Genomic DNA, 72,089 nt, shown 5'->3' on the forward strand with positions numbered 1-72,089 from the left:
CTGGAAGCCTAGAACTCCTGCTGCCAAAAAGTTGCTTCCGAGCGCTTCCTTGGCTTGCACCTATGGACATACGGGGACTCCTGTATGACTGGCTGAAAAAGGAAGAAAAAGCCTGAACTTGATTTATACATGGATCAGCACGCCGTGGGAATGCAAAGGAAAAGGGGACAGTGGCTGCATTATAGTCACATGCAGGACTAACCTTCTAAGGTGGTGGAGAGCAAAGTCTTCCCGATGGTAAGAGCGGCAAGCAGTGCACCTGGTTATCTACTTTGTATAGAGGGAGACGAGGCCTGAGGTGAGAACAGATAGATTCCTGGGCAGTGGTCAATGGCCTGGCCTTCTAATCTGGGGCCTGGAAAGACAAGGACTAGAAGGCAAAGACAAAGAGGTCTAAGGAAGAGGCCTGCGGATAGACATACGGGTGTGGGCATGAAGTGCGAAAACATTTATATCACATGTCAGTGCTCACCGGACAGCATTCATCACAGAGAGGCACTGAAAACCAAGTTGACAGAATGACTCAGTTCACATTGCCAGCTTTTCTCATCAACCCTCCCAGGAACAGCATAATGAGCAAACGAGTGGACTGGCCATGGTGACAGAGGTGGAGGCTACACGCGGCCCAACAGCATGGACTCCCGTAATCTATCTGTGGCTGTTTCTGAACGTCCAAACCATCAGCAACCTGGACCAACGCCGAGCCCCTGCTCTGACGCCATTCCACAGGGAGATCAATTGGCCGTGTGGTAGTCAGGTGACTACACTGGGCCTTGTCTCTTCTGGAAGGGCCAGCATTTCATTTTCACGGGGATAGATGCTTATCCAGGCATGAGTTTGCTATTCCTGCTGGTAGAACCTGCGCCAGTGACACTGTTTGCGGACTCATAGAATCCCTGGTCTATAAGCCACATGACGTAGCATCTAGCCAGAGTGCCCGCTTCACAGAAAAGCAGGTGCAGGAGTGGGGCTCCTCTAGCCGTATCACATACCATAGTGTGTAGGAACAGCTGGCCTCATAGAACACTGAACTATCTTCTAAAGATGCAACTGAAGTGCCAGAGTGAAAGAAATACTCTGAAAGGATGGGATTTCGTCCTTTGAGGCGCAGTGTCTGAGAGCGTATTTATTAAACCACAGGCCTCTATATGGCACTCTGTCTCCCTTACGAAGGTGCATGTGTCTGGGAACCAAGGACCGGAAGCAGGATTGGGCCCACACTGCCACTCCCAATAACCCACTGGGTAACTTTGTGCTGCCTGTCCTCATAGTTCTGAGCTCTGCAGGGCCAGAAGGTCTAAATTCACAAAGGGGCCTCACTCTTGCCAGGAGATATAAGTAATGGCAAGTTATGGCTGCCACCAGAACCTTTTGTATCCCTCATGTCCAAAGACCAGCAGGTAAAGATAGTCAAACACTGGCATGTATAACTAGTCCTGGTCATCACATAGAGACAGGGCTGCGTTTTTCCACTGGGGCCAGGAGAATAATGTGTGGATCCCAGGTGGTTTCCTGGTATCTCCTGGTACTTGCTGATACTCTCTTGCCCCATTATAATTCTGAATGGACAAGGGCAGCAATCCCGGACTGAAAAGGTCTCCAAGCACTCAAGAATGAAGGTTGGGGGTCACATCACCAGGTAAGCCACCAGGACCTGCTGAAAGATAGCTGAGGGCACCTTACCTCCCTACCCATCACAAACCTGGCCCCGATTACTTCCAGTCCATCAGCAGGCACTGTTGGATTTCCTTCCAAACTGTATCTTAAATCCATCCACTTCTCTCATTGCCACTTCTATACCCTAGTCCAAGCTATGATCATATCACATGTGGGTCACTGCAAGAGCCTCCTAGATGTCTCCTTTCTCTCTTTTGTCCTGCAGCAATTCACCCGGCCTGCAATAGACAAATGACTTAAAAAGAATAGGCTGGTGATGGGTAGTAAGGAGGGCATGTATTGCATGGTGCGCCGGGTGTTATTTGCAAGTAATGAATCATGGAACTTTACATCAAAAACTAGGGATATACTATATGGTGACTAACATAATAAAAAATATTATTTAAAAAAAAGAATAAATTGAATTTTCTGTACATGTTTAAAAATTTCCAGTGCTTTCCTACCAATTTTAACATAAAACTCCAATTCCTAACAGGTACACCACCAGGTCCTCCATGATCTGACCCTTACCTCTCTTTTCCAACCACATCAGTACCCTCTTCGCCATAGCTCATCACGCACTCCAGCACTGACTTCCTTAATAGTGTTAGAATATGCAATCATTTTCTTATCTCAGGGTCTCTGCGTAAGCAGTTCTTTTTCCTGCAACTGTCTCTTTTTGGATCTTTGCATGGTAGACTTCCATTTGTCATTCAGTTCTCAGTACAAATGCCACTCATTCACTTATGCCTTTCCTGGCCACCAATGTAAAGAAAGTACTAAACTAGGTTTCCCCTCCCTCCACGACTCACGGTTATTCTCTCTAAACACCCTGTTTTCCATGATTCGTTTATTCTTGTGTTTTTCTCTTATCTATCTCCTCAAATAGACTTTACAATTTGATTATTTTAAGAATTAAGTGTGCCTTGTGCACCATTAAATGCCCATTGCCAAACATAGTACAAGGCACATGACAGATGCTCAAAAAATACTTATTATTGAATAAATTTTGTCACTGTCTAACAAAAGAAACTTTTGCCTGAACAAAACCATTTTACCTAAAAAAAATAGCAGTATTATGTCATGTGGATGTAATTTTGAAAAAGGATATTGAAGAATAGCATAGATAGTAGTTTAACTATGGCTTTATATTTTATCTTTCATAGAGGCAGTAAATCAGAAAACCTTCTCATAGGTAAAGTAGCAGTCGGGTGTATGGAGAAAACAAAGACAGAGGTTTAATAATACAGGAATCCATTCCTTTATGAGGATCCAATGAAATTATATATTAGTTACATGTTTGATTATAAAAATTATGTAAGCTCATTGTTGATACTTCGGAATATATCTTTGTACTACCAGAGATAACTCGTTTACCTTGGATCACTATTTTCCAGTCTTTCTTTTTTTGCTTAGAGATTTTATTTTTAAGTAATCTCTACACCCAATGTGGGGCTCAAACTCACAACCCCAAGAACAAGAGCCACACACCTCTCTGACTGAGCCAGCCACGTGCCCCTCCAGTCTTTCTTTTAAAGTAAATTGGATATACAACTCTGTATTCCGCTTTATTCCCATTTACGTTATATAATCAACTTTTCCCCCTATATTTCTAAATAAAATGAAAGGGCCTACATTTTACGTGATCACATGAATGTGCTATAATTTATTTTATCCCATTCCCCTAAAGGTAAATCTTTCCATTCCATTTTTTTCTGTTTCTTCTTATTATACAATAATTCTGGGAGAATCATCTTCATTCATTGATGTATATCCCTATTTCTGATTATTTCTTTATGATGTAGTCCCCAAAGTGTAATTTCTACATCATAATGCTTGAGGATTTTTGGAGGTTGCTAGAGATTGCTGTTTCTTTCCATAAATTCATAAAACTTGTGCTAATATATAGTTCCACCAGCGATACTTGATGCATCACTGTGGTTTATTATTTTTTTTTATAATGGGTGACAAACAGCATATTACCACTGTTTAATTTTACTTTTTTACAATTTTCCATTTTATCATTTTAATTTCTAGGTGTTGATGTATAGGGCCATGACTTTTTAGTTTCTACTTTTTAAATCAGCATCTTCGTTTTTTTATTAATATCTAGATTTAATTATAAAATAATGGATGCTTTTAAAACTTCCAACCATGTAGTACATAAAGCAAAAATTCCCTTCCCCCATATTTATCTACTGTTAACATTTTTTTGGTAGTACGATATTATTTCATATAACGTTTTTTAAGCAGTAATCAACAGTAAATTGACAGGCCGGGGTTCTTATTGCAGACTCCACCATATCTTTTTGCTTGACCTTGAAAATGGAGAGAACAGATTTTATTCTAATGCAGAGACAGCAGGTGCCCACCCATTCATCCATTCACTCATTTGTTCACTCTTAAGTCTATTATTTTAATGAGTACCCCACAGGGAGAAGTTGGAAATTTTCCATTTCTACCTCGCTCCTAAATGTGCTGGATGCATGAAATTTAACCGTTAGAGGATCATTTTAGGAATGATCGATCTGGGGACAGAGCTGTCAAGAGTTTCAACTGTAAAGAGGCAACAGTCCAATAGCTGCCTCCTTCCATGCATTTCACCCCAATCTTCCACTCCTGGGGTGACTCATCCTTTCTTCTCATTTATAGCTTTTTTATTTATATTGGTGAAACTTCATGAGATTTATTTTGGGGTAGAGGAGGGCTGCTTTCTAGACCAACTATAGGGAAGAAGCTGAGGGTACAGTTAATTTCATGCCTAGTCATCTCACACAAAAATGGGGTAGAAGTCCCATCACCTTTCTCCTGAATAGAAGTATCTTCCTCTTCTGGGTTGTGGGTGGGCCTGGGGCCTGGATGGAATTTATCCCAGAGCCAGGACCAGGGTGACAGGATCTGACAGGGCCTGGGTTAGGATGAGGGAAATGAATGAGTTATCCAAGTGCAGAATCGGGTCCTGTATTGATTTAAAATTATGTTCGTCATGAATTTTTTCACTGATTTAGAATTTTTAAAATAGCTTATCAAAACAATGTGCGTCTTGATTTACTGAGTTTTTTGATGGCCCCTAAAATTTTTTGCCTGGGTTGAGGGCCTCAGTTGCCTCATCTTAATCCGGGCCCTGGCTCTGATTCCCTAGAGATGGAGAGGGCTTACCATCATCTGTGAGCTCCTCTAGTTATTGTTATTGTCCGAAGCTGGATGATTCTCAAATCTGCCCCAGCTGTCACTTTTGGAGAAAGTTTTGGCTTCCTTCCATATCCACCTGCCCCAGCACTGGGTGTGCTCCACCTGTTTGAGTCTATGTCCTTCTCTATGTCCTGTGACCACTCAGCTGTTATTACTCATTTGGCACTAATGGTGGCAGAACAATAAAACACTAGGGAAAGGTAACTTGTACTTTGGAGACCTCCACAGACTTCTTTGATTGGAGGAGTTGGGGTGGGTGGGGTTGGGGATGGTGGAAAGCAAGACCTATTCCTCTAATGCTCCGAACAAAGCCACAGGGGCCTGCAGGGAAGTCAACTATTACAGAGATGCTCAACTCTGGCTACATATTACAATCGCCTGAAGAACTTTCAAAACTACTTGTGCCTGATAAACCCTCAGCTTTTCATTTGGTTGGTCTGGGGTAGAGCTGAGTCACTGTGGGTTTTTTTAAGCTCCTCAGATATCAAATGTGTCACCAAACTTGAAACCCGCTGTGTCTTTCATTACCCAGGGGCCAGCTGCGGCTCCCCCTGGAGGGTGCAGGAAGATTATCATGGATCTGTATAATGAGCTAGAATCAAGTGATCTTTTCCAAGGGTTTCCATTAAGAAACGTCTTTTATAGCCAAAATTGGTAGCAGTGGGAAGGAGGGTGGGGAGCAGGGCTCAGTATTTTCACAAGATTTGGGTAGGACTCTGGCCCAATTATATTCATTATTGATACTGAGAGATGATTGCTCTTTTCTCCACTTAGTGCCCAAATTTTTGTTGGTTTGTTTGTGAGGTGTAAGTCTGGTCCATGCTTGTCATCAGATTTGAATGTGAAGAATCTCATCAGTTGAGTTTCTAAAAGCATTCTGAACATTTACCAAGGAGTTTCTTCCAAAATACGGGTTCTCTTTGGCGCATACCTGTGAGGCATTTTGGTGTGTGTGTTGAATATGTTGAGAGACCTGTTTCTGCTGCAAGTTTAGACTGGAGTGTCAAATCTCTGGTTAACATCAGTCTCAATTTCAAGGCCATCACCCCCTGGCTTCGGAAAATCCCTGCCATTTTTAGGGTTGGAAATAAACACTGATGTGGAGAGGGGCTCATATCGATTCTCAGGTCGTCAATGACCATAATAATGTGAAGAATCTGGAATAGTTTCTATCTTCATTACCCTAATAGGACTTTGAGGAGTATTAGGGTAATGAAGATTAATAGTTCCATTAGCCTTTCACTTTCATGCTAATCCAAAGCCACAGATCATTGAGGAGACAAAGGTATTCTACATATTATGGAATTGTCATTGACTGAGAACAATGAGGCACTGCCTTTGGTTCCTTGCAATAAGTTTTGTTTTGGTCTTTGCTAGATAACCAGAACTTTCTTTGGTCCAGATTATACTGCTGAAAATTATCACCGTATTGTCCTCTATTTTGAGGGTTATTAAAAGCAGCTCTTGTCGTGTGGTGGTATCTTGAGAGTGGTGAGGGAGATGAGATGTCAGGGCTGTTTCTCTCTCCTACATTTTGGAGTTCTTGATAGAACAATGTTTCTGGAACACTGCGCTAAGATCAGAGAGCTCCCACTGGGAAAATTTGAGCCATTGTAATTACCTAGAGAAATACTGACGAAGTATATTTTTCGTCTTGTTTCATTAGGACATAACGGGAGTTTACCTGGCACTTCATTAAACTGCTGCATGAATTTAAGGAGGTCACCTCCCTTATTGGAGCCTCAGGTTTCATGTTAACAGACTAGAGTTGAAGTACATGATCTCAAAGCTCCCCTCCGACTCATTCTGTGATTTGTTGATTTCTGATCAAATTGGGTGAATTAATGCATGCTGTTTTTACTTTGTATCTAGGGGGACAAAGTAATTTTTCTGTAACAAATTCAGCATATCAATGCTGTAATGTTGCTATTCTTACACTTTTTTGTTAAGTATTTTATTTTTCTATTAACAGGTGCTTGCCATTTGTTGACTTTTTTAAAAAAATTAACTTACAAACTTCTCTTACAAAATAAAAATGACATTCCTAAAAATCTCAACTTGACCAGATATGAAACAATTCAAAAACCTTTAAAAGTGTATTGAGAAAAACCAGGCTTTAAAAACACACATACACATTTGCCATTACTGAAAGGAGAGGACTTTAGGTAAAAATAATAAAAACCCCATGTTGCATATATAATGCAGATAGTTCTATTTATCTGGTCAATCGGCAAAAAGAAAGCACTTAAGGTCTTCAGCTCAAATCTTTTGTTCATTTCTGATTGCTGGAATTTTATATTCATGTGTTCTTGTTGGACTAAACTGGATGATGGTAGAGATGGTAAGCGGGCGTTTACTCAGCCTCCCCCCGCCCCCCCCCCCAGCCTAGGGAGTAGACGAATTCTCATGTAGTGGATGGGCTGCTTTTGTCTCTTTGCCATCCTGTGGTTTAGGGTTTTCTGGGCCTCTGCATTGGTAATTGAAATTGAGGCGGTACCAACATTGAGGTGGCTACTGACCTTGTGTCTCATCTTCTTGATTATCCTTATTGGGTTCATTGCAGTCCTCTCTAGGCTCTTTGGCAAGGAACACCCCTGCAGCATCGTGGTCCATAACCCGGAAACATATTCCGTCTCACTGGTCTACCTTGTTCTTCAGTATCTGGTTGTCAGCTCCTTCCATCACCTCACCGGGCACAGGAGGGTTGGAAGACGGTGGTCCAGGCCCATGGGGTCTCTGCATATAGTAGGATGGGAAGCATCCCCTGCGGTAGGATAGGGCTAGCGCGGTTGAGCCCGGCCTTCAGGAGCACTCTCCTCACCCACCCCCACCCTCCTTCTTTCCCCATTCCCACTATTCTGGTAATTCTGCTGGGAATTGGGTGGAGGACCCCTGCGATGCGGAGAAGGTCGCTAATGGTTATAGGCATATTTACTGCCTTCCACTGGAGCTCCCCCAGGGTTTGTCACATTATCAGCTGCCTCCGCACCTTTTTCTCCTTCAACAACAGCAAACTCCACAGTCTCTCCATCTCCTACACTGTGAAGGGACTTCCTGGGGTTATTCTTTATGACAGTCCGGTGTACAAATACAACTTCCTTGGCGTCATTCCTGGTGATGAAACCATATCCGTTTCTTACATTGAACCATTTCCCCAAAACCTTCGTTGGGCTGACCTTCTTGTCCCTCTGGCAGGCACCTCAGATGTGAGGCCGCTGGGTCTCAGAGTCACTGCTCCTGGTGGCCCGGATAATGGCTGTGGCAGTCTGCGGCAGCGGCGCTCCCTCCCGGGGTGTGATGGTAACTAGGCCGGGGCGGTAGGGCTGCCCAGGGCTCTCTGGGGTCCGCTGTCCACCCCCGCTCCCCATCCAACTCTATTCTTATACTTTGCAAACTTTATTTCTTTGAATGAGTTTAATGCACTTTGACATTTCTTTGACTTTATTACCTCTAAGCTTTATTTCATTAATTCTCACCATGTTTGTTTGAGCACAGGTGATAGGAAGGTTACTACCCCTGTTTTACAGATGAAAAAACAAGGCAGGTTAAATTACATTCTTTAAGGCACTGGGGGATAAAAAGGAGCATAAGGGGGCGCCTGGGTGGCTCAGTCGTTAAACGTCTGCCTTGGGCTCAGGGCGTGATCCCAGCTTTCTGGGATCGAGCCCCACATCAGGCTCCTTCCTAGGAGCCTGCTTCTTCCTCTCCCACTCCCCCTGCCTGTGTTTCCTCTCTCGCTGTCTCTCTCTGTCAAATAAATAAATAAAATCTTTTAAAAAAAAAAAAAAGAAGCATAAGGACTAGGACTCGACCAACACAGCAAAGAGGAAGAGGGGAAGAAAAAGACTCCTGGCAGCTGGAGTTGGGTACGGGGTATGGGAACAGACCAGAGCCTAGATGGGGCCTGTTGCCACAAGCTACTTGACGTTAAGAGCTGTTGGCAACAGTGGTCAAATTGATCATGATTCCATTTGCCCAGCCTAGAATTTAAGAACTTTTCCAAGAAGGAGATGCTAAATGAGAAGGTGGACATAGTCAGTTTTCTAACCTAACATTTTACTCAGTACCTAATTTTCGTCTAAAAGCTCGAAAGCAGCAATGACTGCTAAGTCTCACAGTGCTTGGGATTTTATATGCAGTATCTTGGATAAATATGCGCGGACAGATACTATTATTGCGTCCGTTATACAGAAGCTAAGGAAGCTGGAGTTTTGGTCCAGATCACACAGCCTGTAAATGGAGCCAGCACCCGAATCTAAATCTGTCCCAGCTTGAATCTGCACTTTACAAAATTGTGCTCTAGTGTTTCTCCAATATCTAACATCCTAACAGTTCATAGCGCTATCATTTTTGCCTGAAAACTACATTGATTTATAAAAGTACATTTCAATTTCTTTATGAGAATTTCAAAACTTCTGTCACTTGGTTAGAAAAACCTGGTTTGTTTCCTTTCTAAGAGAAAACAAAGAACAGTGATGTTATGAAAAGCATACGAACAAATGTCTCAGAATGCTACTGCAATTCATTTCAACAAGTATATAGGGAGGCCTCATTTGTATCATTTAATATGCAGAGAACTTGAGATATGAAGATAAATAATACGGTTTCTATCTTCAGGGAATTTATAGTAATTGAAATAGGCCCATTTCTTGGGCGGGGCCACGTGGGTGTCTGCACTCTGTTCCACTCATTTGCAGTGACAGCATGGATACTGCACCTTAATGTCTTTTCTGTATATCCCAGGGATCCTATGAAAGATACCTACCTACAGAGGGGCTTCCTTCGACGAATGATTTTCCTGGGCAGCCTTCACTGGTTGCTTCCCCAGGGCCACAACCACTTCTAGTGATGGCCAAGAAGACATGTAATAAATAACCAGTTGGCAAAGCTCGGATTCAGTGCAGAGGAAGGACTATTTGTAACTCTTCCAGAACTGTGAAATAATCATAGAAAAGACTGAGTCTTCAAAGGCACATAGTATTAAAGCTGGCAAGAAGTGGTTATTGTGGGGAGAGAAGTATAGGTGGAAAGACCACAGAGCCATGGTGGGGAAGTATAAGAGGTGTGATGAGAGCAGATTTCTTAAGTTCTGCAATGCCACGAATAGGCACTTAAATTTTGATATGGACAAAATGGAAAGACAGTAATCAATGCACACATTACAGATCTGAAGGCCAGGATCAGTGTATAGGTAATAGTTTTCTAGAATCCGTGCTTTCCAAAATGTGGTTCACAGAGCACTTGAGTTCCAAGGAGGCTTCTCATTAGCCACCCACGTAATGTTAATATTTATGAAGTCAGTCCTATCTAGGGTTAAAATAATGTACACATGGAGCTGACAGTATTTCATAGCAAAATACACACAAGAGCTTGATGAAAAGGGAAGATAAATTATTCAAAAGTTATAGGAATTAAAAGCTTCTTATACAATTTACTTACACTTTAAATAAGTTTTAAAAGCATGAACTGTGGATGTCAAGTAATATTTCCATTGTTGCCTAAAGGTATATTCTTAAGAATTGCAAAATATTCTTTGTTTCAAAAGTCTGTGGCAACAGACAAGATTGATATCAAACTGAATAATTCATCAGCTAAACTTTGCACATAGCCATTAGCAGTAATTCTGATGAGGATGCATACAGAGAACTTGTTCAAACTTTTCTCCTAATTTTAGCATTGAACTTGAACTGTTCCTGATTCAAATTTCATATGTTTGTCAAGAGATTCAAACTCCTTATTAAAAAAAAATCTAAGGGGGATCATACACTTGAGAAGATGTCAGATATTTCCTTTTTGATATGAAATATACATGGATTAAAAATGTTTGTTACTATATATTTAACATAACCGTATCTGGATTCTTCTTATAAGAGTAGACCTTGAATCCCCAAATTTTAATATCTAATTTTTGGCCCATAGAGGAAGCTTAAGAAGTATGTACTGAATATATATAGTTCTACAGCTGTCTGCCTATACACAGTCACAATCATCTCCACACAATATTCCTGAGAAGCACAGAAATAAGAAATATTAATTTCCTCATTTGGGGATGTGGATATTAAGGCCCAAACAGTTTGAATTATTAGCCTAAATTCACATGAATAATTTAGTGTTAGAACCAGCATAGCATGCAGGTTACCAAATCCAAGTCCAATGCTCTTATGTCAAGTCAGAATGTATTATATGATTCATATTATCAGTTCTTCAAAAATACTTTGAGGCATTTTTCAATAGACACTAACATATAAAAATTGTAACAGAAATAAAAAGAATAAGATAATACATATACATGAAGTCACAAGCTAATTCATATCCCGTGGTCAAGAATTTACTGCATCTAAATTCCCTTGCAGCAAAGTAAAAAGTTATGTAATTTGTATCATTTGACAAATAGAAAAATACAGGTAATGTGATATCATGTCACCTCCATGCTAAAAACTCTACCAATGGTTTTTCATTGCACTTACAGATAATTCAAACTTCACATCATAGCCCACAAGGCACAAAATACTCTGGCTCCCATTATTTTTCTATTCTCATCAATTATTACTTTCCCCCATTGTTAACTACATTCTAATCTCTCTGTTCCTTCAACATGCCACATTTATTTCCTACCTCATGTCTTTGGACTCACTATGCAATACAGTGAGGATATTATTCCCCCAGATTTTTACATGACCAACTCCTTCTTATTATCTAGGTCCTAGGTCAAAAGTCTTAGTTTCTCATTATTCAAGACTCATAGAAACTATACCTGACCATCCTATCTAAATTAATAATTTCCCTACCGATTCCCTGATGAATTCTCATGGTCTATTTTCTTTATACTACTTGGCCATCCCTGAAATTTTCATGTTTATCCTGATTTTTGTTGGAAGAACCCTCCAACTAGAATGAAAATTCCACAAGAACAAGAAATTCATGTATTTTTCCCACTGTTGGATTTCCAGCACCAAGGACAGAGCCAATTAGACACTCAATTGAAAATGAATACATTAAAGTCATTGAGAGAGACAAACTTTTCTTAAAACTTAATCCTAAAACCTCATGAATTCTTAAAAAGACTTTGAAAACATTATGCACTATGGCTTTACCATCTACTTTTAGAATATGCAGCAGACACCAGTGAGATGGGGTAGAATAGAGAGTCCATTGCAGAACTTTGAGTAAAACTAATATGTAATAGGAGGCCAACAAAATAAGAGCTTTTGAAGGAGAGTAACATGAAATGTCCAGAGAGAGGAAAAAAACAGCAAGGTTAGTGTTGCAAAATCAAAGTGACAAGAAGATTTTTAAAAGCAGGTCATGAATAGTGTAAATGCCAGAAAAGTGTTCAATGAATTTTTCAACAAAGCTGCTAGTGGTAACCTTGGCAAAAGCAAATTCAGGGGAGTGGCAGTGGTGATGATGCAAGTCAAAGTGCAGTGGATTAATGAGAAAATGTAACAGGGGATTTCAACATAAAAAATAGATGGCATGGTTTTGTGCTAGACGTTTTTATAGTATATTGGTATTTATCTGATTTGACCTCTTAAAGAATCTCAATTTAGCTCTACTCAAGTGTCTTAGAGGAGGGCTGCCTTCTGATGAGATACTGAATTGGATATTTGCAAAAATAAATTGGATTTTTCCCACTAGTCAGGCTTTTAAATATTTGAATACCTACATATTGTACACCTTAAATTTTCTCTTCTGTGGGCTAAATATTTATAGATTCTCCAACCATTCCCACTTATGATCTGGTTTCAGATTCTTCACTTGCATGCTTATTATCCTTTGACCACTCTAGTTTGTCAATGTCATCCCACAATGTGATTTCTGGAAATATTTACAGACATCATTCACCTTTTAAATACCTGTGATAGTTCCTCATTGCCCCATTCCTTCTGACTTCTAAGACCTTCAACATTGACTTTACCAAATATTCTTAGGCATTATCTCACTTTCCCTACATTATTTATAATACACTGTCTAGACCAGGGGTCAGCAAACTTTTTCTGTAAACGGCCAGATAGTAAATATGTTTGGCTTTACAGACCATATGGTCTCTGTTGTAATTCAATATGTTATAAACAATACAATAGACAATAACTGTGCAATAGACGATACGTTAATGAATGTGGCTGTGTTCCAATAACACTTCATTGAAAAAAAAAAGAGTCAGGAGGCTGAATTTGGCCCTTGAGCCATAATTTGCCAACCTATGTTCTAGACAAACAAAATGCCTTGACATTTTCTTGGTACATCCAAGTTACTTATGTGGTTTTGTTCATGCTCTCCAGCAATCCCTCACTGCCCAATTAGTTAAAGTAAAGGCAATGCTGATGTAACCAAAAGACTCAAGTTTAACAGTTTACATGAGAGGAGAAGTTTTTCCTTCTTACATATCAGTCTGGCATGAGTGCACCAGATTGGTTCATAGCTCTGTTCTGCAAGATCATTCATTCAGTACCTGGGCTCTTTCTTGCTAAATGAAGCAGGTAATTGGCAACTCAGAGTAATACGCTGATATCAGCACTCTGTTTCTTGTTCATCACTTCCCGTAGAGCTATAGGCTTATAGATCTTTGTTTTAGTTTAGAAAGTATTCAAAAAGATAGTTTTACCAAATGTTTTGACCCTACATAAAATGGGGTTCACTTTCCAAGCTTGCTACATCTTTACCTATCCGTGAAGCCAAGGACTCATACTTTAGATTTTGTTGTGGTAGTTCCTCTCTTCTGATACCAATTTCTACATTAGGGTAGGGTAGTGTGTCTGTGTGTTAAATTGACCAAAACATGTAAAAAAAAAAACAATTTAGCATATTAAAGGTTAATTTCTCATCTGTTTAACAGTCCAGGGTGGTTCTGGTCTGTTGAAAGAGACTCTGCCCCACAGTCATTAACAGACCCAGGTTGATGGCCACTCTGCCATGTTCAACATGTGACTTCAAAGTGCATCTGGGTGACTGTCATAAGTTTGTTGGAAGAGGAAAAGAACAAGGAAGAACTCCTATAAAAAAATCTTTATGATACAGGACATTATTTTGTCTCATGTTACATTGACTATAATTCTGTCCTATGGCCATACTTAATTACAAGCGAGGCTGAGAAATGTAGTTCAGCTCTGTGCCTAGAAGGAATACAAAAGTGAGTTACGGTAAATAGTCATTAGTTTCTGTCAAGACCCCGCAGTATTGCTTCATTCATGATTTCCTCTTACTCCCATTTCTCTTTCATATGAATCTCCACAGTTTTATTTGTATGCTTTTTATGGCACACAAATTTCTCTACTTGAACTGCAGATACTGGTGGGCCTAGAATTGATAATTATTAAAGACAGGGACACTGGAACTCGGCCTTCTGGCCTGTAGCACAGGAATCTGGAATTGCAGCCAGTGACCTGGTGGCAAAGCACAGCAGAAGGGCAGAATAGGTTTTGTGTGTCTAACTCACCTCTGTATCCCTTACTCCCAGCATATGGCATTGTAATAAATGGAGACTCAAATAGGGTGATTGAAATCACACCTTATCATCTCCTACTTCTCTTGGGCTTTACTTAAATCTTATTATTTTACTTCCAACCCGCCGTATGCTCTTCTTTGGGTAACTATCCAATTCAAAGTAATCCTCCTTTCCCTTGGAAAAACCTCAATACAGAGAGGAAACCAATACCAACGATTAGGTGAATTTTGAATCTGTAACTATAGCTGACTGATCCACAGACCAAATAAAATTACTTCTACGGGACATTTAGAGCTATTGAAATAGAGACTGGGAATGTTCAAAGCCAAATCGTGCTAATGTCAGAATGTTAAGGAGAAGATTCACAATTTTCTGCTATTGAAGTTCCAGATCCACCATGATCCCAGCCCTTTGTGTGTCTTAGCTATTAAAAATATTTCTTCAAAACTGTGAGACACAACAGTACCCTTTCAGTGTACTTAACGTTTTGTTAAAATACTAAAATTAGTTTCCTCTGCTTGCTACTAAAAGAAACGTGTTATTACCATGTCACTGTTAGTGGATTTTTACTTTTCTGGGGTGGAGGGAAGTATAACAGGATTTGAGTCATTATTCTTTCTCTTCTACACACGTTGACATCATACCCATGCCATAAGCTCGTGGCCTAAGTCATTTTATTTTGTTCTTGCAGTTGTAACTTTCTTTGATTCTGATACTTGTGTAGCTGGATTTTAGAAGGCTAATATTTTTGTTAAATTTTTTACTATTATTTATTTTTGGATTTCATTCATCATTCCGGACTATTCAAGTCATTTCTACTTCTGACAGAGATATACAATGTGGCAGAGAACGCTAGGCCTCAGCAATAGCTGTAATCTCCTCTTCTACCTAAAACTGCTTCTATACTACATTTCTTAGGACTTTTGCAGTTAGGTGGTTCCGTTTTGGCCAATGGAACGTGGGTGAACATGAAGTGTGTCACTTGTAGGCCTGACCTGTAAAACCTCTTTTGTAATCCTCCACACTCTCCTTCCCTGTCTCCTGGCCAAATACAAACCATCCACTGAAGGACTCCAAAGCTCTAAAAAAAAAACTATGGAACAACTAGATTGAAAGAACCTAGGTCTTTGAAAGACTGCGTGAAACTGATCATTGGTCTGTAGTGTGAAGAAAAAAGTAAATTTTTCTGTATCAAGCCATTGAAATTTAGGGGTTATTTATAACAGCTGTCAAATTACAGCAAATCTGAACTTACATAAGGAAAGACTATTCAAAAAGATGATTGCAGTAAGTTGAACACACTGACCTCGGGATCTGCAAGTGTTTCAAAATCAAACACTGAAAGGCCTTTTAAACAATAGGAAAGGGTAAGAGGGCTAGTAGGAACTTTATGGGGGGAGGGAGGCAAGCAGTGGGAGTGAGAAGGTGGAAAATTCCAGACACTTCAACAACCAGAATTTTTTCTGCAGTCAGCCAGTTCATGGAATGAGCTATAGGGAGGATGTCTGCATCTTCTTGCTGGCTTCAGCAGGGCCAAAACCAAAGTTCAGGGACCTGTGTGGAGGAGAGAAGCCTGACTAGAATATGGTCAAGTCGGTGATTAGGTAATGGGGAACTGTGAGCACCTGGTCACCGGCTATCTTAACTAATACAGTCTCTCTCCTCAGTTTCATCAATCCTGTTAATTCAGCCAACATTCAATCAGGACACTTACTCAATGCCATTTTGCTCCTACTCGGGGGCAGGCTCAGCCCCCTTTAACAACAGCAAGCGATGAGAGAGAACTACCGTAGCAGCAGGCTTAGAAGCCCACTTTTTGTGCAAGCCTCTCTAGGGAATGAATTCTTCCATCGCTCATTTCAGGGTTGTCTCCTCCATAGGGTGCCAGCAGATAAAAGTAAAAGGGTAACATAGTTCACATTCACAGAAGACAGAGAAGAGACAAACAGAAGGGAGGGCAAAAAGATTCTTCAAGTTCACAACTGAATCCTTTCTCTCCGTATTATTAGTACAAAGTCCTCCCGAATTCTACCATGCTTCTTCCTCTTGGCAAACCAAGCTACAGCACTTGTTCTAACCCTGAGTGCTATTCCCTTTACTAATATGCAGGTTAATCCATTATAATGTCATAAGCACGAGGAAGAATCCCAGGAACCAGAGCAATCAAGAGTAGCACTTGCAGGCTGTTGTTTTTTTAAGATTTTATTTTTATTTATTTATTTATTTGAGAGAAAGAGTGAGCAAGAGAAAGCATGAGCGGGAGAGAGGGAGAAGCAGACTCCCCGCTGAGCAGAGAGCCCGATGTGGGACTGAATCCTGGGACTCCAGGATCATGACCTGAGCCGAAGGCAGATACTTAACCGACTGAGCCACCCAGGCACCCAACTTGCAGTCTGTTTCTAACTAAGATCTTTGCTCCATTTAATTCGTTTCCTACTAATTGTGTTACACGGTGTCTTAGGTCACTTCCGGGGGTCCCCCAAATGCAAAATCTATACAAACTCTTCCTGCTTATATTGCCCGTACCTTCATGAATCTTGCTGACCAATGTTGAGTCTCTAATATCAACTTGCGTTCATCCAACCCCACTAATTCAGTACGTTTTTTCTAGTATGTTAATTCACAAAGGACTTCCAAATATATAAATATATGAGGCTATCTTCCTGTTTATTTTATATAACCTGCAACTGAATATAGTATATAAACTTTTATTAACATAATCAAACTTCCCATTTCAGCACAATGTTTCTCTTCAGGTAAACATGACCCATCATTTTCCTACCAATTATATGTGTCTTTCAAAATGTATTTCCCTATTTTAAAAAAGACCTGTTTATATATTTTCCCATGTCCTTCACTTCTTGGGCAATCTCATGCTTATATTTGAATGATATTATCAGCTAGAATGTTTTAATACCTATGCTTTGTCATGGAGACCACAAAGAAGAGAGTGTAAACAGCTTAGATAATAAAGCCATATATGTTCATGTACTGAGTTCTAAGTTAACTCTACTAAGTTCTTTAATATGAGCACTCCCAGTCAATTTTAAAATCTCTTTTTAAGAGATGCATTTATCTCTTTTTTCAATTTTCAACTTAACTTCTGTAATGTGCCACATTCAAAATTGGCTATTAACAAAAAAAGAAGAAGAAGAAGAAACAGTTCCATTTTATAACTCCAAACTAGAAACCACAAATAAAATTACTTCTATAATCTAGTCATGGCTGCTAAGAACCAATTCATGAAATACACACACTTAGCTTGAATTCAGTGCATTCTACTTAAAGTCTCATATTCACATGATATTTAAAAACAGCTCCCCAAATATCATCATAAATAACTCATAGATATTTTTGGTGCAGCCTGAGATTTTTCAAATAAGACAAAGTATTTCAGAAAGTTGAAGCCACAGGAATATATGGGCATTTCATTTTAGTGCTAATAACCAAAAATTTCACACAGATTAAAATAGGTCATGCATGCATCGTATACTCTGTGGTAACTGTGTAGTCATCACAGTGATAAAACACCATCACCTACAGGGTTTAAAAACATGCAAAAATAAGAGAAAAATTGATGACTTTAAGTTATGAGCATTAGATAGACATATTAAAGATCATGGAATATTAGACTCTCCACTTCTATTTTAAAACATACCACTATGTTTTCCCATCTAGTTTATTCTAAAGCCTTTAATAAACATTTTGAAAGTTACGTCAGAGACTGCCAGTACTATGGCAGAAGGGCTAATATAAAATGTCCCACCCCTACTCCCAAAAATAAACACATAAAAATGGGGGACATTTTTATACTTCAAAGTAAATTACATAAGTAAGCTTATAATAAAAAAAAAATGAGACTTTTGATTCTCATGCTCCAGGAGGCAGAGAGAGAGTTATTCTAACTCATTGTCCTGCTGAAAACTATTAAAAACACCAGTCAAAAAAATCTTCTCATAGGATGGAGGATCTGAAAAGAATTTACAAATTATCAGGATAAAACGTAAACACTAAAATTGCTTTTTTTCCTCGAGGTGTTAAAGAACCTGAATATCAATTTTTACAAAAAGGGATCACAATGGGCAGAAGACACGAAGAGACATCTCTCCAAAGAAGACATCCCAGTGGCCAACAGACTCATGAAACAATGCTCCACATCACTCGGCATCAGGGAAACACACATCAAAACCACACTGAGAGACCACCTCATACCAGTCAGAATGGCTACAATGAACAACAGATGATTGGCAAGGATGCAGAGAAAAGGAAACCCTCTTACACTGTTGGTGGGAATGCAAACTGCACAGCCACTCTGGAAAACAGCATGGCCGTTCGTCAAAACGTTAAAAACATATCTATCTATATAATATATTAATTAATTAATTAATATTAAAATATGTATATAAATATATTTTATATGTATATATTAACTATAGCATAAAGGGAGAAGGTAAGCAGGCCTGAATGTTTATAATCCTTCTACATGTCACTTTGAGTGGTAAAACTGTAACTCTAAGGAAAATGTAAAAGGTTAGATATGTAGACTGCAATAGCCAGTGGAATTACTTAAAAATAATACAAGGACATAGCAAAAAAAAAAAAAAAAAACCACAAAAATTAAAATTATTAAAATGCTAAAAATATTCAAGGATTCCAAATAACATATGTAGATACCGTGTCCTCAAAGATAAGAAGCACATCTCTCCACTTTTTAAGTGTAGGGTGCACATACTGACTTCCTAAAAAGACAGTATGGAAAAGAGAGAAGTTGGGGGCAGGGAGGAGTAACTTTACAAAAGAAAAACTGACAAACACTAACGAGCCAGATTATGAAAGTCAACATTATAAATCCTGTTAAAACATGATGTGATGAATGACACTTTACCTCTATGGCATTCTTCCCAAAAAAACATAACGTCAGTTTAATCACAAGAAAAACATCAGACAAATCACAATAGAGGACCATTCTACAAAATACCTGAGGAGTACTCCTCAAAATTGTCAAAGTCATCAAAAACAGGGCAAGTCTGAGAAACTGTCGCAGCCAAGGGGAGCCTAAGAAGACGTAGCAACTAAAAGTATGTGGTTTCCTAAATGAAATCCTGGAATAGAAAAATGACATTAGACAAAAACTAAGGAAATCTGAATAAAGTGTGAATTCAGTTAATGGCAATGTTTCAATACTGGTTTGTTAATTGTAACAAATGTATCACGTTACTGTAGGATGTTAATAATAGTGGGTGTAGGGTATATGAGAATTCCCTGTACTATCATCTTATTTTTTCTGTAAATCTAAAATTATTCTAAAAAATAAAGTATATTGTTATAAAAAGCACATTAATCAAAACAGAGGATAAGAAAAGAGAAACAAAGGAGCAGAAAACAAAGCAAACAAACAGAAAACAACAAAAGGAAAGATGTAAATCCAACAATATTTATGATGCTATTAAATATAAGTTAATATACACTAAATATAATAGAGATTGCTATTTAAGATTAAAACAGATTCCGTGCTATTTATTAAAAACCCACTTTAAATGTAAATAAATAGGTTAAAAGTAAGAGGAAGAAAAATATATATCATGCACATAATAATAAAAGAGGAAAGGAGTTACTATATTGGTATCAGAAAAATAGACTTAGTGACTCACTTCCTAAAATGAAGTATGCAAAGGGAAACTTTATAGGAACTAACTGTGTGCTGGAGAAATCTGGCAAAAACTACCTTAACCAAATGATGAAAATTAACGTCATCACTTCAACTGTATGAATATCGTGGTGCCCCTTGATGTGATAGACAAGAAGGGCACTTCACCTGTATGAGACACTTTCCACAAACACATAAGTCCAATATAATCATGAGAAAAACATCAGGCATACATAAATAGGGAGACATTTTACTAAATAACTAACCAGTACTCCTCAAGATGGTAAGGTCACAAAACAAAGGAGACAGAAACTGTCACGAACCAGGGGAGACACAACTGCTAAATACAGTGTCATGTTGGATTGGTCCCAAGAACTGAAAGGAAACATAAAAGAGCTGGTGAAATCCAAATAAAGTCTGGAGTTTAGTTAATAGTAACGCGCCAGTGTTAGTTTCTTAGATTTGATAAATGTGCCGTGATAATGTAAGGTGTTAACAAAAGGAAAAAGTGGGTGAGGGGATTACAGGCTCTCTGTGCTATCTAGGTAACATTTCTGTAAATATAAAAGCAGTCTAGGGGCGCCTGGGGGGCGCCTGGGGGGCTCAGTCGTTGAGCCTCTGCCTCTGGCTCAGGGTGTGATCCCAGGGTCCTGTGATCGAGCCCCATGTCGGGCTCCTTCGCTGGGAGCCTGCTTCTTCCTCTCCCACTCCCCCTGCTTGTGTTCCCTCTCTTGCTAGCTGTCTCTCTCTCTGTCAAATAAATAGATAAAATCTTTAAAAAAAACAGTCTAAAGTTTAAACATTTCATGGGAATGCAAAATTGTACAACTTGGCAATTTCCAATAAAATTAAACCTACACTTAGCATACGGAACAGCAGTCCTACTCCTAGATATTACACAAGAAAAAATGATCATTTGTGTTCACTTAAAAATATGTAAGTAAAACTTTTAGGCAGCTTTATACATTATCATCAAAAGCTTGAAATAATTCAAATGTCTCACAAGAAGCGAATGGATAAGTGAACTATGGTATATCCTTACAATGTAATATTACTCAGCAATAAAAGGAAGAAACTATTAATACACACAGCAATATGGATAAATATCAAATGCATTAATATAAGTGAAAGATGGAGAAATTATGTATACTATGTGATTCTATTTATATGACTTTATATTTAGACATTCATAATAGGCTAGTGGTCTCCCTGGACTTGGAGTCTTAGATGGGTTACTACGAAAGAGCAGCACGAGAGGATTTGTTAGGTGATGGAACTGTTCCGTATCATGAGTGTGGTAGTGGTTGCCTAAGTGCATACATTTGTCAAAATTCATTGAACTGTACCTCAAAAGAGTATTTCCCTATGTAATTTTAAGTGTATGGCTAACAAAATAAATGTTGAAAGAAAAAGGGTGGGATATGATATACAATAAATTCTAATCAAAAGAAACTTGAGAATACATAAGATGATTGATATTATGTAAGATGAAGGCCAAAAAAACCCCTATCATATAAATTAAATATATTTTGGCCTTCAAGCAAATCTCAACAAAGGTACAGAGAATAAAAACATACAGGTAATATTCTCTGACCAAAACACAACTAGGCTAGAAAGTAATAACAATGGGGTAACTACAAAACTCCCATATGCTTTAAAATTTAAACAATGTACATCTAAATAACTCATTAACACAAAGAAAATAATTGCATTTAGATATTATTTTACCAAAAATAATATCATACAAATCAGACATCTTAAAACATATAGAGTGCAGCTAAAGCAGTAATCAAAGAAAAAGTTATAGCTTTAAATACCTATATTAGAAATGAAAGGCTGAAAATCAACAATATTATCTATGCATCTTACACATCAGAAAAGAATAGCAAAATAAACCCAATGAGAATAGACGAGAAATAATGAAGGAACCAATATAAATCAATGAAAGAGAGAACAAACTCAAGATAGAGAAGATCAAACCAAAAGATTCTACTTTGAAATTGCTAAAATGACCAACCTCCGGAAAGACCTGTTGAGAAAAAAAGAAAAAATACAACTAAAATGTCAGGAATGACAGGATATCAAGATGTGGAAGACTTAATACTGGAGGGATATTGCTTCTCACCCATTTCATCTATGGATGCAACCCTGTCCCCATTACAACCCCAGAAGGATTTTTGATCAGTTGAGCTGATCATGACAAGTCTCATTTAAAAATTATGATCTCAAAATGTAAGTGTAAGATGCAAGAGGAGTGGTTATCAAAGAAAATGTTAACCACGTGTGCAAACCTAAACAGAAATTGTTAGTATAAAAAAATAGTGTCCTATTTGGGGGATATAAAAATTCTACAGTTAAAATAGTAAACATTTTTTTAGTTGTAGAAAAGGAAATTTTCACTGAATTTTGACCATGTACATACGGACTTGGTATCCCAAAGCCTAGAAAGTGTATGACAGCAAACAATTAAGGCCTCAGAAAAAAGAATCAGAGCAAGGGCTTCTAGGAACAATACATAGCATCAACAGAAAAACAGCCAGTGAACATATAGCTGTACTATGTAGACTCAGAAAAAGATTCAGGAATCATTAATAGCCTTGTGCCCAATCTCCCCGAAATCCAGCAAATCTTCAACTGGCAAATACTCGACGAGTTGGACCTCATAGATATATATAGAACACTACACCCCAGAACCAAAGAATACTCATTCTATTCTAATGCCCATGGAACATTCTCAAGAATAGACCATGTTCTGGGACACAAAACAGGTCTCAACCGATACCAAAAGACTGAAATTATTCCCTGCATATTCTCAGACCACAACGCTCTGAAATTGGAACTCAACCACAAGGAAAAATTTGGAAGAAACTCAAACACTTGGAGACTAAGAACCATCCTGCTCAGGAATGACTCCATAAACCAGGAAATCAAAAATCAATTTAAACAATTTATGGAGACCAACGAGAATGAAAACACAATGGTCCAAAACCTATGGGATACTGCAAAGGCAGTCCTAAGGGGAAAATACACAGCCATCCAAGCCTCACTCAAAAGAATAGAAAAATCTAAAATGCAGTTTTTATATTCTCACCTCAAGAAGGCTGGAACAGCAACAGGGGGACAGGCATAATCCACGCACGAGGAAGCAGTTGACCAAGATTAGAGCAGAAATCAATGAATTAGAAACCAGGAGTACAGTAGAGCAGATCAACAGAACTAGAAGCTCGTTCTTTGAGAGAATCAATAAAATTGACAGACCGCTGGCAAGACTTATCCAAAAGAATAGAGAAAGGACCCAAATTAATAAAATTATGAATGAAAAAGGAGAGGTCATAATCAACACCAATGAAATTGGAAGGATTATTAGAAACTTTTATCAACAGCTATATGCCAATAAATTAAGCAATCTGGAAGAGATGGAGGACTTCCTGGAAACCTATAAACTACCAAGACTGAAACAGGAAGAAATTGATTTTTTAAACAGGCCAATTAATTATGAAGAGATTGAGTCAGTGATAAACAACCCTCCAAATAACAAAACTCAGGCCCAGACGGTTTTCCTGGGGAATTCTACCAAACATTCAAGGAAGAAATAATACCTATTCTCCTAAGGCTATTTCAAAAAATAGAAACAGAAGGAAAGCTACCAAACTCATTCTATGAGGCCAATATTACCTTGATCCCCAAACCAGTCAAAGACCCCATCAAAAAGGAGAATTACAGACCGATTTCCCTAATGAATATGGATGCCAAAATCCTCAACAAGATCCTGGCTAATAGGATCCAACAGTACATTAAAAGGATTATCCATCATGACCAAGTGGGATTCACCCCTGGGATGCAAGGATGGTTCAACATTCGCAAATCGATCAGTGTGATAGATCATATCAACAAGAAAAGACTCAGGAACCATATGATTCTCTCAATTGATGCAGAAAAAGCATTTGACAAAATACAGCATCCTTTCCTGATTAAAACCCTTCAGAGTGTAGGGATAGAGGGTACATTCCTCAATCTCATAAAAACCATCTATGAAAAGCCTACAGCAAATATCATTCTCAATGGGGAAAAGCTGGAAGCCTTTCCCTTAAGATCAGGAACATGACAAGGATGCCACTCTCTCCACTATTATTCAACATAGTACTAGAAGTCCTTGCAACAGCAATCAGACAACAAAAGGGATAAAAGGTATCCAAATCGGCAAAGAAGAAGTCAAACTGTCTCTCTTCGCAGATGACATAATACTCTATATGGAAAACCCAAAAGAATCCACTCCCAAACTATTAGAAGTTATAGAGCAATTCAGTAACGTGGCGGGATACAAAATCAATGCACAGAAATCAGTTGCATTTCTATACACGAATAATGAGACTAAAGAAAGAGAAATTAGGGAATCCATCCCATTTACAATAGCACCAAAAACCATACGTTACCTTGGAATTAACTTAACCAGAGACGTAAAGGAACTATATTCTAGAAACTACAAATCACTCTTGAAAGACATTGAGGAAGACACAAAAAGATGGAAAAATATTCCATGCTTATGGATCAGAAGAATTAACATAGGTAAAATGTCCATGCTACCCAGAGCAATCTACACTTTCAATGCTATCCCGATCAAAATACCAATGACATTTTTCAAAGAACTGGAACAAACAGCCCTTAAATTTGTGTGGAACCAGAAAAGGCCCCGAATCTCCAAGGAACTGTTGAAAAGGAAAAACAAAGCTGGGGGCATCACAATGCCGGATTTCGACCTGTACTACAAAGCTGTGATCACAAAGACAGCATGGTACTGGCACAAAAACAGACACATAGACCAATGGAACAGAACAGAGAACCCAGAAATGGACCCTTGGCTTTTTGGGCAACTAATCTTTGATAAAGCAGGAAAAAATATCCGGTGGAAAAAAGACAGTCTCTTCAATAAATGGTGCTGGGAAAATTGGACAGCTACATGCAAAAGAATGAAACTTGACCACTCTCTCACACCATACACAAAGATAAACTCCAAATGGATGAAAGACCTTGATGTGAGACAGGAATCCATCAAAATCCTAGAGAAGAACATAGGCAGCAACCTCTACGACATCGGCCAAAGCAACCTTTTTCATGAAGCATCTTCAAAGGCAAGAGAAACAAAAGAAAAAATGAACTTGTGGGACTTCATCAAGATACAAAGCTTCTGCACAGCCAAGGAAACAGTCAAAAAAACTAAAACGCAGCCCACGGAATGGGAGAATATATTTGCAAATGATGCTACAGATGAAAGACCGGTATCCAAGATCTACAAAGAACTTCTCAAACTCAATACACGAGAAACAAATAAACAAATCATAAAATGGGCAGAAGATATGAACAGACACTTTTCCAATGAAGACATACAAATGGCTAACAGACACATGAAAAAATGTTCAAAATCATTAGCCATCAGGGAAATTCAAATCAAAACCACACTAAGATATCACCTTACGCCAGTTAGAATGGCAAAAATTGAAAAGGCAAGAAACAACAATTGCTGGAGAGGATGTGGAGAAAGGGGATCCCTCCTACATTGTTGGTGGGAATGCAAGTTGGTACAGCCACTCTAGAAAACAGTGTGGAGGTCCCTTAAAAAGTTAAAAATTGAGCTACCCTATGACCCAGCCATTGCACTACTGGGTGTTTACCCCAAAGATACAGATGTAGTGAAGAGAAGGGTCATATGCACCCCAAAGTTCATAGCAGCATTGTCCACAATAGGTAAATCGTGGAAGGAGCCGAGATGCCCTTCAACAGATGACTGGATTAAGAAGATGTGGTCCATATATACAATGGAATATTACTCAGCTATCAGAAAGAACGAGTTCTCAACATTTGCTGCAACATGGACGGCACTGGAGGAGATAATGCTAAGTGAAATAAGTCAAGCAGAGAAAGCCAATTACCATATGATTTCTCTCATCTATGGAACATAAGAACTAGGATGATCAGTAGGGGAAGAAAGGGATAAAGAAAGGGGGGGTAATCAGAAGGGGGAATGAAGCACGAGAGACTATGGACTCTGAGAAACAAACTGAGGGTTTCAGAGGGGAGGGGGGGTGGGGAAAAGGGATAGACTGGTGATGGGTAGTAAGGAGGACACGTATTGCATGGTGCACTGGGTGTTATACGCAACTAATGAATCATCGAACTTTACATCAGAGACCAGGGATGTACTGTATGGTGACTAACATAATATAATAAAGAAACATAAAAATTAAAAAAAATCTTCAACTGGCAAGACAAAGACTTGTCTCAACTAAACAATCACTTGGCCTTGTGAAATTATGTTTTTCTTTCTTTGCCTTTTGTCATGCAAAGAGTTCATGCACAGACTCCCCTAGCACTGCTTGGTACAGAAAGAACATATAGCTCATGGGGAAAAACTTGTAAGTAGTTAAATAATAGATAAATGCAGTACTCCAAACGCTCATTATTCCCTATCTAGAAGGCACATAGATGTTCTGTTTGCACCAGCTCTAAAGCTCCCACAGACAGGAGCCTACTTTGTTTTCTTTTTTCCAATTTTTTTTCCTTATTCCTTTTTTTTTTTTTTTACCTTTTGACCTCTTTCTTTCTTTTTTTTTTTAAGATTTTATTTATTTATTTGACAGAGAGATAGAGACAGCCAACGAGAGAGGGAACACAAGCAGGGGGAGTGGGAGAGGAAGAAGCAGGCTCATAGCGGAGGAGCCTGATATGGGGCTCGATCCCATAACGCCGGGATCACACCCTGAGCCGAAGGCAGATGCCTAACCGCTGTGCCACCCAGGCACCCCTTGACCTCTTTCACCCATTTTACCCACCCTCTCACCCCCAGCCTCTGGCAACCGCTCTATTCTCTGTATCTATGAGTTTGTTGTTTGTTTTTTAGATTTTACATATAAGAAAGATCATGCAGTTTTTCCTTTCTCTGTTGACTTATTTCACTTAGCATAATGCCCTCAAGGTCCACCCCTGTTGTTGCAAATGGCAAGATTTCATTCTTTTGATGGTTGAAAAATATTCTATTATATATATAAAACGTATAATAAAGTGTTTATCTATTGATCGATGCTTCGGTTGTTTCCATATCTTAGCGATTGTAAATAATGCTGCAGTGAACGTGGGAGTGCAGGTATCTTTTTGAGTTGGTGTTTTCATTTTCTTTGGATAAACACCCAGAAGTGGAATTGCTGAATCGTACGGTAGTTCTATTTTTAATATTTTTAGGAACCTCCACACTGTCTTCCATACTGACTGCACCAATTTACATTCCCACCAACAATGCATGAGAATTCCCTCTTCCCCAAATCCTTGCCAACGTTTGCTATTTCTTGTCTTTTTGATAATAACCATTCGAACAGACGTAAGGTGACACCTCATTGTGGTTTGGATTTGCATTTCCCTGATGATTAATGATGTTGAGCATCTTTTCATGTACTTATTGGCTTTTGTATATCTTCTTTGGAAAAATGTCTATGCAGATCTACTGTCCATTTTGTAAATGGATTGGGGTTTTTTTTGCTACTGCGGTATAGGAGCTCTTTATCGATTTTAGATATTAGATATATCAGGTATATGATTTGCAAATATTTTCTCCAATTCAATAGGTGGCCTTTTCACTTTGTTGACAGTGTTGACGGTGTTGCTGTGCAGAAGAGGTGAACCTACTTTGGTTAGCAGACTGGACATGCAAGTGAGTGCGTGCTGAGACAGAGTAACCCACTGCGTTACACAGTTGTAGGTTGGCCAAAGAGAGGCTATAGGACACCTGCTTTTTCTAAGCCCCAGGGAATACATCCGGGGCTCTGCAGGCCCAGGACTAGTGCAAGGTAATCTGCATACCAAAGGCTAAAGCCTGCATACTGTGGGCTCTGGAAACACCCTTGCAGCCAGAAATACTGACATCAACCAAGTGCCAAGTTCTAGATCCAGCTGAGTTACTTCCCCATGAGCTTCCACGACCTTGAGAATTTGTTTCTCTTCACCTTTCTAAGCCCCACCTTTGCCTTTGTTCTAAGGGACAGTTTTCACAAGGGCTTGGCCCCGTCTTTCATGTCTAGATGCAAATCCCCAGTGCTTGAACTGTCTTGGAGATACTCTTTGACAGTTAATCCAAAGACCCTATCCCATAGCCTGGGCCCATCACATTGGATCAGATTTTCTATGGCTTGTCCAGCAGCCAACTCAGCTTAAAACTCATTACACACACCTCAGAGCCCATGGTTCTTTTATCACAGCAAGCCAACACAGGTGATGAAGAGAGATAAAGCACTCAGGGTCCTCGTATTGTTGAGAAGAATGGTAAAGATAATGACTAACTTTAGAACTCGAATTAAGTAAGGCATGATGAAAATTACAAGTGTGGGCTGTAACAACGTTTTTCTAGATATATCTCCTGAGGCAAGGGAAACAAAAGCAAAAATAACCTACTGGGACTACATCAAAATAAAAAGCTTCTGCATAACAAAGGAAACTATCATTAAAACTAAAAGACAGTGTGCTGAATGGGAGAAGATATCTGCAAAAGACACATGCGATAAAGGGTTAGTATCCAAAATATAAAGTAAGGGGGTGGGGGGATGGGTTAAATAGGTGATGCGCATTAAGGAGTGCACTTGTCCTGATGAGCACCGGGTGATGTGTGGAATTGTTGAATCACTATATCGTACACCTGAAACTAATACAACACTGTATGTTAACTAACTGGAATTAAAATAAAAACTTAAACGGGGCACCTGGCTGGCTCAGTCAGTAGAGCGTGCAACTCTTGATCTCAGGGTTGTGAGTTTGAGCCCCGGGTTGGGTGTAGAGGTTATTTAAAAATAAGATCTTTAAAATAATAAAATAAATAAAATAAAAACTTAAATAAAAGAAATAAAGAACTTATACAACTCAACACCAAAAAAACAACAACAAATGATCAAATTTTAAAAAGTGCAGAAGACATGAACAAACATTTCTCCAAAGAAGACAACAGGCACATGAAAAGATGCTCAACATCACTTATTCTCAGGGAAATACTACAACGGGATCAAAACTACAATGAGGAATCACCTCACACCTGTCGGAACAGCTAAAATCAAAAATAAAACAAGAGGAAATCAGAGAGGGAGACAAACCATAAGAGACTCTTCATCATAGGGAACAAACTGAGGGTTCCTGGAGGGGAGTGGGTGGGGGAATGGGGTAACTGGGTGATGGACATTAAGGAGGGCACGTGATGTAAGGAGCACAGGGTGTTATATGCAACAGATGAATTGCTGAATTCAACCTCTGAGACTAATGATACACTATATGTTAACTGAATTTATATATAATAAAATTTTTAAAAACACAAGAAATAACAAGTGTTGAAAATGTGCAGAAAAAGGAACACTAGTGCACTGTTGGTGGGAATGTAAATAGGGGAAGCCACTCTGGAAAACAGTATGGAGGTTCCTCAAAAAATTAAAAATAGAAATACCATATGATCCAGTAATCACATCACTAGTTGTTTACCCAAAGCATATGAAAACACTAATTCAAAAGGATAAGGGCACGTGGGTGGCTCAGTCAGTTAAGCGTCTCTTTTTTGGGGGTCCGGTCATGACCTCAGGACTGTGGAATCAGGCTCCGCATCCAGTGTGAAGCCTGCTTAAGATTCTCTCTCTTCCTCTCCCTCTGCCCCGCCCCCTGCTCGCATTCTTTCTCTCTCTCTCCCTCTAAAATAAATAACTAATCCTTTAAAAAAGGATATATGCACCCCTATGTTTATGGCAGCATTATTTACAATAGCCAAATTGTGGAAGCAGCCCGAGTGTCTACTGATAGATAAATGGATAAAGATGTGGCATATACATGCAATGGAATATTATTTCACCTTAAAAAGAATGAAATCTTGCCATTTGCAACAACATGGATGGAAGTAGAGAGTATAAAGCTAAGCAAAATAAGTCAGTCAGAGAAAGGCAAATACCATATGATTTCACTCATATGTGGAATTTAAGAAAAACAAATGAGCAAAGGGAAATAAAGGAGAGAGAGACAAACCAAGAAACAGACTCAACTATAGAGAACGAACTGATGGTTACCAGAGGGGAGGTGGGTTGAGGGATGGGGAAATAGGTGAAGGGGATTAAAAGTACACTTATCATGATGAGCACTGAGTAATGTAAACAAATGTTGAATCACTATATTGTACACCTGAAACTAATATAACACTGTATATTAACTATACTGGGATTAAGATAAAATAAATAAAAATAAAAATTACAAGTGTAACAATGTGTTGAAATATACTGTATATTCTTGGAACCACTAAAGGGAAAAAAAAGCAAAATGAGAGAAATAAAACCAATTAAATTAAGACAAAAGAGGAAAGAAGACAATCAAGGAAAAATTATAAGATGACAAGATAGACACTAAAATAAGTTAGAAGATAGAAAATCCAAGTATTTGGGGTGCCTGGGTGGCGCAGTTTTTAAGCGTCTGCCTTTGGCTCAGGGCGTGATCCTGGCGTTCTGGGATCGAGCCCCACATCAGGCTCCTCTGCTGGGAGCCTGCTTCTTCCTCTCCCACTCCCCCTGCTTGCGTTCCCTCTCTCACTGGCTGTCTCTCTCTCTGTCAAATAAATAAATAAAATCTTTTAAAAAAATCCAAATATTTTAGTAATCACAGCAAGTACAGACTGATAATGATTTGAGCAACAAATTTACAAGCTTACTCCTACACTCCCACATTAGGAAATTCACTCTTTTCAAGCCTATGTGAAACATTTATAAAAGTTAAGCTCAGGGGCACCTGGGTGGCGCAGTTGGTTAAGCAACAGACTCTTGGTTTCGACTCAGGTTGCGATCTCAGGGTCCTGAGGTAGAGCTCAGCCTTGCTCGGGGTGGAGTCTGCTTAAGACTCCCTCTCCCTCTGCCCCTCCTCCCCTCAAATAAATAACCTTTTTTTAAAAAAACTTAATCTCATATTAGGTTATCAAACGCATCAACACATTTCCAAGTATAGTATTCAGTGTCAAACACATTATATTTCCCGAGCATGACGCATTCCAATGAGAGATGTTCTAAAAAGACAACACTAAAACACATATTTGGAAATTTAAAAACATGTTCATGTCAAAAACAAATTAGGATGGAAATTAGAAAGTATGTAAAAGTAGATAATACTGAAAAGACCAAATACAAAATCACAAAACCTGTTAGATACCGCTAAAGTGGCTCCTGTATTAAAAATAAAAATGGAAAGTAAATAAGCTCAAGAAGTTAGAAAAAGAAACATATTATAAATTCAAGGCAGAATTGTAGAAATAATTTTCAAAATACAAAAACAAGTATCTGGAGTAGAATATAGCCAAGAGATCCGTGTGGGTGCAGTGAAGAGAAACGGGAGCGTCACTGAAGTTAAAGTCAGAGGAGGGAGGGAGGGAAAGGGGACCAGATGATTCAGAGCCTTTGAGGTCACAGTGAAGACTGCGGCTTCTACTCTGAATGAGCTGGGAAATCACGGGAGGGCTTTAAACAGAGGAGTGACGTGATCTGATTGACATCTTACGTTAAGACTGGACCAAAGTGAGGCAAAGAAGTAGTCAGGGAGACCAGTTAAGAGGTTACTACAATAATCCAGGGAGAGATGGGGGTTTAAACCAAGTTAATGGTGGCGGGAACAGTTAGAAGTAGTCAAATCTGGAATATATTTTGGGGATGGAGGTGGTATGATTTACCAATGGACGACATATGGGGTGTGAGAAAGACGTCAAGAATGATGGCAAGATAGTTTGACCTGAAAACTGAAGTTGTTATTCATTCAGATGGGAAAGACTGTGGGAAGAGTTGACGTGGAAAGTAATATGAAGGATTTTGTTTGGTGCATATTAAATTCAGGTAGTTATCAGATATTCAAATGAGGATATCAAGCAGGCAGTTGGAAATACAGGTTAGGATTCAGAAATACATTTTTTCTAAATGGCCCGGCCTTTACATATAACTTGAATATAAAGATAAGTGACTTAAATGACAAGTTAATTTATAATAACGCTGCAATTCATTATTCTCATTCTGTTCTATTTTAGCGTGTACCCTCCGGAATCACAATGCATTCGTACACTGGCAGAATAGTTAGCCTTTTAACTCCTTCTGACACAGGATCCAGTATTTAACTTGGTCAGGACGTTTAAATATATTCCCCAAACTATGTTTTGAAACAAGTCCTTAAAATTTTATCAATGGAAATTTTATGTTCCCACTTAAATAGTTTTCATTGTTCATTGAAATGGCATTTCCCAAGCTGGTAATTATTTTTCAAAATCTGAAATCTCTAAGCACATTTTTAAATCAATTAGCACTCAGTAAATTGGTCCAAGTTACAGTTTCATGGTTAGTTCCTTTTATTTAGATTCCATAGTGGTTTTCCTGCAAGAGAAGATTAAATGCAACTGTTTTAAAATAGTTTGTCGAATTAAACAGAAAACTAGAAAAAAACAAAAAACCTGTAACCGCTACAGGGCCTAACTGTACTCAATGTTTTCTAATATTTACTCTCAATCTTCTTCATCTCTTAAAGCCACTTTTCTAAGGATAGTCAATGAAAAATTCTCCTACCCGTTATCCCCCCTCCCATCTTGAAAAGATTCGGCCTCAACATTTTTTTCCCTTTTTGTGCCTGTTGGTTCACCTTCAAAATATTATCAGAATTTGCCCTTTAGCCTTGACAGTCCCTGGAGCACTAAAAATTCTTCTAATTTCCCCTACTTTCCCTTGAGGGCAAAATGACTTGTAAAAGGGTCAGGATGTATTTCTAGACATCCTAAATTTTCCATGTGACTTTAAATGAAAGTCTTTAATTACTTGTAGCTTCATCGAATTCTGCACCCAGTCAATTTTCTTCCTCAGATTCTGACCTTCCCCCATAATTCAACTAGAGCCAGGCGGTACAATCTGTTTATTCCTTTCATAAAGACAATCCTACTTCTATCCATCTCGGCACCGCCTCCCCGTAACCTCTGGGAAACAGAATACATTCTTGGCTCGTTAATAAGACAATTCGATACTGACCTATGTGCTTTGTCCTTTGGAAAGATTCCATCCAATGTTGTCTATACTTGGCACATTCTCTTTAGTGAAAGGTAAGAGGGCTTGGTCTTTACGAAAACAACAGGGAAAAACACAGTTTTAGACAGTAGACTAGCAAAGCCAGCAACAAGATAATCCAGTTGATTATAATAATGAGAAGCAGTAGTTCTATCGTGTCGTAATCTATACTCCCTGCCATGAGTGGAATTGTGACGGGAAGTTTGCTAACGCAAATGGTAGCAGGAAGGAAACAAACACCCAATTTCACTTAAACTCTACCCTAGTCCACCACCTTGGTGAAAGCTTAGAAGGAATGGGCATGGCTTCACACCACATGACTACTTTGTCCATTATCATGTCATAATCATGAACGGAACCGGTTACCAGGGCAACTTGAGATGGCTCAGGCTGCTTATCCAGGATCAAAATGTCTTTACTTAGTCTCCACCTCTGTTCCTTGCTCACTTTTTTTTGAAGATTTTATTTATTTATTTGACAGAGAGAGACAGCCAGTGAGAGAGGGAACACAAGCAGGGGGAGTGGGAGAGGAAGAAGCAGGCTCATAGCGGAGGAGCCCGATGTGGGGCTCGATCCCAGAACGCCGGGATCACGCCCTGAGTCGAAGGCAGACGCTTAAAGGCTGTGCCACCCAGGCGCCCCTGTTCCTTGCTCACTTTACTTCTATGGTCTTGCCTGCATTTCATTCCTTGCTGATCGAGTTGTATTCTTATGGTAAAGTCTTAGTTGTCTAATTCCACTGATTACATATATTTTTTCTAACACACAAAAACAGATTCAAGCATTTTCAGCCTTGCGATTATACTACTAACCTCCTGAGATCTCACTACACGCATTGCATATAGTTACTGCACCAGTATATTTTCTTTTTCCAGTAAAAGAGTTTCCCCCTTCTACTCCATACGAGAGACAGGGCCCAGGACAAGGCACTAGACTCTATGCTACATTTTACAACAAGAACTTTAACTAGTCATTCCGTGTATTCATTTAGTCAGTAACCAACCTACATAACTGTATTCCAATACAGCGCAAATGTAGCCATCTTTTTCTTTTTTTAAACGTTTTTTATTTAAATTCAGTTAATTAACATATAATGTATTATTGGCTTCAGAGGTACAGGCCTGTGATTCATCAGTCTTACATAACACCCAGTGCTCATTACATCCCCTGCCGTCCTTAATGTCCATCACCCCCTTCCCCTCCAGCAACCCTCAGTTTGTTTCCTAAAGAGTCTCTTATGGTTTGTCTCCCTCTCTGGTTTCATCCTGTTTCATTTTTTCCTCTCTTCCCTTATGATCCTCTGTTTTGTTTCATAAGTTCCACGTATCAATGAGATCATATGAAAATTGTCTTTCTCTGATTGACTTATTTCTCTTAGCATAATATCCTCTAGTTCCATCCATGTCATTGCAAATGGCAAGATTTCAATTTCTTTGATGGCTATATAGTATTCATTGTATATATACACCACATTTTCTTTATTCATTCATCTGTTGATGGACCTCTGGGCTCTTTCCATAGTTTGGCTACTGTGGACATTGCTGCTATAAACGTTGGGTGCAGGTGCCCCTTCGGATCACTACATTTGTATCTTTGGGGTAAATACCCAGTAGTGCAATTTCTGGGTCATAGAGTAGTTCTATTTTCAACTTTTTGAGGAACCTCCATACTGTTTTCCAGAGGGGCTGCACCTGCCTGCGTTCCCACCAACAGTGTAGGAGGGCTCCCCTTTCTCCTCATCCTTGCCAACACCTGTCGTTTCCTGACTTGTTAATTTTAGCCATTCTGACTGGTATGAGGTGGTGTCTCACTGTGGTTTTGATTTGTATTCCCCTGATGTGGAGCACTTTTTCATGTGTCTGTTGGCCACTTGTATGTCTTCTTTGGAGAAATGTCTGTTCAGGTCTTCTGCCCATTTCTTGATTGGATTATTTGTTCTTTGGGTGTTGAGTTTGAGAAGTTCTTTATAGATCTTAGATACTATCCCTTTATCTGATATGTATTTTGCAAATATCTTTCTCCATTCTGTAGGTTGTCTTTTGTTTTGTCAGCTGTCCCTTTTGCTATGCAGAAGCTTTTTATCTTGATGAAATCCCATTAGTTCATTTTTGCCCTTGCTTCCCTTGCCTTTGGTGATGTGTCTAGGAAGAAGTTGCTGCAGCTGAGGTCAAAGAGGTTGCTCCCTGTGTTCTCCTCCAGGATTTTGATGGATTCCTGTCTCACATTTAGGTCTTTCATCCATTTGGAGTCTATTTTTGTGTATGGTGTAAGGAAATGGTCCAGTTTCGTTCTTCTGCATGTGGCTGTCCAATTTTCCCAACACCATTTGTTGAAGAGACTGTCTTTTTTCCATTGGATATTCTTCCCTGCTTTGTTGAATATTAGTTGACCATAGAGTTGAGGGTCCATTTCTAGGTTCTCTATTCTGTTCCACTGATCTATGTGTCTGTTTTTGTGCCAGTACCATACTGTCTTGATGATTACAGCTTTGTAATAGAGCTTGAAGTCCAGAATTGTGATGCCTCCAGTTTTGGTTTTCTTTTTTAACATTCCTTTGGCTATTCAGGGTCTTTTCTGCTTCCATACCAATTTAGGATTGTTTGTTCCAGCTCTGTTTAAAAAGTTGATGGTATTTTGATAAGGATTGCAATGAAAAGCTTGAGTAAACTCCTCCCTGAAACTCAGATCCAGTATATTTATATTAAGAGTTACGAGAAGACACAAACTCTTCTTCATCGGTCTTCAAGCAAAGGACAATAATAGTTGTCCTAGAGTCCTGAGGAGCAACCAAAGTAGGAGCAATGAGACATTAGAGCAGGAGGTAGGTGAAAGGATTGACAGGCCTGGGAATGGAGGTGATTTGCATGTGTGGGAAAAAGACAAAGAAGAGTTAAAGGTGACATCCAGGTTTCTATCTTGTGTAATGAGGTGTACCGTGGATGGTGATCTTTCAGTCCCCAAACAATACTGAAATTCAGCTATGCCCAGTGTGCTTCCTAGACCCCAAATTCTGAATTTCAGCAGCCTACTGTCTGTTTGTATTAACTAAATAATCTAGTGAAATCCTGTTGTAGTTCATACCTCGGCCTGCTTGGTCATAAAATGCATCCCCATACATACGTAAGCTCGAAAACTCAAGACTGCCAATAATTTTCCCAGTCTCTAACCCTGTGTTTCAGATGACGTCCCTTATTTAAGACTTACCTATCTTCAAGATACCTCTGGTCAACCATAAAATGCCTTGGACTCAATACATTGATAACAATGACCCACATTAGAAAACTTGAAAGGGGGGGAATGACATATCCGGGATCTCCTCCTTCAGAAGGCTGTGACTACCAATAGGCCTTTGTGTAATCACCAAATTTTTAAAAAACAGTAATAACAACAAGACTTCCCAGTAAGTTATGTCCCTTGTCATTGCAGCTATCAGGAAGCAGGACTGTCAACCGTAGTTCAATGAAGCAAGGAAGAAAATAACCTCTTCAAAACAGCCTGTCTTTTATCACTACATCAGGAAACATTTCAAGTGCTGAGCCACAAAAAATAACTACTTTTATGTTCAAATCAGTTATCCAGTAGTTCACTGCAAAAAGGTGATATGTTAAACCCCTTCTCGCATACCCTCTAGATGTGCTCTATTATACCTTAACTAAATGCTGACCAAAGAAGCATACAGAATTTGCATTAAGTGGGAAGATGTTCCATTGTACACAGCTTGTAAAACAATCCAGCCCTTTGCTGTCCATGCAATAAGCACTAGTGACATATAGCTATTGGGCACTCAAAATGTGACAAGTCTTTATTAAGATGCACCATAAATGTGAAATGCATGGCATAGTCTGAAGAAAAATTATGAAAAAAGAATGTAAACTATCTTGTATTTTTTATATTGAGTATAAGTTTTAAATGATACTATTTTGGACATATTGGGTCAGATAAAATATATTACTAAATACAATAATATATGCAATAATATATAATATTACTAAATAATTTCCTTTTACCTCTTTTAATATGGTTTCTAAAAAATTTAGAATTACATATGAGGCTCACATTATATTTCTATTGGACATTGATATTCCATACTATGTCATTTTTTCAACTAATATTTTTTTATTTAAATTCAATTAGCCAACATATAGTACATCATTAGTTTCAGATGTGGAGTTCAAAAATTCATCCGTTGCGTATAATACCCAGTGCTCATCACATCCTGTGCCCCCCTTAACGCCCATCACCCAAAACCCCACCCACCTCCCCTCCAGCAACCCTCAGTTTGTTTCCCAGAGTTAAGAGCCTCTCATGGTTTGTCTCCCTCTCTGATGACTTCCCATTCTATACTGTGTTAGAGCTTATATTAGATAACAGTTTTAGAATGCCCTTTAACTGACTGTTGTCTCCTTTAATATCATTTTTTTCCAAACTAAATTACTGTGAAATACAGTTAGTTAACCTATTTCAGTATGTCCTAAACAATTTCTTATTTAACCAGGGAATTTTTATTTTAAAGTTAAATAAAATTTTAAGTTAAATAAAATGTTCTGTTTTAAAGTAAATATTTCTGTTACATTTTATCAGATTTCAAAACATGATATAAATAATTCCTATTAGATTCCAATAGGCATCGTTAGTGTTCATCAACATAGAAGAAAACAGGCAACTTAGGCAAAATGGTGGAAACCCAGGGGAGATACTCCATCTTTTCATTCAGTGCTATATTTTTTCCTCCTTTTCAATTAGCACAAGCAATCTTTTTGATACAGTAGCAGCACAGCATGACTATCTATGCTAAGTGGTGTTGTGAATTCAGGCTGTGAGATTTCCCTCGGAGATTAAATTACCTTTGAAATTCTCCAGCTGCAGCAGCATGATTTTCTCTTCTACTTTGTTCCTGGCCTGTAATCCTCAGTTATGCACTTTCTTCTTAAGGAAAATGCATCTAAATGGCTCCGTGGTACTCTGGGCTTTGCTTAACTCCAGTATCAACAAAGATGATGAATTGGCGGGGGGGGGGGGGGGGGGGGCGGGGGGGGCTGCCCTGCCATTCATCCAGCTGTCTTCAGGAACTAGAGACAGAAAGGGATTGGAATTACTAGTGACATCTTTCCTTGATACCAGGCAGAGCAAATTGTCTCAAAGCCTGGAGTTCTGTTTTTAAGCTGGGATTTTTCTTCAGTTTGTTCAAGTTTGTGGCTAAAGATTTTCTATCAGACTCATAAAATGTATAGGTACTTTGGCCAAGTGCATCACTCCTATACACTCCTCTCCTCTGATTTCCTCTGACGAATCCCATACAGCTAGACAGACACTGAGTGTGCAATATATTGAGTATCCTGAGGACAAACGAAAAGGTCCATTAATCCATGAATTATTTAGACATTTGATTCACTCAGCTACTACCCTTTACTCATCCATCTAGAAATTCCTAGACAACGGATAAAAATGTTTAGTTTTCCTTTATTAACTTGGCCTCCCCTAGATTCATTTTGTAAGCTCTAACTCATCATAAGGTTATTATGAATTGTTCCCCTTTTCAAATAGAGGGAAAATTAAAACATTAACGGCATCTATATTTTCAGCCCTAATGCAATTCCGTATCAACATCAGAATCCGCACGTCCTACTAAAAGCAAAATGTACACTTGAAGATAAGATTGGGTAACCCGAAATGCTCTGTGGATGATGCCAGGGGAGTATCGTGCCTGTAGTTTCTGAATAATGCATATATTAAATATGAGTAGTTAGGACTTCGGGCAGGATGTAGCATGTATGCATAAATGCAAGTAGGAAAATATTTGGAGGACATGGTGGTTATACCTAAGATTAGAACACAGGTAAAATAGATTCGGGGTTAAAATATTCCAATAATAAACCCCTGACAATCTCAGTCTCTCTGGTATTCATCCAAAACTGTGGGCATGTTTCTTTCCTCTGTGTTTGCAATGATTGAGTTTCCTTTACTTCAGTAGTTCTCAAATTCATTATAGCCACAGAGTCTTGTACTCCAAGGTCAGCAAACTTTTTCTGTAAAGGGCAGACTGTAATCAGTAAATACTTTTGACTCTGCTGGCCACATGATCTCTCCCGCAACTATTCACCTCTGTCATTGTAGCACAAAGGCCGTCATAAATCAGTATGCAAATTAATGGGTGTGGCTGTGTGCCAATAAAACTTTATAAAAACAGATGATGGGCTGAATTTGGACTATGGGTGGTAGTTTGTTGACCCATTTTATTCCAGTGACATCTCACATCAAATCCCAATAGATCATAATAGTTATGAATCAACATTCAAAAACGCAGGTAAGTAAGAAATACCACATTATTTTCCTCTAATCATGTTCCAAATAAAAACTTTTATAACACCACTTGGTGGGGCGCCTGGGTAGCACAGTCGTTAAAGCGTCTGCCTTCGGCTCAGGGCGTGATCCCGGCGTACCGGGATCGAGTCCCACATCGGGCTCCTCCGCTATGAGCCTGCTTCTTCCTCTCCCACTCCCCCTGCTGTGTTCCCTCTCTCGCTGGCTGTCTCTCTGTCACATAAATAAATAAAAATCTTTAAAAAAAAAAAAACATTTCTTAAAAAAAAAAAAAAAAAACACCACTTGGTGACAAATTTTCTCTGAGTCATTCTTGGAGCTATCCATCCCCTACCGTAAGATGATATGTAGCAGCAAGACAAAGCAGAGGGTTGGGAGAAGTGGGCTCCAGAGTCATATGTTCTCTGTTCATACACATTACCATTATAACCTCCATTTACAAGCCTCTTCCGTCCTGACTGTGTTACTCGCTGCCCAGCTTGAAGCGTAGATAGTTGCTGGAAACCCTGAAAACCTCCATTGGAGCACCACACAGACATTACTTACAACGGCTTGCCATATACGTGGGGTGCTTGTTATTGTTATTTGCGTCCATGTGCGGTAAGCACATTTAACATAAGCTCTACGCTCTTAGCAAATTTTAAGTACACACTACAGTTGTGTTAGCTATGGGCAGTATGCTGTACAGCAGATCTCCAGAACTTATTTATCTTTCGTATAACGGAAACTTTGTACTCTTGGACTATCCCTCCCCGTTTCCCCTTCCCACCAGCCATTGGCTTAAAGGGTTCTGAAACTTGCCTTTGACCGCAGGCAGGACAAACAGACCTTTGTGTTTTTTCTATCTTCTCGAAATCTTTCCTTTCTGCTGTGTTATTTTCAAAACCATTCTCTCCAGTATATTCCCTTTTTGCAGCCAAAGTTCTGCAAAAGAACTGGGGCTCCAGACGGTTTCTGCTTAAATCCTTGAAGAAAACTGCTTGAAAAGTAAATGCAAACAATGTAATTTTTCTTAAAGTCGTCGTTTTTTCAGAGCAGTTTTAGGTTCACACTATTGAGAGGAAGGTACAAAGATTTCCCCCAAAATACCATGTCCCATGCATAGCTTCCCCGTCATCAACACCACTCACAGAAGGGCACCTTTTTTTTTTTTAACCAACGATGAATCAGCACTAATGCGTCATAATCACCCAAAGTCCATAGTTTACCTTAAAGTTTCTTCTTGGTACTGTACATTCCATGGATTACAACAAATGTATAATGATATGTATCCATCGTATAGAGTATTTTCACTTCTCTAAAAATCTGTGCTCTACCTGGCAACCACTAATCTTTTTATTGTCTCTATAGTTTCGCCTTTTCCAGAATGTCTTATAGTTGGAATCATACAGTTATGGAACGTTTTCGAACGGACTTCTTTCACTTAGTAATATGCATTTAAGGTTCCTCTGTGTCTTTCCACGGATTGATAGCTCATTTGTTTTAGCGCCGAGTGATATTTCATCATCCGGATGTACCATGATTTATTTATCCATTCAGCTACTAAAGGACACCTTGGTTGTTTACAAGCTTGGGTGACTACGAATAAAGCTGTTATAAACATCCGTGTGCAGGTTTTGTGTGAACCTAAGTCTTCAACTCCGTTGGAAAACTGCCAAACTGTTTTCCAAAATGGTTGTGCCATTAATGCACAAAAACAACAAGTTAGAAAACGCATTCTTCCAGGCTCCTGAAAGTTTAAGTTTCTTCTTTACTGAAATCAGCATCTTCTCCATTCTAGTTCTCAACACTGAAAGTACTTAACAACAAATTGAACATCCTGGATATGTTTAAAATAACTCCAGCATTTATGTGTTCTCCTGCCTGGAGGCGGAATACATATGTTCAAGTAAAACATAATGTGTGTTGGGGCACCTGGGTGGCTCAGCTGGTTAAGCGTGCAGCTCTTGATTTCCATCAGGTCAGGATCTCAGGGTTATGAGATCGAGCCCCGCATTGGGCTCCACACTGGGCATGGAGCCTGCTTGGGATCCTCTCTCCCCCTCTCCCTCTGCCCCTCTTCCCTTTTTTTCTAAAAAAACAACAACAACAACAACATAATGTATATTAAAAGTGCATGTTTTCTTTTGCCATTCAAATTTCTTTCTCTATTTCATTTATGCATTCATTTAAATTTTTTCTGAGCTAGAGATATAGATTTTTGAAATAAAGAGCAAGAAGATGATAATATAGGGGTCATGTGTACAGTAAAAGAAGACTCAAAAATGGGACTTTGGGGGACACCAACATTTAAGAGGAGATTGAAGGAAAAGGACCCCGCACAAGTTCATGCTAAGCAGTAACCAGGAACAAATGAAAGAAGTCAAATATTAACAGCATCAAGTACAACAGAGAGGTCAAATAAGTAGGGCATTATCCACCGGGAGTCACAACTGAAAGAACAAGACATAGTGTCTTTGAAGAATGTGTCAGAGTTCAATCATGAAAATAGGGAATGAGAGGCTTATACACTGTTGGAAGGCTGGGGGAGAAAAGACCAAAAGGGCCATAGCTGCTTTTCAGGAAATCTGGAAGAATAGAGATTACAGGAATCCTGCCACCAATAATTTCAGCTGCCTTCGACCCCAAAGAAAATGGAATAGATCGTGTATTTGAATATAGTCACATTACATTAATTAGATAATGTGTTGAATTGATCCGTTATTGAATCGTCTTGCTTATACTATTAATCCACAAACACAACGTTCCTTTGCTATTTTCATTCTCAAAGGACCAAACTATTTGCATAACATGATTATTTTGATTATTGAATGATCTGTTTTTCAATGTATTTTTAATGAACAGGAAATTTTTCATTCCAACATAAATTATGGAATTCATAGCTAAAACTGTCTTTTAGTCAGATTGTGATAATGCTTTTCATAAGAAACTGCTTCATTTTCACAAGATTTGAACTATGGTTATGTCTAGATTCCTCATTAGCTCTTTCAAAGTATATATTTCTATTGATACCACTAATTTAACCTTAAAACTTTGAGGACTCTTTCAAGTCTCTTAATTTATATAGGATTTTAAGTTGCAAAATAATTCAAACTGAATTTTAAAGATTGAAGTGTTTTTTGGAATCAGAAAAATCCTTGAATTAAAACAAAAAGGAGTTGACATTGAATTAGACCTGTTGGCAGCAACCCCACAGAAAGAGGTGAGAACCTGCAATTTTATATAAATTTAATTGCAAGATATAATGTTAATCTCCGGAAAAATAAGTCATCATACGGAAACCAAATAAACCATAAAAGAACATTAGGTTTCATTTGGTAATTATAAATGATTTTATATCATTCAAGTTTCAAACTGATTTTGTTAATTTTTACTTCATTCTGTTTTGTATGTATGGCAAATTTTCACTATCTCTTTTATTCTGGCTCACCCAGCATGTCTTCGCTGCCTAAGAAATCCGACAGCTCTACAGAGGAAAAAAGTGTGCATCAAATTCCTAATGAGTGCAATTTACATTATAAGGAGGAACAATCACACTCAGCACTTTCTTTCACTGGAAATGACTTGGGAATTCCTTAGAAAGATCCAGTGATTTCAAAAACACGCAATATATCACTATCTAGGCTTGTAAAGAAATAAAAATAAAAGGGTTCCTGGCTATTCTGCCATCTCAGTTCCAATAAAATCCCAACTTAACATTTGGCTCTGAAATTCAGGATTCCTCCAAGCGCTAGTAACCTTTAAATATCTCTTTTCTATGTATTCTTGCTGATATTAAGAAACACTCATGTGATAACTGCAAAGATATTGCACATATATGTTGACAGAGTTTCATTTATGAGAACCCTTGACATTCTATTAATTTGTTTGGACAGGACTTATTGTCTTGACTAAATCTTCAAAGGATGACAATCTGCATCTTGAATGCTCTCCATCAAAAATAATTATTACGAAGTGTGATATTTTTATTTTATTGCATTAGTTTGCTAATTTCTCTGATGTACGATCCCCATTAATTCTGTTTTTCCTTTTGAGTTCTTCATCCCCAATTACTCTAACAAGATTTTCACAGAAATGCAACTATGTCAGAATCACAGCCCACTCTCCCTGTTTAGTTTCAACAATGATTGTTAATGGGGTATGTAAACAAATTTCCTTGATGAGCAAATCTGCAGAGTCAGTTTTGATTTTTCATGCATTGTATGAGACTTTGCATTTAAAAAGAACTTAATGACTTAATTCAGTAATGCTATTTCTGAACATGCCAGGCCTTTCTTCACCTCCAGGTTTTTGACTTGTCTATTCATTATGCTAGTGGTTCTCATCCCAGATATCCCCACAGTTAATCCTCCACTTGTTTCAAGTCATTGCTTAAATGTAAACCTATCAGCAAAGCCTACACTGGCAACTTTATTTAATATCCCAACTCCCTCTTCTCTATAATCCCAATATCCTTTACCCTGCTCTATTTGTTTTTCTTATCTAAAATATACACTCAGAAAGACAGAGATTTTTGTCCATATTATTTGTCAATGCATCATTGGCACCTAAAACAATGTCTGACACATAATATTTGCTCAGTAAGTGTGTGTTATAAAATGATTGATTTCTGCACTGAAAGTGTGGCCTGATGTCTGTGAATACAAAAATCCATTTCACATTTAATAATTCCTCATGGTCAACAATGCTTACAATTCTCAATTATATGAGATCTATAGTTTAGTTGACTTTTTTTCTATTCTAGGTAAATGAAAAATTAACTCTATGCTATTTCTTATGTTATTCTCCCAGCTTAATAATATTAATTATTCTTCCATCTCTGCCAGTTAACCAGTTACTTTTGATTTACTTTCCAAGCAATTTCCTTTAGAAATTTTAAGCCATGTAAGTCCAAAGAAAACAATTCATTAAACTTGAGAAAGAGGTAAATGTTATTATGTATGTTAATTGTTTCCCTTTCATTTCCATGAGGGTAACATGTTGACAATAACAGGACAATAACTCCCTTTGGTACCTAATATATAATACAAATGCACAGGTTTGGCATAATGCCCAAAAAAGGTAGCCTGAAAATCCTCTCATGACAGCAATCCAGAAATACTAAACAGAATATGACAATTGTATAAACAAGGCATAGCTGAATTTACAAGGAAAAAAAATGGAAATCTCCTATGATAAAAATGAATATGGGCTTAAAAAAACAGAGTTGAGTTCACCCAAGAAAACAGAAGCCATTATTTAAAATAAAGGTAACTTAGTGAGGAAACTGGTTATGAAAGAGCTGCAAGACAGGTAGGGTACACTGCGTAAATCAAGAGATTAACTACGACAGAAAACCACTTGCATCCTAATTTTATGGCTGAAGTAATGGAGGCATCAAGAGGAGAAGTGAATTGACTGGGTTCTCACAGTTAGTAAATGGTGGAAACATAATCCGTAGCTGGCAGTTTGGCTATAGAATCTGGCCTCATCTGCTGCAATATAGAATCTTACTGAAGAATAACAGGCACACATGGAAAACAACAATTATTATTTCTTCAAATTGAAAACATGCAATCATTAAAATTAAAAATTCATCAAACATACATGAACAGAAAATATTACACAGGAAGCTACATATGATTCAATACCTAGAATACATAATAACGGAGGGAAAACAAGTAAACTAAGTTAAGAGATATGGGGGCACGTGGATGGCTCAGTTGGTTAAGCATCTGACTCTTGATCTCAGCTCAGGTCTTCATCTCAGGGTCATGAGTTCAAGCCCCACGTTGGGCTCCACGCTGGGTGTGGAGCCTACTTAAAAAATGTTTAAAAGAGAAGTTAAGAGACATGGGGGTGAAAACCAGAAAATTAACACACTTCGAATCAAATCCCAGAAATAGAGAATAGAAAGAATGAATATTTTCCTGAATTGATGAAATAAACAATTTTCTTGGAGGGGAGAACAAAATATTTAATCCTACTAAGATAAATAAAAATAAATCCACATTTAACATAATACAACACACCAAAAACAAATAGAAAAACTGAAATGCCACTGGAAAAAATACAATTTATCTACAAAAGAGTGGTAATCCAACAGTAGCTATCTCAATGGCACCAACAGTGTCATAGAACAGTGATTGATTATAGAAAATAAATCTTTAAAGTGGTGAGGCGAAATAACTGGTTTCCTAGAATTGTATAACCAGCTAAGATATTATTCAAAAATGAAGGTGAAAAGAACATTTCCAGGAAAATGCACACTCACACACACACACACACATACACACAACTTTCTTGTTAATTATATGTTTAGCATAATAAAGTGTCCTTTGTCTTATTTAACGGTTTGGAGGTTTGAATTACACTGAGTTTATTTAATATTAAGATAATAGGACCTGAGGGTTTTTTGTTTGTTTCTATTTACCTGGTAATATATTTGCGCATTTTTTAAATTGAGGTCTAATTATCTTAAAACATTATATTAGTTTCAGGTATACAACATAATGATTCAGTATTTATATAGACTACACGATGAACACTACAGTAAGTCTAGTTACCATCACTCACTATACAAAGTTACAAAAAATTTTTCCTTGTGGCTGAATAATATTCCATCATATGCATGTACCACATCGCCCCACAATTGCACTGACATGGATGGAACTGGAGGGGATTATGCTAAGTGAAGTAAGTCAAGCAGAGAAAGACAATTATCTTGTCATATGTGGAACATAAGGAGTATCTTGGAGGACCACAGGGGGAGGGAGGGAAATCTGAAGGGGGAGAAATCAGAGAGGGAGACAAACCACGAGAGACTATGGACCCTGGGAAACAAACTGAGGGTTTCATAGGGGAAGGGGATGGGCGGAGGGACTAACCGGGTGATGGGTATTACGGAGAGCATGTGTTGTGGTGAGCAGATAAATCACCGAACACTACATCAAAAACTAATGTACTATATAGCGGCTAACTGAACATAACAAAAAAAATCAAAAAAAAGTTTTCCCTTGTGAGGAGAACTTCCAAGATTTTACTCTCTTATATTTGCCCATCATTTAAATTTTAATCTTTCAAATCATATTTTTAAAATATCTCTTATGTACATTATAGAGTTGATTTAATGATATAGTATAAATTTCTTTTCTCTTAACAGGTGAATTTACTCCAATTAAATGTAATGACATGACAGATATATTTGGTATTTGTTCTGTCATTTGAATGTGTATCTTATTATGTGGCTTCTTTTTTTTCTTAACTGTAGTCTTCTAATAGAAAGTTACATATTATTTTAAGGGTTAGTTTTATAATTAAACCTTTATATAATACCTTTCCCACACCACATTATTAAGAGGGAAGACTCAATGTGAAAAAGATGTCACTCCTCCTTAGAGGATTGTTAATTCATTAACTTAATACCAGTTCAATAAAACTATACACAGGTTTTTTTGGTGGAACTAGACAAGCTGATTCTCATTTTCATATAGAAAAATAAAACAGCATGGGGCGCCTGGTTGGCTCAGTCATTAAGCCTCTGCCTTCGGCTCAGGGCGTGATCCCGGCATTCTGGGATCGAGCCCCCGCATCGGGCTCCTCTGCTGGGAGCCTGCTTCTTCCTCTCCCACTCCCCCTGCTTGTGTTCCCTCTCTCGCTGGCTGTCTCCTCTCTGTCAAATGAATAAATAAAATTTTTTAAAAAAATAAATAAAAAGAATAAAACAGCAAAGATGTATAGAGTTCTGAAAAGGGATATCAACGTGGGGAACTAACCCTACCAGATTAAAAAAACATTATATAAAGCTTCAGTCATGAAAAATAATATAGAGGGTACACAAATAGAACAATACAACAGAAGTTCCAGAAATACACAAAGATCTATATGGGGTTGACATCATATATCAATTTTTAGTAAATGGTTTTGAAATAGCTATGGAGCCATTTTTTTTTTAAGATTTTATTTATTTATTTGACAGAGAGAGAGACAGCCAGCGAGAGAGGGAACACAAGCAGGGGGAGTGGGAGAGGAAGAAGCAGGCTCCCAGTGGAAGAGCCTGATGTGGGGCTTGATCCCAGGACCCTGGGATCACGCCCTGGGCCAAAGGCAGATGCTTAACGACTGAGCCACCCAGGTGCCCCTGTGGAGCCATTTAAAGAAAGAAAGAAAAAAAAACCCCGCCAACTAATGAATCATGGAACACTACAACAAAAACTTTATGATATACTGTATGCCGGCTAACTGAACATAATTTTTAAAAATTTTTAAAAGAAAAAAATAAAGTTGAATCCACTTCTCATATCAGATGCTATGATAAAGTCAACATATGCCAAATATTTTTAAAAATGAGAACATAAAAGTAATCAGAAAAAGATGGCAAATTTCTTTATAATCTTAGATGGGAGAAAACCTTTCTAATGGTTCCGAATTCAGAAGCCATCAAAGACTGATGAAGTAGAGTATGTATATATATAAAAAGCCCCATTAACTTCTGCATAGAAAAAGCCAATATCAAATAATAATGACATATTTGGAAATAACTTGAAAATCATATTACATACAAAGGCCTTATCTCCCTAAAGTAGTATTAAAGAAACTGCTAATCCAATAAAAATGGTCAAAGTCTATGAACAAACAGGTCCCAGAAATTACAAATTACCATTGAACATATAGAAGGTGGTCGCTGTCACTCAAAACAAGATAAACACAAATTAGAAAGTAAAATTTTGTTGACATAGCATGTTTCACCTATCAGATTGGCAAATCATCTAAACGTTTGACGATTCTCCTGGCAAGGCCAGGGGCAGCATGCATTCCCACACATTCCTGATAGGAGTACAGAATGGTAAAATTCCCCTGAAGGGCAATTTGTAAATATCTATTAAAATTACAAATGCATTTGCCCTCTAATGAAGCAGTCTTTCCTCTGGGAATTTATTCTATAGACATACGTGTATGAATTAAATATCAGAAAAGTATAAGTTTATTCATTGCTCCGTTAGCTACAATGTAGAAAATAAGAAACAATCCAAGTGTCCATCCATAAGGAATAATTAAGTAAACTGTGGTACAATCACACAATGGAGAAATCAACAGCAATTCAAAAAAAAAAAGAAAGAAAGAATGAGAGAGTTGTCTCTCTCTGCAAGATCTTCAGTGTAGAATGTGAGATTTAGAAAGAAAAAGCAAAGTCCAGTAGTATCGTATGTAGATTGTATGCTACCTTCTTCATAACAGAAAATAAGAAAAATGAGAATATAGATTCATATTTGCTTATTTTTGCCTAATAAAACTCCGGAAGGATAGATAAGAAACTGATAGAAGTAGTAAGCAATGTACATGTACAGGAGAAGAATGAGATTTTTTTTGGAATTACTTCTATACTGTTTTGTTAACTACGTGAATATATTACTAAAATCTTTTTTTTTTTTTTTAAGAATCAAAAAGGTATAAACATGTAACAAAAAGGGAGAGGAGGCAACACAGTTTTGAAAGCATAGAGAATGGGAATAGCCAAGAGGGCAGCTTATTCAGGCTGCAGAATCCCAGAATGATTCAGAATTGAAAGTAAGAGTATATGAGCGGAACTGAAAACCAGAAAATTAACTGAAAGTCAGTAGGTCCACATACTTCCCCCACAGAAAGTAGGTGACTAAACCTGCATCAACCCAGCAGAAGAGTATACTTTCTGGAGATGTTAAAGCAAAGAGACTCCAACACCAGGCACAACTGATATTAGGTGTGTTGCACTAAAAACGGGAAAGTAAATAGGGTGATGGGAAGAAAGAAGAAGAAAAGAAAGAGGTCAAAAAGGTAGAGAAGGAGAACTAACATTCACTAAGTAATTACTACGGGCCAGAGAGTGGTATATCATTTCTCTGTGTCAGCACTTTTTAATTTATTTTAATTTCATTATTATCATTTTTTTATTTCTTAGAGAGGGAGAGAGGGAGGGAAGGGTGGGGCAGAGGGAAAAGGAGAAAGAGAGAGAATCCTTTTTTAAAAAAAGATTTTATTTATTTATTTGCAAGAGAATGAGAAAGAGAGCAGGAGAGGGGAGAAGGTCAGAGGGAAAAGCAGACTCCCTGCTCAGCAGGGAGCCTGAGGCGGGACTCAATCCCGGGACTCTAGGATCACAAGCTGAGCCAAAGGCAGTCGCTTAACCAACTGAGCCACGCAGGTGTCCCAGAAGGGAAAGAATCCTAAGCAGACTCCACACCCAGCACAGAGCCCATCACAGGGCTCGATCTCGCAACCCTGAGATCAAGACCTGAACTGAAATCAACAGACAGAGGCTTAACCAACTGAGCCACCCAGGGGCCCCTGTGTCAGCTCATTTACTATTCACAACTACTTTATGAGGTACGTACTATAACATTCTCCTCAACACATTTGAAGAAACTGTGATACGGTATGTTTAAGTCATCTAAGGATGCAAACGAGTGACGAAGCTAGGGACTCAGCAGGCGGTTGTTTTCAGAGCCCATACCTTTAAACATGACATATACGCAAAGGTAAAAATGACCGCTTTCCATTTCGTTTCCTAGAAAACTCACAGCTGAGCATACATGCCCCTACCCCACCCACGCACTGCCACGGCCACTTGTGTGACTGCCCGCAGTCCTCCAGGGAGTGTGATCATGCCAAAAGACACCAACGGATTCCAGCAATTGTGAGCCTTGCAATGAACTACTTCAGTCCCACTCATGCACTCATAGAAAACTCTAAATCATGTTATGAGACTAGAAAAAATCTGTTATCAAAACAGACAAGGTCCAGGGCGCCTGGGTGGCTCAATTGGTTAAGCGTCTGCCTTCGGCTCAGGTCATGATCCCAGGGTCCTGGGATGGAGCCCCATCTTTGGCTCCCTGCTCAGCAGGGAGTCTGCTTCTCCCTCTTCCTCTGCCCCTCCCCTTGCTTGCACTCTCTCTCACTATCTCTCTCTCAAATAAATAATCTTTGAAAAAATAAACAAAACAGACAAGGACCAGATGAAAAACAAAAATTATAAGTAAATCTCAATTGTAAGTATAGACCTAAAACACTAATTAGTAAAGTGATTCCATCAATGTATAAAAAATAATATATCATGACCAAATAGATTTGACCGAGGAATGCAAAGATGACTTAACAAAAGAAAATCTACTAATTTCATTCAGTGCATTACTATATTAAAGAAGAAAAAAACCTTTGAATTATATCAATAGATCATTGATTTTGTAAAAAGTAATATCAAACTAAGAATGGAAAGGAAAGAACATCCGTAATGTGATAAAGGGTATTGACCAGAATCTATAGTAAACACCATATCTTAATTATGCAACTATAGGAACATTCCCATCTAAGCTAGGAACAAGAGAAGTAGGTCTAATATTATCATTATCAACCTAATACTGGAGATCTTAGATAACATAAACAAGAAAAAAATATTAGAATTAGAAAGGAAGAGGCAAAGCTATCATCATCTACAAAGGTTCATGCAGTATTTATTAGCCTTATGTTTTTAGGCTTATTAGCTATTAGGCATGGGGATGATATACAACTTTTCCATAAAGAGAAGAGGCAAAATTCTTTGGGGTAGTGCCTTAACTTCCTTGAAAAATCTGATACGGTGATGAGCACCAGGTGATGTACGGAAGTGTTGAATCACTATATTGTATACCCGAAACTCATATTATGCTATATGTTAACAAACTGGAATTTAAATAAAAACTTAAAAAAAATACTCTTTAAATAAGAAAATAAAAATAAAAATCTTATACAAATACAACAAAAATTCAGACTACCATTGCTCTTTGACATTAGAACTGTGTATATATGAGACCAAAACATCCAGTCAATTCAGCTGACTTTAGTCCAAGATGAATTAATATAGGAGGAAATAAAATATAAACAGAAAACAAAACATCAGAGAATTGATTGCTTGTTGACTGCTTTATTCAGTCAGAATTACTAAAGGGCTATCATGGGGAAGGATTCTGCAGATTTTAATAAGCTATAGGTAACAATTCATAAGCAGCCTCATTAGAATATCTTTGGAATAATCTTCCATCAGAATGAAAGGTTTATCAGAGGTTATCTTCTATAAGGTCAAAGGGAGAAAAAAAATGGGTAGATTCTCCTCTACCTACAATACTGCTTTATAAAATGGTTTAGCTTTCGAATAACAAAGGAGGCTTAATTGAGAAGAGGACAAATGCAGGCAAATGGAGACTGATTCCATAAAATGAGCAAATACCCTTGCAACTACAAAGGAATCCAGAATCCTAAATATTAGGTCATCTTCGTAAACTTCAGCCAACGAGACATCCTGATAAGACAGGAGTGGTAAAGAAGAATGGGGTGCCTGGGTGGCACAGCGGTTAAGCGTCTGCCTTCGGCTCAGGGCGTGATCCCAGCGTTATGGGATCGAGCCCCACATCAGGCTCCTCTGCTATGAGCCTGCTTCTTCCTCTCCCACTCCCCCTGCGTGTGTTCCCTCTCTCGCTGGCTGTCTCTATCTCTGTCAAATAAATAAATAAAATCTTTTTTAAAAAAGAAGACACTAGCATTATTGTTTCTATTTGCATTGCTAATATTAACTATGTATGACAGACCGGGAACGATTCAGCAGGGGCCTTTTTCCCACTGAGTCACATTTCCAAAGGCCAGCCAAAGATGCCTCTGATGGAGGAGCTGACACATAAATCAGCATGCTTTTTAGAGATTCTCTGCTATGGAAATTGATTTACTCATTCACAGAAAAAGAAAGCATTCATTGGTTGTCAACTCTTGGTAATAAGTCAGACACATTCCCTTATGGATTAGTTATCTATTGCTGTGTAACAAATACCACCAAACATTAATAGCTTAAAACAACAGTAAGTTTTTATTATCTCTAATTGTTTTTCTAAGTCCAAAATTCCTATAGTATTTCACTGGGCAGTTGGGGTTCCATCTCTAAATCAGATGGCTTTCAGAGCTGCAGTCATGTGAAGCCTTGACTGTGGCTGGGAGATAAGCCTTCCAGGTTGCTCACTTACATGGCTGGCAAGTTGGTGTTGGCTGAGAAAAAGAGAGCACCATTTCTGTCTACATGGGCTCCTCCATGGGGCTATTTGAGAGTTCTTCTAACATGGCAGCTGGCTTTCCCCATAGTGAGTGATAAGAGATCAATGTGGAAGCCACATTGCTTTTTATAACAACCTGGAAGTCAGAAACTGCCACTTCGGCCATATTCTATTGGTTACAGAGAGTCAGCCCTGATTCACTTGGGAGAGGACAACACAGGGGTATAAATAAAAGAGGCAAGGATCATTGGGAGCCATATCGAAGGTTGGTTTCTATATCTTCTTTCCAAACAGCTCCTATCATACCATACCATACCAATACAGTATGATAAATGCTGTAACATACAATTTTTAGTCTTTAGATTTGATTATCCATAGAGAAAACTAAACTTTTCAAATTATCCTTCTCCAAAGACCTAAGATACACAGAGTGATAAAACCTAAAATCACTAACCTTATCTTAATTTCGCTTTTGGATAAAGCCAACAAATCTTAAGAGTTATTGTTTACAATTTTTTTTATCATTTTGGCAAGAAAGAAGTTAAATTTTTAATATCATTCTTAGAAAAGATGACATTTGCGGTTGACACCGAAAAGGTCAAACAGAATGCTTGAGGCAAACCTATACATCAATACTGACAGATTGAAACAGGAATGATGCTTTTGAATTTAGATTTTAAACTTAACTTGGTTTTCAGTTTTGCTTACTGAAAATAGTATTCCAATTTAAAATAGGCTTTATATTTGCTCTTTAGAAGAGTAAGTTCATGGCTGTTGAGAGAATCTGTATTATTCAAATATGTATTATTCAAATCTGTATTTTTCAAATCTGTATTATTCAAATATGTTTTGAGCTCAAAATATAACTGTTTCCCACGAAGGTCTCCTCTAATTGGACAAAACTTTACAAATGGGTAAAGGAAGAAAAGAGATGATGATTTCACCTGGTTTTACCTCTCCAGGTTAATAAGAGGGCTTGTGGTGCTGAGAATGACAGATATTAAGGACATTACCTACTTAGGTAAAGTTCAGGTGGGAAAGCAGGTGGTAGTTATGGAGGGGTACTTGCTTGAATATGTTTTGAAGACCTTAGCTAGAAAGGAAGACTATGAAATTTAAAAGTCAAAATGCCAAAACTTTGCCCCAAATACAGTAGAGACTCTTCTAGTACTTTATGGTTCTTTGTAATAAAGTTTTAATACCAAAACCAAGTTATGGTTCTGATCTAACTTAACCTAACCTTCTGCTATTGAGTGTGTTTTATTTTTCCTTTTATCTGCAGTGAGCGATTGCTGGAATCCCAAGAGAACTATCAAGTAGATTCAAGTCTGACTTCCATTATGCAATCACTTATCTTTTTATACAAAGTAGAGTGGTTATTCTGGGATTAGAACATAAGCTTGCAAATCTTTGCCATTTGGTTATAGCCATAGGCCTGATACGCTGTTTACATAAACCTGCGAACTTCTTACAGGAACTGCATTTCTATTTGGCTCTTTCCAATTTGGTTTGAGCTCCTATCTTGTGGCCTATATCTGCTTACTTTGTACATATGCTAGAGTTCTGTTTGGTTTGGTTCTCCTGAAACTCATTTATACTTTCTTGAAGTTACTCGCTTAACTGCTTGACCAATTCCTGTTAATATGACATGCTAGGACTTAAAACCATGCCTTTACTCACTATACATTTGTCTTTTTTTAGTTTGTTTTCAGCTGTCTATTATATGAACACACTCGAAGGCAAACCCTAATCTCCCTTGCTTCCTATCTATATTTTGTGTGTGTTTCTCCCTCCCTTATGTCAGTTCTGTGAGGAAACTAGCATCCTTCAATACCCTTGATTTCTTTGCTTAAATCAACTAGAACTGGTTTCTATGTTTGCAACCAAGAATTCCAAGCGATACTGAGATTATTTCAGTGAATGTGATGCATGCCACAGATACCCAGAAATGCAGGGAAACTAGGATTAATTATCTTGCTTAGTGCGGATTAAATGCTGTGAACCCACTAATATTTATGGATAAGCACCCGGTAGCCCACGGCATACAATGACAAAATAGATTCTTAAATTAGGCATCTGGGCACCCAGAATGTGGTCATCATTGAAGGTTTAATTTGGGGGACTGGTTGTCATTTTTTTAGGACAATATGCAGAAATTCAAGGACCATGGGGTACAGATGGCGGCTTCCAACAGCTCTGGACACTTTATGAAAAAAGAACAAGGTTGTCAAATCCCTAAATCCTAGTATCGAGGCAGGGATTTATATGACCATGAGCATGCTAAATGAATCCATTGTCTCTTGTACTTAATAGGCTTGAGTAAGAAGAAAACCAAATACTTAGTACGACCCTTAGCTGCCAAATCATAATTTCAGTTAAATCCCCAGCTTCCCCAATTCTCTACCGGGAGTTATCGAATTGAACAGGAACAAGTTGGATATACACAATAGGATGGGTAATATCAGCAGATACATAGGTCTCAGGGTATTCCCAAACCCGAATTCCCATAGCTAAATTATCCCAAACTCCCTTAACAAATAGAAGTATCCTCTCTATCCTCTTCCTTGCAGATATTAACGTTATCATTAGGGAGTTACCTCCTTAGAAAAGCCAATGCTCCTCTTTGTCTAATAAGAGAGCCGGATCCCAGTATTCTCTGGGACAGTAATTAAAAAGTTTAATGCTAGAACACGAGTCAGATACAACATAGATTACAGGACTTTTCTAATTTGTAAAAGAAACGCATTTTTAGGGGGCACCTGGGTGGCTCAGTCGTTAAGCGTCTGCCTTCGGCTCAGGGCATGATCCCAGTGTTCTGGGATCGAGCCCCACATCAGGCTCCTCCGCTGGGAGCCTGCTTCTTCCTCTCCCACTCCCCCTGCTTGTGTTCCCTCTCTCGCTGGCTGTCTCTCTGTCAAATAAATAAGTAAAATCTTAAAAAAAAAAAAAAGCATTTTTATATTGGGTAAAAATTGTCAATATAGGTGTCCTTTACAGATGGGCCAGCAGAAAGTTAAGATTGCTTCTGTTCGCCCAGTTGGTTGACTAAAAAGTCTCAGTATTGGTAGTCATAGTAAATATAACTGAAATGTTAGAAATTCCTAGGTATAATGTGCAGAATGAACCCAATGAGAAAGATTTGCTTTGCGTGCCCTTCCCATGTGCACCTCCTTACACCCCCAGAGGGAGTTGAGAGGATATTCCCTTCACCACAACCTTGAAAAATATATTAATAACAGTGTCTTTAAAAAGTTCTTTACGAGACTGTTCTTTCTGGCAGTATATTAAATAACTTTAAAATCACTCCAGTATAAAATGGATAGATAGGCCAGATAAAATATGAAACACAACTTAATGCATATCCTAACTGACAATACATTAATGAAGAATCAAGTTGAGGGGCACCTGGGTGGCACAGCGGTTAAGCGTCTGCCTTCGGCTCAGGGCGTGATCCCGGCGTTATGGGATCGAGCCCCACATCAGGCTCTTCCACTATGAGCCTGCTTCTTCCTCTCCCACTCCCCCTGCTTGTGTTCCCTCTCTCGCTGGCTGTCTCTATCTCTGTCGAATAAATAAATAAAATCTTTAAAAAAAAATTGAAGAATCAAGTTGAAGAAGCTGGGAACCGGCACATTAAACTGATACTAAGGCGGCCTCCGCTGTGGCTCTCTGCAGGTGTTCGTCTCTCTGGGTAACCAAGAGACTTATGAACCAGCAAAGTGAAGCAAAGGACTCAAGCCTTGAACCTCATAGGAAGGAATTAAGGCTAAAATCCTCTGTAAAAATTTGGGATTCTGAACAGTCTACATCTTCCGTGAAAAGATGGACTTGGGAGAAAATCCACAAGAGAGTAAAAAAAGATAATAAAGAACTTTGTTTCATATTGGAGTCTAGGTGAAAAAGAAGTCTCCTCTGACTCTAACATTAGCACAGTCAATCCTTAGGCAGGCAGAGGGGCTCAAAGTTTCATCCCCTCTGCGGCATGGGGGAAAAAAGGCACACACACAAACCCATGGACACAGAATTATGATAAGAAGACTGACCTCCAACACCTAACCCACTATACACAGAAAAATGCACGGAGTTTACAATTAGCAACTGCTGTTGAGGAGGGTCGGGCTTAAGCCTCAAACGTAAAGCAAATTTAAATTGGTTATAAAACTCAATGTCAATGTAGGAATAATTGTTGAAGAGACATAGTGGAAAATATATGAAATCTACATTACATTAATATGGCCTAAGAAACCCAGAAGTTGATGGGAGAGAAAATCTGCTCTACACTTGTTCTTCCACGTAAGAAGAAACAAATGCTAATGTTCTCTGGAGAGATGGGTCCTTAACCCAGGCTTTCTAGGATCTCCACAAAAAGAATCAGCAGAAACGATAAACTACAATTAGCCAAGAATCTATGTCTAATGAATTATCTAATACAAAATCTAAAATTCAGTGCATTTATATTTAAACAAATAAAAGATAAAATGAAATACATGAAAGAAAAGAAAGATATTCTTTTTAAAAAGGTTATTGGGATTTATAAAAGAGCCAAATGGAATTTCTAAAATTTATAAGAAAAAATAACCCTAATAATTAAAAAGGTATTAAAGGTATTTCTTCTTGTAAACACTGTGGTCTAGGCTATTCAGTCCAACACTCCAAAAACTAAAGAAGCTGGATCTTGTGAAACAAAATGTTCCCACACCTCCTTAAAAGTATCAGCTAATGAGAAAATATGAAATTAACAGGGAAAATGGTAATCCTGAAAATAAACATACACGAAGCCACATTTGTCCTTAAAGGTACTTAGAGATTTTGGAAAACTTAATTTGAACTTTTATTTTGAAGACATTACTGGTCTAAATAAAACACAGGCTGAAAATAAAATAATACCAAGTAGAAAATATTTCAAACTGAATGTTAATGAAAATACTGCATATCGGAATTTAGGGAATGCAGTTAAAGCATTATTAAAGTAAATTTATTGTTTCAAATGTGTATATGAGAGAAAATTACTTCAACCAAAATGATATATTACAGTAGATTGAATACAGAAACAGATACATGGACCCAACCGGCTGTTCTTAATCAGCACACTAAAAAGAGATTTGCAAAATGTTAAAAAATGCCCCTCATCCCACTGCTTTTTGTTTTGTTTTGTTTTGACAACATAGCTACTCTTCATTAAAATATTTTAATACTATGTGATTGGTTTGTTATTTTCAAATGGAATGACATAAATATCAATTTTTCAGTTTACTATCTAATATGGCATGTTTATATATACACATGTATACATATTTGGGGTTCTTCTCAATTATTTATAAGAGTTTAAAGTGGGTGCCTGGGTGGCTTAGTCGGTTAAACATCTGCCTTCAGCTCAGATCATGATCCCAGGGTCCTGGGATCGAGTCCCACATTGGGCTCCCTGCTCAGCAGGGAGTCTGCTCCTCCCTCTCCCTATGCCTCCCCCAGCTTGTGCTCTTTCTCTCACTCACTCTCTCTCACAAATAAATAAATAAAATCTTGGAAAATAAAAAGAGGTTCTAAGGTGTTGGAGGTCCAGTGTTGGAGAACTGCTACCTACAAGAAAGTCTTCAACCAAGGGTAGATGTTAAAGTATGTCTGTAGCAACGATATTTATATTTACGATAGCCCCACCAGGAAAACGGATATGAACACATTAAGAACTTTGATACATTTTGTCACATTGTCCTCCAGAAACACTGTACAAATTTACATTTCCCCCGGCAATGTATGAAAGGACCCATTTTCTCATATCCATGACAACCTTGGTATTAGTACTTTTCTTTTTATCTTCTGATGTTTCTTTTTTTGTTTTTTAAGGAGATTTATTTATTTTTGAGAAGGGGAGGGGCAGAGGGATAGGGAGAGAGAGTCTTAAGCTGACTCCACACTGGGCACCGAGCTCCAGCTGGGGCTTGATCTCACGACCCTGAGATCCCGTCCCTGAGAGCATGACCTGAGCAGAAACAAAGAGTGGGGTGCTTAACTGCCGGCACCACCCAGGTGTCCCTACTTTCTGATGTTTCAAATGTGATAACAGTTGTTCTAATCTTCGTTCTAGTGATCATTGATCAGGTTAAACATTCTGCACATTGCATACGCTTCCTGGTTATTTGTATTTATTCGTTTGTGCATTGCTGGGTCATGTCATTTGTCATTACTCCGATCAGGCTGTTATGTGAGATACACACACACACACACACACACACACACACACATTTTGAATAACCCGTGGATGCAGAATTATGATTTTAAGAAGACTGACCTCCAACACCTAACCCACTATACACAGAAAAATGCACAGAGTTTACAATTAGCAACTGCTGTTGAGGAGGGTCGGGCTTAAGTCTCAAACGTTATACGCAACTAATGAATCATGGAACTTTACATCAAAAACCAGGGATGTACTGTATGGTGACTAACATAACATAATAAAAAATATTATAAAAAAAAGAAAAATGCTAAAACATCCTTACAACAAATCCCTTAAGTTTTCTCTCTGCCTATTTCTAAAGATTCCCCCAGAAATAATACCCAAACAATCTCTAACAGAGAGAATCAACAATATAAATAATTCAAAATAAAGAATACCCCAATGTGGTTTAAACAACAACAACAAAATTAATCCAAAGAGGTATCCCATTCTCTCAACTTCCCCAGATACTGCCTCTGTGAATCTAGGGGCCTGTTGTGTGACTTTTCCTAAGAGGAACTTGGCAAATATGTATTAATTCGCTGTCTTGAAACTTGTTTTGCTACCATTATGGAGAAATGATGGCTAGGTGTTACGGGGTGTTGAGAAAATTGGGAGAAAAGTGCATTGTGGAGAGTCATAGCCCATTTTGACCACTTAAGTACATCAGGTTATATTTGTCCTCATAAAAATAAGTTTGGAAGTGGAGCGGGAAAATCACCCATAAAATTTACCTGACTGTGATGATTTTATGTTCTCTTCCGATCATTTCTGGGGGTGTATTCCACATCACTGTAATTTGAAGGCACTTAGTATTTTGCATTCTTTGTCATTTTTGATGAGAGCTTACAGTCCCCTTGCTGAGATCTACCATAATTTATATAATCTAGCTAAATCCTGGGGGGAGTATGGATTTTGGAGTAGCAAGAGATGATTTTTTGGAGTTACGTTTCAAGTTTTGCACGCGGGCAAAAACTTGAACTTTTTCTTAAAGACGAGAGACCACAGAAGGTTTTAGGGAGAGCCACATTTTAATGAAATTAAATGTATCTATATATCTATGTATCTAAAAAAAAAGCAACTTTAAGTTGGTTATAAAACTCAATGTCCATGTAAGAATAATTGTTGAAGAGACATAGTGGAAAATATATGAAATCTACATTACATTAATATGGCTTAAGAAATCCAGATGTTGATGGGAGAGAAAATCTGCTCTACGCTTGTTCTTCCACGTAGGAAGAGAAATAAAATATTAAACAAATATACAAATAAAATGCCTTGAAAACATAGCAGTTGGAATCTCTGTGCCGCTCTTTAGTACCCTAGCTAAGCTCTGCTGAGGCTGTCGGCGTCTTGTCCTATCTTCGTGCAGTTCTGGAGTGAGCCAGCTTTTATGAGAAACCGAATGAGGAAGCCCCATTGTGTGGTTGTCTCCTCTCTAGAGATCTGCGCGCTCAGTACCCAGCCACTCTGACAGCCTCAGACCCTGCTTTCTAGAGCTTCAGCCCAGTAAGACTGCTACTTTTCCCCAACAAACTGCACCCGGAAAACTAAGTAAAGGTGAAGCTGTCTTTGTGCGCTTCCCTTCTTTCAGGGAACCCATCCCTTTAGAGACTCGCCTCCTCTTCTGTTCCAGAACAACTCGGTCCTAAAGAAGGAGATGAGACAAGCAAGGCAGGTTTTCCTGCCTGGAGTCCGGAAGAAGCTAGGCAGCACAGAGAAGGCTATCGGAGCCTGAGTAGTGGGGAGTGGCCATCACCACAGAAGAGAGGCCCAGCATGGGCTATGAGAAACCAAATGGACGAATGAAGGCGTCTGCAAAAGAAGGAAGCCCAATGCAGTCTGTCAGAGCCCCAGCAGAGGGAGGGAGGATGGCATCCAAAGGACATCAGCAGCACCGTGTAGTCGATCTTAGAGACAAGAGGTCTGGACCTGATTCCTGGGTCTGTTACCTCATCTATGACCTTGGCAACAGCATTTAATCTCTTGGCTACTTTATTGGTAACATGAGCTAAATATACTGACCTTGTCTCTCTCTGATGGTGGAGATGAGTTTAAAACGAAATTGAGACAGTCTAAGGTAGTATACGTGAAAGTAAGCTGATAATGGTAAAACAGTATACAAATAAGTCATTGTCTATCAGTAATAATTTTTTTCAGAATAATCAAAAAACATCTTGCAAAATATATCACTGATCAATACTGAGTTCTTTTTCAAAGGCTTTGTGTAACTCCCCAGCAAACAGATCACACGCTTTGGAATTTCTATCACAGCCCTGCCAGCTACATGATATCAGACCAGTTACTTAACTTTTTTTTAAAGATTTTATTTATTTGAAAGAAAGAGCATGAACTGAGGGAGGGGCAGAGGGAGAGGGAGAAGCAGACTCCCCGCTGAGCAAGGAGCCCGATGTGGGGCTCCATCCCAGGACCTTGGGATCATGACCTGAGCCAAAGGCAGATGCTTAGCCGACTGAGCCACCCAGGTGCCCCAAAGATTTTTTTTTTTTAAGAGAGAAAGAGCAAGTGCACATGAGTGGAGGGAGGGGCAGAGGGAGAGAGAGAGACTCTCAAACAGATTCTGTGCTGAGTGTGGAGCCTGACAGGGGCTCGATCCCATGACCCTGAGATCATGACTTGAGCCAAAATCAAGCATAGGCCGCTTAAGCGACTGCACCACCCAGGCGCCCCCAGTTCCCTAACTGTCTGAGCTTCAGTTCTGACATCCCAAATAATTGCACAGCTTCATCATGAGAAATAAATGGCACAGTATATGCACTCAGGAATAAAAGGAAAATTATTATCGACCTAAGAAAGCTAACATCAATTTCTAAAAACCTAACTAATACCACTGGGCAATTTATGTAATAATTCATTGTTATGGAAGTTTTTAACTGGCTAATTAATATTTGAATATTACCTTATGTGACTTCTTTTCTTGTATTTGTAAAAAATCACCAGTTTTACAGCATCTTAAGAAACCAAAACATTCTCTCTTTAAACATTGGGAACATATAAGAGGATGTTACAAAAAGGATGCCTAATAACTGATTAAGTCCAATTCACATTAAGTAGAGAAGAGCCAAATTAACGGCAAGGAACTGAAGTTTCTCATAACTATTTTTTTTAAATGCCATTTTGCCATTTTTGGAAAATAACAAGAAACCAACCACGATTTGTTTGGTCACCTCATCATTTTGGTAACTGCAAGTCTATTGTTTTTAAGATTTCATCTATTTATTTATTTATTTATTTGAGAGGGTGAGAGAGAGCGCACACACAGGAGAGAGAGTGGGGGTGGGAGGGGCAGACCGGGAGGGAGGGGCGGGGAGGGAGGGGGACAAGCCACACTGAGCACACAGCCCGATGCAGGGCTCGATCCCATGACCCTGAGATCAGGACTGAGCGGAAATCAGGAGTCACTTGCTTAACTGACTGAGCCACCCCGGCGCCAGCAAGTCTATTTATTTAAAGTGTGAAGGGCTGACGTTTTTAGTCAATAGTTTGAAATGTCAATGTATTAATCTGGAAGCAAATCATTTCCTATTTAAACGGATTGATTTTGTCCAGGAGAGAGTCGTAATCTCTAATGACGTGCTAAGTCATTTAGAAATAATTTGAATAGCTGTGGAACCAAAGGTTCTGTCACTGAAAGAGATCAGGCAATAGTTTTCGAAAAAGGTTTCGTAGAAAATATATGTTGGTTGGCGAACATTTATCGTCCTTGTTTATAAATAGTATTTCTTTGTGCTATTAACATGATTCTCAATCAGTGCAAAAAACCACGGCAAGGAAAATGGTAAAGATGAGTATACTGGACTGACCTTCAACAAAATTTCTCCCCTCCCCAGAAATCGCAACTACTTGTGGTGAGAAGTTCCTGAACTGTTAGACTATCGGAAAGAGAATCAAGAAGCAGGCCTTCTGAGAAAGATGCGTACTTGGTGTGAGGACGCCGCCTTTAATCAAATACTTTACCGGTCACAGCCATTCGGCTTATCTCACTTTTAGTGATAATTGTCTTCAACTCTCATGAAATACTCTAAAGGTATTATGCTTAAGCACAAAGAAAATCCAAACCACTGTTTCTTATAACAAGCCTCCCCCAATGCGCGCACGCACACACGCACGCGCGCACACACACACACACACACACACACACACACACACCACCCATATAACTTATACAATGAGGCTCTGTAGCAACAGAGACAGAGGCAAAGAGAACCAGTGAACTGACTTACTGAGGACAGGGTCGCCAACACAATAAGTATAAGAATGTTTTGTGGCAATATTTGAGACATAGTACTACGAAAAAAATTTACTGTTTGTGTGAAATCCAAATTTAACACACCATCCCGTTTTCCTTTTTTGTTTGTTGTTATTGCTGCCGTTGTTGCTTATATTTTGTTTTATTTTACTTTGTGGCTAAATCTGTCCATCTTAACTCAGTTTTTTTCTATTATTGGCTCTGCTACTTACTAACACTATGATCTTGATTGAATCACTTTCTCTCGGATTGTCAAATTTTTCAGCTAAAATAATGATTCCAGTTTTCATTTTTATATTTCCACTTTGAGGAAAATCTCCACACTTAATGATCCACTTCCAGGTCAGTCACAGGTGACTACTAAACAATTAATTGATTATCTGAACAAATGTTACAATTTGGTGAGTGATTAAAATCAGCCATAGTGTCTTCAGGTATTTGGAGGACGACGACGATATCAGATTAACAGTCAACATTCTGCCTTTGTAATGACCTTGAAAATGGCTAAGCCCTCCATCCTTTTCTGGAGATTTTGTCTCTTAGCTCACTGTCACTCCCCAATATGACCTCAGCCATAATTTCATGGTAATTTCATTATTCACATGGGTAATGCTTCAAACACCCTGAAATTTCATTTGACTTCCTCTTCCCAAATGTTCTTGTTTTTCACCTTATCTTATCCCCCTACTCCCATGGGTATTTGCTAGACCCTGTCATAACCGAAGATGTAACCACTCCGTAGTTTCAGTTTCAAACATCTCATTCTGTCTACTGCGTTCTATATTTGCAGTTCATTTCTGCCAGTACCCCAACTCCAATTATCCTCTCCCCACCGAGGCTCTTTACCCTTAGCAACTTTTCACTCATTTCTACCTAGCTTGAATTCCATAGCCCATCTGTATGATAGACATTAATATAACTGGTTTCCCTCTACTTCTGGAAACCCGGAAAGATTGCCATTCTAAACCTCTTAAGGTTAGGCAAGGCCCTGAATGCTGCTAGGAAATTGTAATATATTTCTGTAATTCACTCCTTCCCTCACTGTCATAGAAACCTATTTTCTGCATTATCCTGCCATTTCAGATATCCAACAATTTCTTCTCCATCTTTACTTTCACTTGATGACACTGCTTGGAGGAAAAAAAAGGAGGGGAGAAAGAGACAGACAGATAAAGAAAGAAGTTCAGAAAAGAACCTTATAAGCTCTCACAATATATATCATGTCCCTTTCCATAAATATGCACATATGCTAGGCCTTTCCTCCTGTCAATCCTGGCACACTGTCCACGCTCTGCTCTAAGGTTATCTCCTCCACTTTTCCCCAAGACCCTAACTTAGAAAACGACATCACTCTTTCGTGGTTGTGGAGGCTTTAACAAAGGCCAAGATCGAAGACCTCCGGAACACGTAGTTTTATTAGGAGAGTTCCTGCATCCCTGTGAAGATGACACAGTTTGTAAATGTGCTACAGACAAAAAGAAGTTGCCTTATTTCAATGCTCCAGTTTATTTAGAGAACAAAGAACAACTTGGTAAGGTGGCTGAAATACGCGGACAACTTATTCATTTCTGTGAAATTGTCAGAAAATATGAAGGCATCTTCCTTAAAAAAAAAAAAACTGCAAAGTTCTATACGGACCCGAATAAACTGCTATCACTGCAGAGGTTTTTACCCTGACCTCCAGGTGAGAAGGGAGCCCCAAGAAGTGGTGGCAGGGGAGGCCAAGGAGGGGGAGGGGGAGGAGGTGACAGAAGGGGTGGAAGTGCAGGCTTCAGAGGAGGAAGGGGTGGGGGTGGTTTCAGAGGGAGAGGACGTTAAGAGGACATGAAGTTGACAAAGAAACTTCTTGCATGATCGAATTCTATGGTTCAGAAACTTGTTACTTTAGCTAGTCTTGAAGAACCGGTCATTTTATGACAGTGGAACTAAAATGTCAATGCCATGCAAAAATGAGCACAACAGAATAGGTAATTTTGCTCTAAAAGAGTACAGACAGGTGTTTTAATGTTCTCTACAATGATTGGAACTCTGTGGGTGCTTACTAAATGGACAATTTTCATTTGAAGCATACTTGGCACTTTTTAAATAAAATGTGTTATTTCTTTAAGTTAAAATAGAAAATAACATCACTCTTTCAATTAACTCCTCTTTCCAGAATCATTATAATTTCCTTCTCTGTTGGATTTTTCCCATCAGCATACAAACACGCTATAATTTCTCTTACCGTCTAAAACCACTTCTGACCCTACATCTGTTGTAGCTACCGCCCTTCTTCTCTGGTCCTCTTAACCCCAGAGTTCTTCAAAAGTTTTGACTGCACTTGAGAACTCCAATTCCTCTACTCCTATACTTTCTTGGGCCCATTCCAATCAGAACCTCAGCCCCACCATTACATCAAAACTGTAGAGTGTCGCAAATAAGCTTCGTGTATTTAAATCCAATCACAGTGGTCATCTCTCCTTTCACAGTGTCTTCACTGTGCTCCCATGACACCATGCTATTCTAGCATTCTTTTTACGGTCACCTCAAAATAATTATTTCTGAGTTTTTTAAAGGTGATGATGGTTGTGGCACTCTAAGATGGCCGCCAGTGATCCCACCTCTTGATATTCATGTCTTTATGTAATCCGCTTCCTGTGAGTGTGGGTGGAACTTGTGGCTTGCTTTTAGCCAATAGAGTATGGCAAAGGGGATACGACGTCACTTCCATGGTTATGTTATATAAGATTGTAACTTCCATCTTGCTAGCAGATTCTCTCCCTTGCTAGCTTTACTAAAGCCCACTGCCAAGTTGTGAGCTTCCCCATGGAGATGCCCACATGGCAAGAAACTGAAGTCTACATCCAGCCAACTTTTTGGAAGGAGCTAGAAATGGTCATTTGTCTTCAGTCTCCTTAGCCAATTCCTCCTCCTCATCTTACCAAACTTCCAAGGGTGGCAGCTCAGGGCTCATTTCTTGAACATTCTATTACTTACTTAGTGATCCTGTCTAGTCTTGCAGCTTTAAATGTAACTATATGCCGATGACTCCAAAATACACATCTCCATCCCAGACCTCTCCTCTCAAGTCCAAACGTAGATATACTCTGGGACAAATAATGGCATCTCGAATACAGCCTGTACCAAACCATGGTCTTTATCTTTTCCTCAAGTCTGTTTTTCACACAGATTTCCCCATCTCAACACCATCTTTCATATTTCTCAGGCCCCCCAAAGTTGGAGCTACCATCAACTCTCTCACATCCTGCATCCGGCCTATTAGGAAAAATATATTTCCTATACCTTCAGAATACCCACAATTTAATCATTTCCTGCACTTCTTTCACTAATTCTATACTAAACCAAGCTGCCACTATTTTTCATCTGAATTATTCTAGTAGCATCCTCACTACTGTCCCTCTTTCGATTCTTATTCTTTATAGTATATTCTAAACACAGCAGCTAGGGTAATCTTTCTCAAATTAAGTAGATCGTAACATTCTTCCACATAAAACCTTCCAGTGTCCTTTCATCTCACTTAGGAAAACCAAGCCCTTACCATGTCTGTAAGGCCTTACATAATCTACATTTGTTATCTCTCCCACAACTTAATTACTTACTGTGTTTTGGAAACACTGGTGTCCCTGATGTTATTCAGACTTTTCAGACACTTATTTCTCTTTTGTGGCTACTGCATTTGCCCTTCCCTATGCCTGAGAATGCTATTTCTCGAGATATCTGAATGACATATTCTCTTGTCTCCTTTGAGTCTTGTTCAAATGCCAACTTCTCAGTAAAGTTTTCCCTGAGCACCCTATTTAAAATTGGCCTATACAGTGTCATAGTTTCATCCCCTGGATACATAGGTCCTCTGTCAAACTTGTTTTTATATCATTAGAATATCTGTGTGTTTGATAAAGCTATTCAACTATTAATATAGATGAAACTGATCACTTGAAGGTATTCATGAAGGGGTTATTGAATTTGAATTCTGCATACTGAAATGAGTGTTTGCTGTAATGCCTAATTTTGTCAGACATACACCGCTGAATGTATTCATCATTAATGAGACCCACACGCTATACTTTAATAATAAATAATCAAGGTCTCCTTTCAATAGATCACTCACATATGTCAGGTTGGCCTTTTTCTATTTACACGTTTTCGGGATGCTAGCACGGGACTTAGAACACAGCAGTGCAACGTACCAACTCCAGAGAAGATCATCTCTTGGCCAGGTAGGGGGAACTAGCCTGATGTCTATCCTCCAAGCACCAATTCATGCGTAAGGCGGTGCAGCTGAGTAACAGTGGAGTAGGAGTCAGGAGGCCTACATTCCATTTCTACCTCCTGCCACTAACTCTCTGTGTTACTTAGGCCAGTGCTTCTGAATTTGGGCCTCTTTTGCCCCCCAGGGAACATCTGGCAATGTCTGGAGGCATTTTTCATAGTTCTGACTGGGCATTTGTTACTGGAATCTAACGAACAGAGGCCAGAGCTGCCGCTTACATTCCACAATGTGCAGGACACCTCCACCCCCGTGACAAGGAACCACCCAGCTCAAAATGTCAGTCGTGTCAAGATTGAGAAACCCTAAGGTAAGCAAATCACTTGATTTCTCTGGGTTTTGGTTTTCTCATCAGTAAAATATTTCAGTCCTGTCTCAAAGACTATCCACTGACAAGCTCAAAATGCTAAACTGTCCTCATGGGAGAGTAAGAAGTCATTGAATACAGTTCAAAATAATTGAGAAACAGCATTTCGTTTCAGACCCATTTCAGAAGAAGCTGATGCAAAGACAGAGTAAACGAGTTGCTTGAGAAAATCTGGCAAAGGTATAGACTGCTGGTCTCTGGGCTTCCCCGGTCAGCTGGACTGCCAACCTCATCACACAGCTTCCAAGACACAGTGTGACATTGTCAGCAATGCCTGACTGGAAATGTTTGCTAAGTTTTGGTCACAAAGCAGAACAAAACCTGTTTTTATTCTTTTATCTGAATAGGGTGGGTGGATTTTTCTTCTCGTTTTTGGGTTGCCTTCCGACTCCTCGGGCGCTTGAGTTCATTTGATTTTCTTCTGCGTTGCTAACTCGAGTGTTTCTCTCTAAATCCCAAGCCCCAGTATCATTAAATAATCGATTGCATAAGTCTACCTTTTGAATTTTACAGATCAGTATCAAAAGTTTCGTGTCCCATGGAGATTTGTTAAGGAAAATGATAACACTGTGCAGCATATTTTATTAATCTAGTGCTGACTTGATCAATCTCTTATTAAGGAATTAACCACGTATACAGGATCCTGTGAATTGTAGTCATTTTCAAAGTACTTTGAGAAGAAAAAGCCCAAAGACACAGGCTCTTCACACTATCCCATCAGAAGTTCAGTAAAGATGCAATTTACAATGCTTAGCTGTTCGACATGTTTGTCCAGTTTACATATGCTTCTGCTGTGAGAAACAGATGAAAAGGTTTTAGAAGTCTATCACATCCAGGTAACCAAGTTTCTCTGATGGTTTCATGGGAAGCATAGGTTACCAATTATCTCTACATTGAAGCTGAATTATTCTTATCTGAACCAAGTGCAGCAATGAGAAGATTCCAGATAGTGATACCAATTGTTTCTGAGCTCGCTGTGCCAGATACTTCGTTTCCATTTGAAAGTCACTCATTATTTGACAAGAAGTGCCACTGGAACAGGTAGGTGAGACCATTACTACTTCCCTTCTGTTTTATGTTTTAGTGGAAGTTAACTTGAGATGTGAAAAGAAAAGGCAGAAACATGCTTTTCAGTTTCCACACCTTTAATGAATGAGGAAAGCCAACTTTGTATCAAGTAAGCACTTAATTAGACAAATGGCAGGCAAGGACATGGATCTGAGAAGGGTGATTTTAAGTCAGGTTTCGAATCTCATCTTCTTGAAAGGAGGACAGGTAGTCCATTGAAGGGACAGCTTGTTAGACTAACAAAGAGATGTTATTCTAAACCTCAGTTATACCTGGGAAAGACTCATGCTTGCCTGCAGAGAATACAGGAGAAAACTTCATTGCGTTATTGTCAAAGATTACTCCAAATAAAATTGAGAATTAACTTTAAAATTCTAACATTAGGGGCGCCTGGGTGGCACAGCAGTTAAGCGTCTGCCTTCGGCTCAGGGCATGATCCCAGCGTTCTGGGATCAAGCCCCACATCGGGCTCCTCTGCTAGGAGCCTGCTTCTTCCTCTCCCACTCCCCCTGCTTGTGTTCCCCCTCTCACTGTCTGTCTCTGTCTCTGTCAAATAAATAAATAAATAAAATCTTAAAAAAAAATAAATAAAAATAAAATGAAATTCTAACATTATACTCTGCACCGGAAGCATGGACTTAAGACTAAAAAGAGGACGCATATTGCTCAAATGCCTTAAAACCTTGCAAAACATAAGAGAAGCAATACATTCAACCAATGTTATAAGGATCTCAATTTAAGGGGCAAGAAATTAAAACGAAAATACCAAATATGTGACTGCCAACCCACATAGTATAATAGGTACATATTCTGCTAATATCTCAAAATTATTTTCTGTAAGTTAGATAGTTAATAAAACTTTTTTGGGGGGTGCCTGGGTGGCTCAGTTGTCAAGTGTCTGCCTTCGGCTCGGGGAGTGATCCCAGAGTCCTGGGATCGAGCCCCACATCGGGCTCCCTGCCCCGCTGGGAGCCTGCTTCTTCCTCTCCCACTCCCCCTGCTCGTGTTCCCTCTCTTGCTGGCTGTCTCTCTCTCTCTAATAAATAAATAAAATCTTTAAAAAAAACTTTTTTGTTTTTTACTCAGGCCTCAGGACTGCTAGAACATTACTTCATTCCAATTATATAACACCAACAAAACCCACAAAAATCATGTATGTTGGTGACAGTAAAAAACTGAAGAGATAATAGTGCCAAAATTTATTAACGATTTCTTAATCAGAAGAATGAAATGAAAGTTTGATGAAACCTAAAAGATCAACAGAGCTGATTCATCATTCACTGAAGTTGATTATCATTATGTCAAATAAAACCAGCACACACATTCTGGACCTCAAATAAATTTCAGTTTGGCATCAAAATCATCTACTCTGAAAAAAAAAATCACCTACTCTGAGGAATGCTTCCTAATCTACCAGAGGAAAATGAACAGTTAAATATCCCATGATATATTTACATATTTATATTTCATAAATATAAATATATTTATATCTTTCATATGGAGGATGTGATAATATCACAAAATATTCCAGGTTTTTATCATGTAAAGATCTAATCCATGTAAGAATAATCATTTGTTAGAGACTAAGTTACGGAAAATTTCATGTGGAATTCAGATATTCATACCTTTTTTTTTAAAAGATTTATTTATTTATTTGAGAGAGAAAGAGAGAGAAAGTAGGGGAGGGGCAGAGGGCGAGAGTCTTCAAGCTGACTTCCCACTGAGTGTGGACTCGACCCAGGGCTCATTCTCACAGCCCATGAGATCATGACCTGAGCCAAAACCAAGAGTCGGTTGCTCAGCTGACTGAGCCACCCAGGCACCCCCACACATTTTTTAAAAAAGATTTTATTTATTTATTTGAGAGAGAGAGAAAGAGAGTGAGCACCAAGAGGGGGAGAGGCAGAGGGAGAAGCAGACTCCCCACTGAGCAGGGAGCCCTATGCAGGGCTCCATCCCAGGACCCTGAGATCATGACCTGAGCCGGAGGCAGACGCTTAACCAACTGAGCCACCCGGGTGCCCCCCATACCGTTTTTAATTAAGTAAATACATTGAAAATTTCTGGAGCTGGAATCAATGTATAGTTTTGATTTGTGTTGGGGAAGGAGCAGGGACCCTAATACAGTCACGCAGGATTCCCATTCTTCTGCATTTTCATGCTGCTCCGTGGGGAGCTGAACTTACATAGCTTGATTTCTCTGTATGATTTGAAACTGTGGGTAACCTTCTTGCTTGGCTCCCAGGCATTGAAGTTTCCATTTTTCTTCTCTGGCCATTCTGCTCACTTCTCTTCCTCCTTTTATATTCTAAATGTTGGTGCCTTTCCCAGGACAGGACAAGTCATTGACTCATTGTCGTCCCTAGCAATTATACTCTCTTATCTCATGGCTTCAACTACCACTATTAATGGTCTAGCTCTCATGCCACCCCACACAGATAATACATCTATAGTAGCTCTTCTGTCTACCGTGGTCATCACTACATTGTCACATCAACATATTCCCATTAGATGACTCACATGAGAAACCTCAGCAAAGGAAAACAGAATGCTGGTCCCCTGAGTCACCAATCAACTGGACGGTGAGCCTTATCATACTGCTTGCTAGAGGTGATGTGACCCTGTAAGAAAATGCCTGGCTGGTGTGTGTGCTTAGGTTTGGGTCACGAACTAGAACAAGACCTGCTTTTATTACTGTATCTGTATAGCCTAGGGGAAGCTTCCCACCACAAATTTATATTGACTTCAGAGACCTCACGCACCTGCGTTCATCAAACAATCCATTTGATACCTTTTCCATGTTTCTAACTTAAGTGTTTCTCTATGGACTGCAAGCCATAGTCAATATTCCTTGTTCTGTTGATAACTTTGAAGCTAATCTCCCTGGCCTTTGATTTGTAATACACACATGTCCACAGCTAACAGGGGAAAGTAATCATAACAAGATCAGCTCGATTATTGAGTGCTTACCTTTCACCAGACACAATAATCATGTGTTATTATTACCAAAATACAGATAGGAAAACCAATCTCCAGAGGTATTGTGTAATTTCTCCAGTTATACAGGAAGTGGCAGAGTCAAGACTCAAGGCCAGTTACGAATTCATAACCTAGTCTCCTGCCACAATGCTCCTCTGTCAGGAGCATGCCTGTTTGGACTTCCTCATGTAGGAGTCTTAAATTAAACAGAAATGGGTTTAAATCTCAGGTCTCATTACCTAGTCCTACAACTTTGGTCAAAACACTATGACTCTACAAGCCATAATTTTCTCCTCTGTAAATTGACATAATAATACCTATCTCACAGCATTGGGATGAGAATTAAGCCAGAAAATTATGATAAGGAACTGAGTGTAGTGCCTAGAATATGCTCCATGATAGACACCTCTTATGATCACTGTTCCCCATCCTTGTTCCCCAGCATCATCAGCTTCCCCCGTCATAGCTGTATACGTAATTATCTCTTTACATACCCTAGGAAATCTGCCCAAAGGCAGGAACTGTATTATTAACAAGTTTTCTCAAGCACCCAGTC

At 38.7% G+C, this 72,089-nt stretch overlaps 1 pseudogene; it reads right to left on the minus strand.

The window, feature by feature from the left end:
* Positions 1–7,233: 7,233 nt before the first annotated feature.
* Positions 7,234–39,879, minus strand: LOC123786856 (Y-box-binding protein 1 pseudogene; annotated as a pseudogene).
* Between the last annotated feature and the right edge of the window lie 32,210 nt (positions 39,880–72,089).

Source organism: Ursus americanus, chromosome X, assembly GCF_024610735.1.
Source record: "Ursus americanus isolate L20-20 chromosome X, mUrsAme1.1.p, whole genome shotgun sequence".
Classification (NCBI taxonomy): domain Eukaryota; kingdom Metazoa; phylum Chordata; class Mammalia; order Carnivora; family Ursidae; genus Ursus; species Ursus americanus.